The 67,921-nt window shown below is 53.2% G+C and overlaps 2 protein-coding genes across 2 annotated transcripts in view; both read left to right on the forward strand.

Moving 5' to 3' along the window:
- Positions 1-498: 498 nt before the first annotated feature.
- On the forward strand, positions 499-40,521 carry LOC141951601 (fer-1-like protein 4). Its single transcript, XM_074888085.1, has 44 exons — positions 499-530; positions 1,272-1,360; positions 3,386-3,485; positions 5,726-5,817; positions 6,416-6,457; positions 6,567-6,728; positions 6,989-7,049; positions 8,311-8,442; positions 8,604-8,666; positions 9,992-10,073; positions 10,349-10,508; positions 10,728-10,911; positions 11,688-11,874; positions 12,086-12,450; positions 13,095-13,203; positions 13,965-14,163; positions 14,932-15,052; positions 15,711-15,811; positions 16,355-16,442; positions 17,734-17,850; positions 19,875-20,027; positions 20,284-20,467; positions 21,027-21,151; positions 21,562-21,696; positions 22,906-23,079; positions 23,322-23,438; positions 23,794-23,955; positions 24,270-24,429; positions 25,489-25,592; positions 25,980-26,111; positions 26,726-26,774; positions 27,887-27,993; positions 28,350-28,481; positions 29,207-29,317; positions 29,758-29,885; positions 30,378-30,548; positions 31,341-31,495; positions 33,282-33,460; positions 34,538-34,623; positions 35,548-35,646; positions 35,939-36,180; positions 37,978-38,258; positions 38,957-39,057; positions 39,589-40,521. Exons 2-44 carry the CDS (start codon positions 1,305-1,307, stop codon positions 39,767-39,769), a joined length of 5,889 nt encoding a protein of 1,962 aa, XP_074744186.1. The 5' UTR covers positions 499-530; positions 1,272-1,304; the 3' UTR covers positions 39,770-40,521.
- Positions 40,522-47,436: 6,915 nt separating this feature from the next.
- The window catches only part of LOC141951844 (arf-GAP with SH3 domain, ANK repeat and PH domain-containing protein 1-like), a 21,841-nt gene continuing 1,356 nt past the window's right edge, over positions 47,437-67,921 (forward strand). The window contains exons 1-22 of the mRNA XM_074888584.1: positions 47,437-47,496; positions 47,937-48,011; positions 50,724-50,773; positions 50,888-51,017; positions 52,896-52,981; positions 53,452-53,527; positions 54,927-55,013; positions 55,235-55,335; positions 56,770-56,839; positions 57,296-57,383; positions 57,884-57,932; positions 58,299-58,462; positions 58,678-58,811; positions 59,465-59,556; positions 61,419-61,596; positions 62,483-62,568; positions 62,895-63,010; positions 64,662-64,729; positions 65,197-65,304; positions 65,413-65,608; positions 66,283-66,459; positions 67,366-67,511. Of these exons, the coding sequence (XP_074744685.1) occupies positions 47,994-48,011; positions 50,724-50,773; positions 50,888-51,017; positions 52,896-52,981; positions 53,452-53,527; positions 54,927-55,013; positions 55,235-55,335; positions 56,770-56,839; positions 57,296-57,383; positions 57,884-57,932; positions 58,299-58,462; positions 58,678-58,811; positions 59,465-59,556; positions 61,419-61,596; positions 62,483-62,568; positions 62,895-63,010; positions 64,662-64,729; positions 65,197-65,304; positions 65,413-65,608; positions 66,283-66,459; positions 67,366-67,511 (2,220 nt within the window). The 5' untranslated portion in view covers positions 47,437-47,496; positions 47,937-47,993. The remainder of the gene's footprint in view (positions 47,497-47,936; positions 48,012-50,723; positions 50,774-50,887; positions 51,018-52,895; positions 52,982-53,451; positions 53,528-54,926; positions 55,014-55,234; positions 55,336-56,769; positions 56,840-57,295; positions 57,384-57,883; positions 57,933-58,298; positions 58,463-58,677; positions 58,812-59,464; positions 59,557-61,418; positions 61,597-62,482; positions 62,569-62,894; positions 63,011-64,661; positions 64,730-65,196; positions 65,305-65,412; positions 65,609-66,282; positions 66,460-67,365; positions 67,512-67,921) is intronic.

Here is a 67,921-nt window from a genome sequence, read left to right on the forward strand (position 1 = left end):
CCTGCCGAGCGCCGCCGGGCCCGGGGGCTTCTCCCTGCCCGGCGGGGCCGTGGCCGCGGGGGGCCCGAGCCTGTCGCCCCGCAGGGGCCATCCCTGTGCCCGCGGCGGAAGCAGGCCCAGCGGCCGCCCCCCACCCCGCTCCGCCGTGTCCTCCGGCGGGGGCTGCCAGGCCCGCGGGGCCCCGGGGCGGGGAGCGGGCGGCCGAACCGGCCGGGCGAGTCGGGGCTGAGTCACGGCGGGCGGAGCGGGCCGAGCGGGGCCGAGCGGGGCGAGCGGGGCAGCGCTGCCCGCCACCGGCTCCATGGCGCTCAGCGTCGGCGTCCGGCGGCTCTGCCGGCTGCCGGGCCACGGCGAGCGGCAGGTGCAGCTCAGCTTCCGAGGTGGGCGCCGGGCGGGCGGCGGGAGGGGGGAAGGGAGGGAGGGAGGGACGGGTCTGCCCCCCCGGCGCTTCACGCCTCCCCTCTTCTCCCCAAGGCTTCACCCAGAAGACGAGGAAGATCCGCTGCGGCGCGGAGGCCGTGTTCGGGGAGGTGAGGGCAAACGGGGGGGCGGGAGGAGCCGGCAGCGTCCCGAGGGCAGGGGTCCCGGGGTCAAGGGTCCCGGGGTCAGGGGGTCCCGGGGGCGGCGGTCCCGGAGTCAAGGGTCCCGGGGTCAGGGGGTCCCGGGGGCAGCGCGCCTCCTGCCGCCCGCCTGCACCGTCACGGCCCAGGAGCCTGTCAGGGCCCGGCCGGGCCGGCGGTTCCCGTCGCTCATCTCCCGTCCCGCCGGGCGGCTCCGTCCCCCTGGGGAAAGGCGGAGAAAGGTTGGGGGGCAGGAGGGACCTTCCCCTCTTGCCAGCCGAAGGGGAGCCAGGTCGGGTGTCTGCTGAATCAGAGCCTTGGGGCGCAGCTTTGCGAAGTGCCGGAGCCTGGTGGCTCCTGCCCTGGGCGAGCTCTCCCCAGGTACCCCTGTCCCTGCCTGTGCCCGTGTCACCCCACAACCTGCCGGCTCAGGGACCTCAGCATCCTCCTCTTCCCAGGGGGATGATGCTCCGGCTTCCTTAGCAGCTGACCTGCGGCCCTGTGCTGCCGGTGGGGCTCTCACTGCCCCCCCATCCTTCCTCCACTCCCAGCTGCAGGGTCTGCCCTGGCCAGCAGGAAAGTAACTTCCCACCACAGCAGCTTTTTGTCACACCCGTTGGTCCAGTCACCGCAGGGGAGACCAACTGGCCACCAAACACGGGAAAGTGTGGCTGGGACGAACTGTCACCTCTCCCTGCTCTGCTGTTGTAGCTCTTCCGCTGGCCTCACTATGGGAAGCTGGTCATGGGAGAAGTGCTGTCCGTTAAGGTTTACAACTGCAGCAAGGTTTTCAGTAACAGGTAGGTCCTTTGGTTGTTGGGGTGACCGGCAGAGGTGGGGGAAGAGACGTACGGGGCTTTAAATTTTCTACTGGGAGTAGAAACTGTTTATTGGAAATTTGATGGAAGGAAAATCAGCAGGATATAAGTTACAGAAGAAGGATGGAACTGGTTTCTTCTGGTGGGGCAGCAGTGCTGTATGTATCAAGTTATAAGGGGAATGATTTAGTTGTGCCAGCAGTTACAGAGACTACCTAAAGATCCAGATCTGACTCTCAGGTGGGACAAAGGTAAAATAGGGCCCTAAAAAATAGAGCTACAGGGGCAGGACTTGCAGCAGAGTGGGGTCCTGCTCTTGCACTGTAGATCGATGTGTTGACTGGTGACCGTGCTGCACCCAAATTCAACATGCCTATCGGGGGAAAAGCCCTGAGCCCATGGTAATATGGTTGAACCTTTAAAAAGCCAGCAATTTAAATTTAAAGGGTCAGCTAGAGTTTAAAATGCTTCTAGGTGGCACAGACACGTTGCTGTGAACTCAGTGGCTATTCCAGCAGTTGTAAAACACTTCAGGGAAACCCAAGGTAGAGCTGACAGATTGAGTCGTGGTGGTGGAGCAAGCAAGGGAACAGAGGCACATCCTTCCAGGACATGTGGACGCAGGGAAAGATGCCAGCTCTGATAAGCAAAATGTGTGAACTGAAGGAAGATCAACAGGAACAACTTTCTAGAGGCAGCTAATAGTACAACCTTTTCAAAGCCATCACAAGCCTGCTGGAGAGGGTGTGGAGGAAACAGATGAGCACAGCACATGCGAGACACTTACAGATAAGGCCAGAGCAGAAAATGTGGCTGAACTTTGTGTCACTGTTTACTGGATGCTTTCCTTATGGGAGTTGGATCAGAGGAATTGTCTCTGACTGAAATGTCAATAGAAACTGCTATAGGACAAATAGATAAAACAAGCAATAACAAATCACCAGGACCTGATTGTGCTGGCAAAGAATTCCGATGGGAAATGACTGGGCTGGCACTGACAGCATTTATCCACACGCCTCCACTGCTGGGGAGCAGAGCGACGGCAGGTGACACGTTTAAAAGCAGGTGGTCAGCACACTGGGATGACCAAGAATAAGAGAGTATGGAAGGATGGAAGGGAAAAATTTGTTGTGCTGCTGTATTGATCTGTGGTCTCTGGGCTTCTGCATGTGCAGCCTTTCTGTGGCAGCAGCACAGAGCTGGAAAAGCTGGGGAGGAGGGGCATGAGCGGAGAGACTCCTTGAAGGTAGGAGACTAGACAGGCTCTGCGTCTCAGAGGAGAGGGAGGTGAGAGGGAGTGTGAGAGATTAGCAGCTCGCAGCTGAAATGGAGGTGACTGAGAAATGATTCCTTCTGTCTTGGTCCCGGGCAGGCAGTGGAATGCTTCGATGGTGGTTTCCAGCAGGCAGTAGGAAGCTCAGCTTCACGCAGGGCTTAGCTCGGCTGCAGTAGCACAAGGTGGGGTTAGGAGTGGCTGAATGAGATCCCGTGTGCAGGGAGCCAGACGACCCTTTCCTGGGGAGAAGCCCCTTTGAAGTAGGTAAATTTTGGCCCAACTTGCTGCAGACATCCCTGCGGCTGTGGCTTTATGTCCTATTTCTGTATGTCCTTGTGTGGAGCCTCTGCTTGCCAGTTTTGTTTGGGAAGAGTCACTCCAGCTCTGCCGGGTGCCCAAACGCAGTCTGGTCCCCTTGAAGCCCAGCTCTGCTGAAGGGGAGAGCTCCCTCATGCTTGGTGGGACTGGATCTGCACAAGCCTTTAACCACGGATGGCAGCTTGGTTGCAAGCAGCTGCCTGGGCATGACTGGGGTGGAGGCACGACCTGCTGCAGGGTCAGTGGGTCTCAGGTATTTTGGCTGCCAGACTCCCTGTGGAAAGCGCTGCAACAGTTCACTGCATCTTGGAGGGGCTGAGAGCAGGAGAGTGGAGATCCTGGTACTCTCTTCCCCCAGGATATAAGCACTGATGCTATGGACAGTATGGCTGTAACCTCTGGTTTTGTTCCAGGCTTCTCGGTACCCTTGTCCTCAGCCTTCAACACCTGAGGATGTCTGGGAGGCTGATCCTCCGGGAGGCCCTTGTTGACAGGAACCAGAGAGTCACTGGTGTAAGTCCTCTGCAGGCGGCCTGGCCAACAGCGATCAAGAAAGCTTTGTGGGAACATTGCATGGCACTTCCCAGGTGGATTTGGGGCTGAGGGGGAGCCCAAGGTGCTGCTTTGAGCCTGGGAGCGTTGCTGTGTTTGTGCTCTCTCTGCGCAGGGGTGCAGCCACTTTATACCCATCAAGTGATTCTAGAAGCATCCAGAAGTGTGTGGGGGTGGGCTGGGGCCCTGGAGACCTGCTGAGGTCCTGAATGAGCGGAGGGAGGCTTAGTAAAACCTCCCCAGGTCTGGGTGATGGATGTAGGAAGTGGTATGTCATCTGCTTCCTGCAGCACGCAGTGCACGGGTGTGGGTGTGGGCTGCTGCAGGGTGTGAAGCAGAGGGGAGCTGACGGGGGGAGGCTGAAGGTGTCAGGGTGTCTCGGGACCCCCGGTGAGCTTTTGGGTTAAACACCAGTGCTAACTGGATGGCTTAACTGTGGTCCAGGGCAGTGTGAATGGCTCTGACACCTGCCTGCCCCTCTGCTCTGCCCTGTGGGTCCTGCTCCCCTCCTGCCCTGGCGCCAGGGCTCACTGGGCCCTTCATGCCAGCGGGAAACGAACACAACCAAAAAATGAGCCAATTCCTGCCAGCTGGGTGTGCAGGCACGGTTCGGCGCAGGGCTTGGTGCCAGGGCTGCAGGCAGGGCCGGGAGGAGGAGAGGTGGAGGCGGGCAGCCCCGCAGTGTGCTGCGCCCCTGTTTGCCCTTCCCACGGGCAGCCTGACTCATGGTGGCACGTGGGATGCAGCTCTGTGGCCACCAGACCATGAGCCCGAGTGGCACAGGGGTAGCCTTCCCGTGTTGCTGAGCTGGCTGGAGCAGGGAGCAGGTCCAGGTGGAAACTGAGCGTTTCCAGGATGATTTTTCGCCTGATGCAGCTCGCTGCATAGACGTTCGTGGCAGCAGAGGGACAGGGCCTAGTCCGATCCCTGGGCAGCGCTCCGCGCTGGCGATGGTTTGAGGGGCACTTACACCGCTGGCAGGTCAGAGCTGCTCTGTGGCCCAGCCCTTTGCCCCTGCCTGCCTCTTCCCCTATGCTAACAGCAGCACTCGTGCTGATGAGCTGCTCCAACCAAAAACCAGCTGCATTCGGTTTTGCCAGGTTAGTTTTTGATTGTGCAGCGGGGGACACATGTAGAGCAGGCGAGACTGGACGCCCATCCAGGAGCAGCCTGAGACCTTCTCCCTCAGCTCAGCTGGGAAGAGACCCGTCCCCAAGGGAGAGAGGCTGTTTCAACCGCTGCTCCTTTAGCAAAGTGGGAACAAAGCCCTTCCTGCTATTCCAAGTCCTGTTCTTCTCTGGGACTTGAGTTATTTGCACCCTTTTTTCTGCTGGTGGTTTGAAGGGTTTTTATCAGAGCCTTGGCTATTCACCCAGCTTTATCTCAGACTTCTGCATCCATCCAGCCTTTGCTGCTGCCTTTCCCAGCCACTGTACTGCCATTTCCTTGGGCTGTATTTCTCCTCCCAGAAACACGTGTTCCAGGGACTGAGCTATGAACCCAGCTTGTACATCCCCTTCGGCCTACTGAGAAGTGGCACCCTTCGTCGCTCCAATTTTAGCCTCTGCTGGGAAATTCTTGTGTGTTTGTGTTGTTTTGAGATCAGGGTGGTCACCTGCAGACCAAGTGTTCTCAGACCTGTGCTGGCTGTGCCGATAGCCATCGTGCCCCATACTTCTCTTTCATCACTAATGCTAAGTCCATGTCTCTTGTGATGCAGACTCTGGGTGTGCTTATGGCTTCCGTGGTGTTTTAAACCAAGCTGCCATGCCTGGGGACGCTCTGTCAGCTGTCTCGTGCCTTCCACAGAGAGACTGCTCCAAACCCCTGTCCATTAGTTTGCTCTACTGCAGGGCTCTCCCCACTTTCCTTGCCAAAAGTGCCCTGAGACAGCTCTCAGGGGCCTCTCCGTGGTATATTTTAGATTTGGAAACTTGAACCAGCTTTTATTCAGTGAATCCTGGATTTTGGAAAGCTGAAGGGGAGGGATTTTGGTTAACTCTAGCTTGTTGATGGGGGCAGACAAGGAGACTCTGGAATAAATAGACTTCTTGTGGGGTTGTGACCCTTTTCCTTCCCCTTCTTTCCACCAGTATCTCACTTCTTTGTTTCCTCCATGCTCCCCTTCCCCTTTTATGTGACATTTCTGTAGTTGTTTTGTGGCTGCCAAGCTCTTAGGCAGCTTCATTTTCTGTTTGTAGATCTACATTGAGTTGGATTTGCGCTACCAGCCTCCAGATGGCTCAGCTGGGACCTGGGCTGAAGAGGACTTTGCCTATGAGATGAAAGACAGGTATTGAAATCCAGAGAGGAGCAAATTTCCAGGCAGCTTGTACAGCTGCCTTTGCCAGTGGCAGCCTTTGGGGTGCAATCCAGCCTTATTTATTCTCCACCTCTGGCCAGGCATCTCTGCTCTACAACAGCAATAAGTGAGCAGGGCTCTTGGAAAGAAAATACTTTGTCTTCACAAAGAGCCTGTGACTGCAACAACCCACTGCACCCTGGGAGTCCTTTCAAACCCAAGAGCGTTTCTGCAGCCTTTCTGGCTGACGGGAGCAAGACTTTGTGGTTGCAAAGTTGCAGAGAGCGTGGCTTTGGCCTGTAGAGCCCCCAGGCACCCTGCACATAGGTGGTGCCAAAAGCCAGGGGAGGTGTGGGTGTCTGGATGGACAGGATGACAGGCAGCAGCAAGGCTTGGGGAGTGTCACTTCTGGAGTGCCAGAGGCAAAGCAGCAGGCACACAGGGTGGACAGTGGAAGAACGCTTAGGAGGATGCTTGTGTCCCTGCCAAGAGCCAAGCAGAAGCATGGCTCTGGCACTGTTACTTAAATACATCAGTGAACAGCTGCAACACGCTTGTTTTTTCAGCAAAGCATCTCTTTTTCTTACAGTTCAGAGTTAATCATCCGCAATCCTGGATTTGAGGAGCTGGAGTAAGTAGCCCTGCTTGAGTGTATCAGCTCACCCTCCCGGGTGGAGGGGAGCACACAACCCGCTCGTCAGGGCTGACGATGCGACGGGTGATGTGGGGGGGGGTTGCAGGGCAGCCGAGGGACCGAGAGCGAGTGAACTGGACAGGAGGGCCGCTGCGCTGGGCAGGAAGCTGGCAAAAGGCCTGGAGACTGATGAGGAAGAGGAGGAAGAAGATTTCTATGATGTGTCTGAGGTAGAGGTCTCAGGCATTGTCTTCAGCCCTGTGAAGAGGTATCCATGGCTTGCTCTTCTCTCTTGCCCCTTCTTGGGCCCTGGGGTGGGAAGTGCCAGCTCATGGGGGAATCCTGCATGTCTTGGCATTCTGCTTCTGCAAAATGTCAGAAATCTTCAATATCCAATGGCCCCAAGCAGGGACTGCTGGGGATTTGCTCATTCCCGGGGCAAGGGTTTCCATTGCTTCCCTTGGTGGGGGCTTGCTCAGGTCCATGTGGATGAAGAGACCTACTTACCTGGGTTGTTTTTCTGTGCAGCCGCTCCAGACTTTGCTCCGCACGGGACCTCTTTGCCACCCCAACCCCGCAGAGCTTCCAGGTACTGCAGAGTTGGGTGCCTGTCCTTGCAGCCACCTCTGGCCCTGCAGCTCGTCCCTCGCTGCCCTGCTGCAGGCCTGGGCTTCTCCAGTTGCCACATACCCCAGCAAGGCCTCTAGCATGAAGACATCCATCTTCTTGCTTTGTGTGGCTTCCCTGAGCAAGGTGTGAGATTCCCTGAATGAACTGCATCCATAAGTGCTGGCTTCAACATCAGCCAGCCCAGAGCAGAATTTCTCTGTGGGCCATGTATTTAGCTATGGATGTACAGGAGAAGGGGATCAGCCTGGCAGCCACATGTGCCACTGCAAAACACTGCCTGAGCAGAGCTTTGGAGAGCACCTGGGCAGGGCTGGTGCCTGCCAGCTTCCCCAGGGCCCTGCCTGAGTCCCCAGGAACATCTGTGGGACATGGCTGGGGGTGGAGGGAGGGCTGCTGCAAGGGGCTTTCTTGGAGGTGCCGGGAGGCTGGTATGAAGCTGTGGCTCTGGCCAATGCTCTGACATCAGGTTTATTTGAAACCACTGTGAAATGGAGTTCAGTCCCATCATTCTCCCCTGCAGATTTCAGGGCAGGTCTCCCAGCCTGGCTATGGATTTAAACCCTTCCCTGGTTCTAAGTAAACGTGGACTCACATTTGGGTCTCCTGCTTTTCAGGGCTGGGTCCTATTGACCAAGCAGGAAGCTTTTGTGGGGGTGGAATTTCCTACCATCATTTTCTTGAAGCTGTTATTCTTTACCTTAACAACTGCCTAGTGGCTTGTACTGAGAGCAAATGTGAGAACATTTCTCCCATATCTCGGACTCGTAAACAGTCACAGCAAATGAGAAGTCACATTCCAGTCTCTCCGATGGTGTCCATCTCAGTAGGATTCAAAGAGAAATATTGGCAGAAGATACAAAGAGCATCTTCTCCAAGATGCTCTGTAGACCCCACCATGTGGGAGCAGTGGGTTTGCATCCCCTTGGGATTAGGAACCGAGTGGGGACAGTGCTGCTGGGGAGGCTGCTTTTGCCAAAGGTGCTGGGGACTTAACATTTCATTTCCTTGCTTGTCTGAAAGAAACAAATATCTCAAATACCATTTTGGTTTGTCCTGGCCGTAGCAGATTCCAGCAGCCATGCTCTTGCCTGCCCCGAGTGTCCACCCCTATGGCAAGAGGGCTCTGCACGTTTGTGTACTGGTATTGCCGAGACAAGCTCAGGATGGAGCTGGAAACGAGGAGAGTGCTGACCCAAAGGTCTTCTCCCACATTTTCTCAGGTTGGGATTAATATCATTGAAGCGCAGAAGCTGGTGGGGGTGAACATTAACCCCTTCGTGGTAGTCAAGGTTGGAGAGGAGAAGAGGCACACGGCGACGCAGAAGTCGACGAACTGCCCCTTCTACAATGAAGTATGTGATACGGACAGAGGCTCTGTCTTTGCCCTACCAGTGTCCCAAGTGGCTGGGGCCATCCTTGCAGGGGATGCTTGGGATGCTGCTCTCTCAGGCAGAGGCGCTTGTGTGGCCATGTTGGGAGCCTAGGGCTCAGCTGTCTTGCTCTTCTCTTGCAGTATTTTTTGTTTGAATTCCATGAGCCAAGGGACATTTTATTCCACAGACTCATAGAGATCTCGGTAAGTATGTCCTCCTCTATCCTTCGTCGGTAACTAGCACAGCGCGATGCTTCTGCGTGTAGATGCTGGGAGTGATGAGCAAAGCAAGGGTACCATTACCAGCCAGGATTTCCAGCCAGAGGCACAGAATCACAGAATCATCTCGGTTGGAAAAGCCCTTGAAGCTCCTCCAGTCCAACCATTAACCTCACCCTGACCATTCCCAACTCCACCAGATCCCTCAGCGCTGGGTCAACCCGACTCTTCAACCCCTCCAGGGATGGGGACTCCCCCTCTGCCCTGGGCAGCCCATTCCAACGCCCAACAACCCCTTCTGCAAAGAAATACTTCCTAATATCCAGTCTAAACCTTCCCTGGCTCAACTTGAGGCCATTACCTCTTGTCCTATCGCTTATTACTTGGTTAAAGAGGCTCATCCCCAGTTCTCTGCAACCTCCTCCATCTGCCCAGCAGAGAGACCAAAGGGTCTTCCTTTGGCCACCGTGGGGCAGAGACCCAGCCCCGCTCTGAGCTAGCGCTGGGCAGTGCTGCCTTCCCATCTCCTCCGTGTCAGGTTTTCTCTGCATCCAGTGGCTGAAGTGGGGTCTCTGGGCAGTTTCTTGCCCATTGCCTTGCGGCCCTGCTGTTTTGGGGGTGATTTTCTGCTGCCCCTTACCCTGGAGGCTCCTCCTGCAGGTTGTGGAGGCAAATGACTGTGTGAGGGGAGCTCAGCAGTGCTTGTAGAAAAGTCCAGGCAGGCAGAGAGCAGTCTTCAGAAATTCCCTGGACCAAAGTGCACAGGCTTCCCCAAGACATGGGGCTTTTCTGAAGATAGCTGAATGCAGCCAGCACCCCCTTTACCACACAGTCTCCAGCGCTTTCCCTGTGAAAGGCTGCATGCCTCTTCTGCTGGTGTGGGTTCAGCAAGCCCTGAGCAAAGCTCAAGTTCTGGGAGGGACACTAGCCTGGTGGGCACATGGCTCTGCCCTGACCCAGCAGGATATGGGCATAGGAATCTCTGTGGGAACGCAGGTCTGCCCTTGGTCTGTTCTAGGGGTTCCTGCTATCCGGGGCTAGCAGAAGAAGCTGGATTGGTTGCACATGAATATGCCTTGGCCTGGGTTTGAGTGAGGGCTGTGGGCTGGTGGGCTTTGTGGGAATGGTTGGGCAGGTTTGTCCCAAGGCTAACTCAGATGGGTCGGTGTGCATGAGGAGCTCGCAACCACTACCTGAATGGTGTGTTTTAATGGGCATCTCTAGCAGTCCTGTCCTCCTCAGCAATGTCTGGATGTGTCACCTGGCTGCCTGCATCTCTTGGTGCTCAGGGGGATTTGTGCTGTCTGCAGGTTTTTCACTCAAAGATACCATTTCTGGAAATGTGCATAGGAACGTTCAAGATGGATGTTGTGACGGTGTACAGCCAGCCAGGTATGACCAACTGCATTGCATACCTGCTCCCTGACTGTGGCTTTGTCTGAATCTGATGTTTCCTTCGTGCTCTGCTGGGTCTGGTGAGGACCCTGGCTTTAAAGCACTTAGTTCACATGAGGACCAGCACTTGTTTCTCCTCCGGGCTGTCTGAGGGCTGGTGACACTTCCTGCACCTTCAGAGGCAGGGTCAGAGCAATCTTTGTGCAGACACAGTCGGGATGTGAAATGGTAACCTGGGCTCTCCACAGGGAACTCCTTCCCTTCCCTCTCAGATCACAGGTTTTTCCAGAAGTGGGCTGTTATCAGTGACCCCACGGACACCCGGGCAGGTGTGAAAGGCTTTGTGAAGTGCAACATCTCCGTCACTGCACGTGGGGATGTTGTGGCCTCCCTTCCTACCTCCTCCAGCAGCCGGGATGAGGACATTGAAAGGTAGGTGCAGTGTGCTCTTGCATGGCCCTGGGGAAAACAGTCATGTCTCTCTTCACACTACCTTTTTTGCCCCCTTTTTCTCCTCTTCTGATGGGGAAAGACCCAGGGAAAGAGACGTGTGGTGGGTCAGGATCCAAACCTCCTGCCAGTCAGGGCATTTCCCAGCATTGTGTTTCCTGGGCTCCAGGAGAGAGCCAGAACATGATTTTTTTCTTTCAGGAACCTGCTGCTGCCTAAGAGAGTCCCTGCAGAGAGACCCTGGGCCAGGGTCTGCATTAAGCTGTATCGTGCCGAGGGCCTGCCCAGCATGAGCGCGGGCATCATGGGTGGTTTCTCCAAGATCATAGGGGAGAAAAAAGTCTTTATTGACCCATACGTGCAGGTCTCGTTCTGTGGGCAGCAGGTGAGTCTGCTGGGGGGTCTGTGTGGGGCCAGGCTGATCCTCCCGTGGCTGTGTGGCAGCGTGCACTGGGCTGATGCTGCCAGGACCCTCCCTGGGACACAGCAATCCCACCAGAGATAGGCTGGGAGAGCCCAAGTCTTGCTGTCTTGGGCAGTGGCCTGCCGTGTGGATGTGGATGCGTGGTGTCTGGATGAGGAGGCTGTCAGGGGACTTCTGTCTCTGCAGAGAGCTGTACGGGAGACGGCCCCAGCCCTGAGCACAGCTACTGGCTGAGCTAATGGCAGTGCAGGCAGAGATTTCATATCCCTAAACATAGGGAGAGGGTCAAATAAATCCTGTAGTAGAAGTCCTCTGTGCCAAGCTGGACTTAGCTCGACACCCTTGGGAAAGTTTACTGAGCCAATGGCCCTTGTCTTGCACTCAAGCCCAGGGTTTCTGGTCCTATCATATCCATTAAGATGAGACTCAGTCCCTGGGCAGCCTGGTGGGCCTGGGGGTGCTCCCAGGGGACCCTGCCACACCTCTGGGGTGTGGTGGTGCTGCCCACTTGCTTCCAGAGTTTCCCTTGGCGGTGCAGGGCACAGCCAGGGTCTTGGGACAGCCCAAGCTTGATGAAGCACAGAGAGCAGTTGCTGGGATGGGGCACCAGCAGGGACACTGCCACCTCCAGAGCCTGCCTGGAACCATCTGCAGGTGGGACAGGAGGACATGCCATTCCCAGAGAGGCTCTGGCTACTGGCTGGGACTGCGTGGCTTTCACACCTTCTCCTTCCCAGGGGGAAACATCGGTGGAGACCAACACCACTGAGCCTGAGTGGAACGAGCAGATCAGCTTCATTGAGATGTTCCCACCTCTGGCCAGGAAGATAAAAGTCCAGGTGCTGGATGATGCCAATGTTGGTGATGTGGCCATTGCTACCCACTACATTGACCTGCAGCAGATCTCAGACCCTGGCAGGAATGGTGAGGCCTGGCACGGCTGCCCCCAGAGCAGGGCATTCTGGACAGCCCCATGCCATGCACCCTCTGCTTGGCCATAGGGGTCTCCTGGAGGTGGGAAGCAGAGGTGGCTGGAGGACGCTCACATTCCTGTGTCCTGGGATGTCTTCTTGGGGGAAGGTCTCTCTGCAGCAGCACCCTGTGGTGTAATTAGACCCTGTACCTGTTGCTGCAGGCTTTAACCCCACGTTTGGCCCAGCCTGGGTGAACCTGTATGGCTCCCCCCAGAACTCGGCTCTGCGGGACATCCACAAGGACCTCAACGAGGGCATGGGCGAGGGGATCTTTTACCGCGGGCGCATCCTCATGGCCATCACAGTGGAGATCTTTAGCAGCCCCAGTGTGGCAGAGAGGAAGCTTGGGGACAAGACAAAAGGTGCCCTAAGCAAACTGAAACTGAAGAAGAAAAGTAAGAAATCCAAGGAGAAAGCCAAAGAGCTGAGCCAGCCGCAGGGAGAGGAGGAGTCTGGGGCTTCTCAGGAGGCCGAGCAGCCCGGGGAGGTTATTGTGGAGGTGGAAGAGCTTCATCCACTCCCTGAGGTGAGTCCTGCTGTGCTGGCGTGGCTGACCCATGCCATCCTGCAGCGTGCATGGGCCTCATGAGGAAGAGGCAGTGGGATCACTTGCTGGTGTAACAGTGCCAGAGCAAACCCAGCCTGCCCATTGCTGGGCCATCCAGGGCTCTCTGAGCCTCTGCAAGGGCTGAGGCCACACCCTCAGCCTCCCACAGTAAAGCTGGAGCATCCCCACATGCGCTGCCTTCCTGGTGCAGGATGGACTCTCACATGGGTGTTATTCCCAGAGCACAGCTGCCTTTGAGCATGTACTTTTTATCCCCTGGAGCCAGGGAGCTGTCATCTGGCTCTGGGTCTCTACTTGTCCTGGGAAAGGCAGGCAAGATGCAGCTGTGTTAGTACAGTAACCACCCCTTAACCTACAAACCTGCTCAGTGGCTTCACACAAGCACCAGCCAAAGCCTGGTGGCTCTGCACCAGCCCCCTAGGATTTCCAAGAAAACTTGTCCCATGTCTGGCAGCCCAGCAGTGGTGACCTCAGCAGCATCCCACTGATGTCCCTTGGGAGGGGTGGCAGGCACTGGCCATGCCCTGGTGCTCTCTGAATTTCTGCTGAGGCAGTGTTTTGGCACAGGAGGCTCTTGGGCTGATTTCTGTCTCCTTGCTCAGAATGCACTGGGGAGGAAGGAGGAATTCCTCCTCTTCGCTGCCTTCTTTGAAGCCACTATGATGGACTCCTCTCTCAGCTCCAAGCCTGTCAGCTTTGAAGTCTCTATAGGTGGGTATTCCCCAGAACCCTCTGTCCAGAAACTACGGGAACAGTGTGAATCTCCCTCTGACAGCCCGAGTCAGCACTGCAGAACTAAGGTGCCAGCCCTTGCAAAGTTTGTGCCTCCAAGAACTCAGGAAGGATGGGGGGTGAGGCCAGGGAGTGCGCACAGTGCTTTGATGATTACCTTAAAAGTCTGGATGCTCTCCTATGGGATTGGAGATTTGCAGTATCTGTATGAACTGCCTGTTTGGGAAGAGTGGTTTGAAACTCTCCTGGGAAGGCGGGGTGTGAAGAGGTAGAAGGGTTTGGAAGCAAGAAAGGGAAGCAGAGGAGGGGAAGCTGGGATTCTGGGCTTGGCCATGTGGTGCTGAGGGGCTGCAACAGTGGGTGGTGGGGAAACTGGTAGGAGACCAGGTCCAAGCCCCCTAAGCTGGATGGGTGGAGATGCTTGATGTTGAGAAGTCTTCCTGAGTGACTGCTGCTGACCCCAGTGTAGGAGTGTAGATGGCAATTAGCAGGCATTTGGGGGAGCTGGTGGAACTTGGAGGCAGGCACAAGGACTTCTTTGCGTTGTCCAGCTCCCTCTCAGACCTCCTGGTTGTCCATGTGATGCTCGATGGTTGGATGCTACTGAACTGCTAGTTCCAAAAGCAGTGTGTGCCCATGTGCTTCTTTTGGCAGGATGATTGCACTCTGATTTTGCAAGCTAGCAAACTTGTTTAACAGTGATCCCACTTGTCTGTTTACTGTTTAATGCTTAACTTAAGGAAACTATGGCAAAGCTGAAGAGGTTGTGACCAAAGTAGGGAGAAAAGTGGAAAAGGGAGAAGTGAAAGAAGAAAAGCAGCCTTTGCTGGACCCTGGTTCAGATGGTGAGCTGGATGTTGATGTCCTGGCCCCAGCTTCAGCAGCACTGAACAAGTCGGTGACGAAGAGCCAGAGACCAGAGCCCATGGAGTATGACAGGTGAGTCTTTGTCCTTTTTTCCCACTTGCCCTGGTCCTGCCCAGCTTCCCAGGTTGGTTATTCCAGATGTTGTTAGAGGTCTGCTCAGCAAAGCAAGTGCTGTGCAGGTGTTTCTCCTCTTTGCAACCCTGCAGCTTGCCATGGCCTCGCTGACTGCTGTTGCCCATTAGCCCTACAGGCCCTACAGCGTCTGCTTGATGTGTGCAGGTGGCCAAGGACAGGGCCTAAGGGAAACTGTGACCCATCAGTAACAGCAGTTCTTTTTCTGGTTAACAAGCAGCATCCTAAGGGCTTGAATCCAGTGAGGAGGAAGGAAAGGAGTACTCCAGCACATGCTGTCCTATGTTGGGCAGGCAAGACACATACACAAGCTCTTCTGGTGATATGTTTGCTCTGGGAATGCTGCCTGGTTTGTCCCACAGGCCTGGCAATGTCTTGGTGTTTGCATTGTGAGCTCTGTGCCTGCTACTAATCAGTCGCATAGCAGCAAGAAATCTCGGCAGCATCCCACACTCCCATCAGCCTCATTCATCTGGGCACGTGCTGCTCTCTCTGCTAGAAACCCTGAGCACTAGTTTGAGATGGCAAAGGGCAGATCCAGCAGCTTGCATCCATCTCCGTGCTACAGGGCCCAAGACAAGCTGTTCTCTGTGAGGAGGACAGAGCCCAGACACTGCCCCTGTGCTGGGTGTGCAAGCACTGCATTGTGACATGACATGTGCTTTCTGAAAACAGCAGCTGTAACCTTCTGTGCCTGCTGCCCTTTAGGTCATACAGCTGCCTGCCCATGATGCATGAGAAACCCTGCGTGTACGTGTGGAGCTACTGGGAGGATCACACCTGGAGACTCTGCATTTCCAACTGGATTGTCAAGCTGGCAGAGCGCCTGGTAGCGTGTTCAGGGTGTCTGCGGCATGGTCCTCCTGGTGTGCTTTCCTTGTAGCACATGCAGTTGCTCTGTGAGACGTTTGCCTTAAACATCCTCACCCCCCGTGCGAGTCCATGTCTCTGGCAGGGCTCCGTCCCACCTGCCCTTCAGGCGTGGGACAGGGCAGTGAGTGCGGAGCTGCTGCTTGTGCTGTGCCACAGCCTGGTGGAGGCTCCTGGAGGTGTGAGTGGTGCCACATCTGTGATAAAAAACTCCTCTGCTGCTAGTCCTGAGCTGCATGTGCACAGGGGAGATGCTGCTGCCAGCAGACTCCGCCTCAGGCTGTTATCTGCGGGGGGCGGGGTGTGTGTGTGTGTGTACAGTCTCTTCCAAGGGGCTTGTCTTTCTGTTTTGGGCTTAGAAATCCGAAAGCTGAGCTTTGCTGGTGTGTTTCAGTGGGTGCTCAAGGACTGAGACAGAAGGTGTTTTAACAACCAGTGTTAAGGTTATTCCCAGGCTCCAGAGAGTCCCTGGTAGCACAGCACTGACCTGCAGCACTCTCGCGATCCCCAGCTCCGCAGAAGGGCACAAGCCATTTGTGGCAAACACATCCTTGCAATGTTTCACTCTGACCCCACAGCCAGGCACAAGCTCCTTGAATGTTGTGCTTTCCCCACAGGAGCAGGGGCTGGACAGCGTGGAGAAGCTTGTGAGAAGGCCAAAGGCTAAAGCAGAAGAGAGGCTCAGAGAAGTGCTGGAGGAATTTGTAGCTGGATGCAGGTTAGCATGTCCCTGATTTCCTAAGGTTTCTTGTTCTCAGGTTAGGGGGTCGTAGCACGTTCTGCCTGGGCTGTGTGTAGCCTGCTCTCTTGTCCTCTTGAGATGGATGAGTGGAAGGAAACCAGGATGACTCAGGGAAAGGACCCTGCAGCTCTTCAACCTTGGAGAGGAGACCCCAGTCCTGGGAAGCACAGGGACCTCGATGTTCCTGGACTCCTTGGTGTTTCCTAAATGTTAGGACATTTCCTTCACTCTCTTCAATCATGAAGTTTCAATCACTGCCGCTGCCTGGTGGGGTCTTCAGTCCCCAGCCCTGTGATGGCAACAGTAGAGAGGGAGCTTCAGGTGCTGAGCAATCCCCGGTGTACCTTCCGAATCACAAAGCTTGCAGAAGAGAGGGCATTGCAGAGAGGGGGGTTTCTGATGCATCCGGATTAGTACCAGGGAACTGGAGCTTGTGCCCCTGCTGTGTGAGCTGTGCTCTGCCTGCTGGGTGCAGAGGATGTAGAGGATGTGGAGCCTGTGCTGCTTTTCTCATTGCAGGCAATATTCACTCAGCGCAGAGAGAAAAACTATGGCACATCCAAACAACCTCGACAGATGTCGGACGAAATACCTGATGCGCAGCATTGTAAGCTGTGGGACTTGGTGGTGGTGGTGGTGGTAGCCCATGCAATCCCTGCTTTGGGGGGTACTTCTGGAGGACCAGCTAGCGTTGATGCTAAGAAGGAAACCTGGAGCTCAGACTCATGGTATCAGTCGTAGGCTTTTACTGCAGCATCTCCCACTTCTGCTCAGAGCAATAAAGTTTCCAGCACAGGGAACAGAGGCAGGGACTGGCCATAGCTGCCTCCAGCTTTATGCAGATGCTGTGCCCTGATGCCATCCTTCCTCTCCTATGGGGCATGTGTGGCTGAGCACATGCATGTTGCTGCCCTGTAGGTTGCTGGAGGCCTTTTGGTGCAGACTATTCCTGCAGGCAGTTTTAGGGAGCTCACTGACACCCACTGCCCCTGGAAACTCAGCCCGTAGGCTAGGTACCCATCCAGCAGATCTAAAACCAGCCATCCATCTGCCTGTCCCTGGAGAGGGCAACATCTAGGCACTCATAATCCTGCAGACAAAGCCACCTCGCTGAATGAGAGCACAGTTACATACCCTCCAGCACAGCACAGCAGACCATGGCTGTAGTCATAGTCCCCATCAAGCTACAAAGCTTTGAAAGACTGACCAAAATGCAACGACAGCAGCAGGAAGTAAAATTTAGGCACATCTGGGTCCCAGCTCCCTTCCCTCTGCCTCCCCACACATCATCACCTGAGCTATGGTGAAGGTACTCTGCTAGAGGATGAAGGTGAAGGTACACTCTGAGAGGACCAGCCCAAGAGATGAGGCTTCTGGCCTTGTCAGTTTGCACCCTGAATTCCTTCTGGATTTATTATTAGTTTTGGTTCATCACAAAGTCTCTCCTCAGATGTGGACACGAAAGCTCAGCCCTGTCTTCCAGTTTTCTACATCATATTCCCATACTTCTGTGTCCCTAAGTTGCTCCTTGTGCATAGCCTCCCCCAGGCACTATCTGGAGCCTTAGACTACCAGTGTCTGAAATGTTTATTCCTTACGTATCTTTCGGCCCCAAATGATGTAAAAGCTCATGGACTTCTGTTACTGGCTGGTATTGGCAGAACTGATGGGTTACTGGAGTCTCTGGTTCTTGGCACCCTTCACTAAATGTCTCATGGCAGGTTCATGGAGGTTTGCTCCCAGCAGCTGGGGGTGAGCCGTGGTGGAGGTCAGGGTGCGGTGGGGCAGGATGGGTGCAATCAGCACACGGGTATTTCCCCGCAGAGCCCCTGTGAGGGGTGCCAGTGTGGCGTGCCTGGGTCACAGCCGGGCGTGTGACGGCTGTGCTCTCTGTTCAGATCCTGTATGCCAAGCAGGGGCTCCGTGTGAGGCGGCGGCTGACTCGAGCCAATGTCAAGGAGAAGGTTAAGGAGACAAGAAAGGTCCTGGCAAAGCTGCGTTTTTTGGCTAAAGAGGTACAGCTGCTCTCAGGGCACCCTGTTTCTCAGCAGGAGTGGGTATGGGCAAGGAGAGGGCACTGAGCTGGCTGCTTGGGCTCTTGCAAACCCGAGTTGAGGCTTTCCCTCTGCTGTCTTTCCTTGCTGTGTGAAATCCCAGGTTTCAGCTGTTGGAAATTACCATATTTCATGTAATGGTTCTTATGAGGGATGAGGCTTGGCAGCTTTGCAGGTCCCTTGGTGACGGAGCAGGGGTCCAAGCAGCTCAGTGGTGGGTTGGAAGCAGAGCTGGGCCAGCTCCAGGCCCCCTGGACCTCCCTGCCCACTCTGCCAGCCAGCCTGAGGCCGTGCCTACAGTGGCGCTGCAGGCAGCCTGCCTGGGAAAACAGTCTTGTCTGTGCTGCTGCACTCCCACCAGGGACTGGCCGTGGACACTTTCTGCAAATTCAAACTTACATTGAAATAAAGTCTGTCATCCATACCAGACACTCCATTTTCAGAGTTTCACTGGCTCTTTTTTAAGTAACTCTGGAAAATCAGTGCGTTTGTGTAGTGTAAATCAGAATGCAATGTTTGCTGGAGTTAGGTTTGCAGTTTGGAGAAGTCTTTAACTTAAGTAAAGGCAAATGATTTTCACACCTTTAGCAGTGTGAGGGTAGACTTTAACATGAACAAGATGCCACCCCTCACATCACCAGGAGGAGAAGCTGTCCTCAGGCTCTAGCCTCGAAGGCTGGCTGCAGCGGGTTCCCCAGACAGGGAGGAACCTCCTCCCATTTTGCCCCCTGCGTTCGGGTGGGAATGTTGCTGTCTCTGTGGAATCATGCCTGCACACACACTTGCCACTTTCAGTTGCTGCTTGAAGGCTGGTGTTCCTGGTTTGGCTCAGTAATAAATTGCTTGAGCTACGTGTGTACTGAAGATTGCAAGTACAAGTACCAAGCACAAGTGCTTGGCAGGGAAACTGAGATGGGGAAGAGAACTTAGGTTAGAGTTTAGAAGAAGTCATTGCTTCCATCTGTGCATTTGCTTTATTGAAGTCCTGCTCTCAACCTGGGCACTCATGTTGCTGGGATGCCAGCTAACGTAGTTCTTTCCCGTGGATCAGCACTCGGGTTCCTGTCAGAGGGGTGGGGGAAAATGCCACTTCTCCAGTCTTGTGGCTGCTCCCTCTCCCCAGCACAGCATGGGGTTGAGTGCATCCCACTGGTGTTGACTGAAGAACAAGGCGGGTCACAGATCCCTCCAAGAAACCTCCTGTGCTGGTTTTGGCTGGAATAGAGTTAATTTTCTTCGTAGTAGCTAGTATGGGGCTATGTTTTGGATTTGTGCTGAAAACAGTGTTGATAGTACAGAGATGTTTTTGTTATTGCTGATCAGATATTGCAGGGCTTGAGCAGATTCAAGGCCTTTTCTGTTTGTCGCCCCCACCCCACCAGTGAGTAGGCTGAGGATGCACAAGGAGTTGGACAGCTGGGCCCAGCTGACCAAAGGGCTATCCCATGGATTATGGCATAATGCTCAGTGTATAAAGATGGGGGAAGAAGGAAGGGGAGATGTTTGATGGGATGGCATTTGTCTTCTCAAGTAACCATTATGTGTGACAGAGCCCTGCTTGCCTGGAGATGGCTGAGCACCTGCCTGCCCATGGGAAGCGGTGAACGAATTCCTTGTTTTGCTTTGCTTGCATGCGTGACTTTTGCTTTACCTATTAAACTGTCTTTATCTCAACCCACAAGTTTTCTCACTTTTACTCTTCTGATTGTCTCCCCCATCCCACTGAGGGGGGAGTGAGCGAGTGGCCATGGGGGGCTGAGCTGTCAGCTGGGGTTAAACCATGATACCTGCAGAGCTATACTGCAGGGTGGAGGCTTCCAGAAGTATGTGCCCAGCATTAGGCCCTTCATTTGCTTCTGGATCTCCAAATTGCCACGCAGCCAGCGGTCCCTCCTGCGAGGAGATGAAGCTTTCACCGTGTCAGTGGAGGGAGGACAAGATGTGCTGTTTCTCTGCTGTGACATTGCTCTCTTTCCTCCCTCCAGCCCCAGTGCACCCTCCCTGATGTGCTCATCTGGATGCTCAGCAACAACAGGCGTGTGGCGTATGCAAGAGTTCCCGCACAGAACATCCTCTACTCGGTAGTTGAAGAGGAGAAAGGCAAGGACTGTGCGAAGATCCAGACTGTCTTTATGAAGGTAGGTAGTTTTATACCAAAACAGTGTGCTCTTGCTTGCTTCGTGCTGCTTCTCTCTCTTTGCTTTCAGCCCTCCTTCCTGAAATCCTGCAGGTCACAAGTAAACACAGCTCTTACTCCACCACTGCCTTTTGCCTCTGCCAATGTGCTCCTCCATCTCCTGTGCTCTTTGGTTGGTCACTGGCTGATAGTGATCATCTTGGTCTGAAGGGAGCATGGCTGAGATCAGAAACCTGCTGAACCTCCTGTGCTTTCAGGTCCCTGGCTTACACACTGGTGAGATCTTTGCCAAACTGGAAATCTACATGTGGCTTGGGGTAACCAAATATGCAAAGAACTGTTTGACAGAGCTGCCTGAGGAGTTCAAGTACCTCTCTGAAAGCGGACAGGAGATAGCCCAGCTCTCGGCGTACAGCCCTCCCAGCCGGCTCAGCAGAGATGGTGAGTGCAGATGCCACTTTTCCATGGCTTAACCATGAGCAGGAGAGCAGAGAGATGAGAGGTCCTGCCCCAGGGTCAGTGTCCAAGGAGTAGGACCTGATTTATCACCTCCATGTCATCTCCAACGCGTGAGTGGGACAGGCAGGTCCAGTTTGCTCTCATGAGGACGTGTTTGCACCTCACAGCTGGAGCAGCAGCAGGACAGCTGCTTTGTAGGCACCGAATGTGCTGCCAAGCTGGCAATGGGCATGAGGTCTGCCCCTCTGCTGAGGCCTGGTGGTGCTCCCCCACAGCAGATGCTCACAGCAGATCATGGCATATTTGACATGTCATGTCCTTCCCAGAGCTGTCTGGGGAGCCCACTGATCTTGTCTTGCTTCGTCAAACCTTTTGAGATGTGCTGGCCTTCTGAGAACCACAGTGAGTGCCCCTAGAAGTGGTACCCGCTCCTTGCAGGATGTGCCCACTCCTACCTGGCTGGCCCTCTTCTCATGCATTTTTTTGGCTTCACACAGGGCTGGATTGGGGAACTGGGACCTCTTTTCTTTTTTTTTACCAGATTTCAGCTATTTCCAGCTCCGAGCCCATCTGTATCAGGCTCGAGGGATCCTTCCTGTAGATGACAATGGCCTTTCAGATCCATTTGCAAGAGTGGTGTTTTCGACTCATTGCCAGACCACCAGGGTGAGACCGCCTAAACTCTTGCTTCTGCATTCTTGGGGACTTGGGAGAGAAAAATCATCGTGTCCTCACTGACATGTTGAGGGCCAGTGCTGTGGCAGTCCTCCTGGAAACTTTGTAACTCCAGGCAGGAGGTATTTGTGTGCTCTGGGTGGTGTGACTATGTTCAGGGAACATTTGACAAAAGATATATATATCATTGAGCATGGTCTCAAATGTTGATTGGCATGTGCTGGTTGGCCCCAAGTGCTGATTTCATACTTCTACCATCTCCCGTCCTGCCAGGCACCACCAGCTGCGTGCAGCTGTGTGGGAGAGGGGATCAGCCCACGCTGCCTCACTCTCTTTACAGAGTGCATGTGATTTGTTCCCACTGTCTGTGGTACGCTTAGGCCTCCTGTCTCTGTCTGCAGGTGCTGGAGGAGACGCTGAGCCCCATGTGGAATGAGCTACTTCTGTTTGACCAGCTCATTATTGATGGGAAAAAAGAAGAGTTGAAAACAGAGACCCCCATCATTATAATCAACATTTTCAGCCATAATAAATTTGTAAGTATAGCCATGCTGTGCTCCTGCTGTTGTTGCCAGGACAGGGAAGGCAGAGGAGCTCTGTGTGGGTGCTGTGAACGGGCACTTAGGAGCCCCACCTCTATTTGGCTTCCATGACTCAGCTTGATCCTGGTCCATTGGTGGCAGTGAGTCCTGGGGACTCTGGCTGAGGTTGAGACTTTCTGCAGACTTCTGCTATGAGCTGGGGGGAAGCTGCTGGTTGCAGCATGCAGATGACTCAGAGATGCCGCGAGCCAGGGCCTGACGAGTGCTCGGTGGATCCAGGATCTCCTCTTTGGAGAAGAACTGCGCCTCTCACAGCTGCCTGCCCCACTTCCTTGGCAGGCTTATGTTGCAGAGGACTCGTAGCCAGGGGAAGATGATGCAACTCTTAGGGCTGTTCCTCTGTCCCCCAGGTGCCATCTTCCTTCCTCAGTCCTCCCTTTTCTCTCTCATTAGTACTTTGAAGTCACACTCCTCTTCTGGGGCCTCTTTGTTATCATAAGGGGAAGGATGTAACTCACACTGGGTTATCCTGTGTAGCTCAGCAGCTTTCCTGGGTCCATTTCCTGGGCCCCAGTACAAGATAGACACTGACGTACTGGAGTGTGTCCAGAGGAGGCCACAAAGGTGGTTGAGGTTGGAGCACAGGACAGAGTGAAGAGAAGTGGAGACCAGGGTATATTCAGCCTGGAGAAGATGAGGCAAAGGCAGTGTCTTATTGCTGCCTGATGGAAGAGGGTAGAAAAGGTGGAGTTAGACTTCTCTTGGAGGTATCCAGGGGCAGGATGACAGACAATGGACACAAGTTGGAACAAGAAAAAAATCCAACTTGATGTAAGGAAGCAATTTTCTCACAGAGGGAGTTCAAATGCTGGGCCTGGAGCTCAGAGAGCTTGTGTTATCTCTTTTCTTGGAAACATTCAAACCCTGACTGGAGGAGACTCTGAGCAACCTGATCTAGCTTTGATGTCCTATGGTGCTGTTTGCCCAGTTCTGCATGGAGATGGACTGGCAGTTGAGGAGCTGCTACAGGCACATCTCGTCTGCTCCTAGCTCTGGATAGAGCAGAGGAAGTCAAAGCAGAGGATGGCAAGGTGGAACAGTGGTCTTGTGCTGTCCCAATTTGGCTGGAATTAGTGGTGGTCTTTTCTCTGAGGTAGTGATATAATACAGGGATGCTTTGACCCATTCCCCCCTTTCTCGTAGGGCTCCCCTGAGTTCCTCGGCCAGGCCTTTGCCGTCCCACAGGTGAAGCTGGTCGATGAGCCGTACACCAAACCTGCCCTGCAGTTCTTCGATTTCTACAAAGGCGCCAAAGCAGTGGGAGAGCTCATTGCCACTTTTGAGCTGATTGAGCTGGATTACAGTGGCTATTTGGAGGTAATGGGCTAGTAGAAAGCTGCACATGGTTGCCAGCTCTCTGGGAAGATCCGTGTGGGTGAGGGACTGGTTGTATTGGGCCCACCAGAGGATTCCCTTTTGAAAACCACAGCTGGCTTTCAACTGAAGGGAGGCTGCAGGAACAGAGCCTGTGAGCACAGATCAAGAGAGGAGGGAGAGGGGGCATGGCATGGAGTAGAAATGGCTTCATCACTTGCTGTGCCCTGGCTTCACCCGTTCAGCCATCAGTGCCTGAGGACGTGGAGCCCAAGGAGCCTGATTACCTGGGAGACCCCAGTGCTGGACGATTCATCATCCCTGAGGGCATCCGCCCAGTGCTGAAGGAGTTTCGCATAGAGGTGCGCTGTCTTCTACTGAGTTGGCTCCCCACTGGGCTGCCCCAAGCGGACAGCACAGCTCGCCTGTGTAGAGGGCAGGGCTTGGGGAGGGAGTCACATCTGGAGCTCAAGTGTGCCTTTGAGGCCTGATCAGATGCCAGAAATGAAGGTGCTTGACATGAAGGAGAAACAGTCTCAGCAGTTTAACAGCCAGAGCTGTTGGGTGTCTGGGTTGGGAGAGTGGCCTCATGCCTCCCTTGGGGTCTGTGTCCTGCGGGGTGAGGGGGGTGGCAGCACTGCTCAGGGTTGCAGGCTGTGTGGCCATGCCATACCTGGCATGTCTTGAGCAGCCCAGCGACTTCGTGTTGTGCTTCAGATCCTGTTCTGGGGCCTGCGGGACCTGAAGCGAGTGAACTTGTTCGAGGTGGATCAGCCCCAGGTTATCATTGAATGTGCTGGCAAGAAGGTGGAGTCAGAGGTGATCACGACCTACAAAGCGAACCCCAACTTCACCGAGCTGGTCAAGTACATGGACGTGGTGAGTGGGAAGGGGGTCCTGCCACGCCAGGGTGCACCGTGGCTGTCCTGCACCCGTGTGCTGCCTGTCTGTGTGGGGCAAGGTAACAGGAGGGGAGCTGCCCCCAGGATTTTGCTCTCCTGTGGCCACATGATTCAGCTGCAGATCAAAACCTTTGTGAAATTGCCCAAGAGCAGTTTCAGCCATCACCTGTCACTGCAAGGTTTTGGGTTTTGGGCAGAGCTGCAAGGTGCTGTCTGACCTCCCCACATGTGGTGGGGCTGCCACTGGTATCACCCTTGCTCCTGTGAACCCTGTGCATCGTTCTTTTGCAGGAGCTCCCGGAGCAGGTCTATCTGCACCCTCCCCTTAGCATCTTTGTGGTGGAAAAGCGGGCATTTGGGCGCATGGTGATGGTGGGTACCCATGTTGTGTCTGATGTGATGAAATTCTCTCCCAGAGAGCTGGAGGAGGAACCAGAAGATGTGCCTAAAGGTGAGCTGCTTGGCGAGGTTCCCATGGAGGCAGCAAACACGTTCTGCCAGTGGCAGAGATCCCTAGCCCTTTCATTGCCTCCTAGCCAGGCAGCAAAGTCCTCTCCCGAGAGCCATAAAATACCCAGCAAAAGCACAGCATGGGGCAGGTTAGGGTTGGAGACAGGTTGTGACCCTGGTCTGTAGCACTTGGCTCCAGACTGGTGTTCAGGAGGCAGCAGCAGCCAAGTGATGGAGTGCTGTGTAATGGCTGGCATCCCTCTTTGGGGACTGTTTTCTCCAAGGTTAGCTTAACATTTGCTTTCCCAACCCACAGGCGGGACTGTTCATCTGTGGATGTGGCATCTCCTTGGGGTCTCTTTCCCAGGCACTGTTTGCCTTATATTTGTAGAAAGTGGTGGAGGGAGAATGGCTCATGAAGACATCTTAGTCCAGCAGGACATTTAGCTGGGGCTAGATACTAGACAGTAACTTATCCCTGTGGAAAGTTTTTGTCTAGAATCAAAGACGTTTAGCCTGGGGAGGACTGCTGTATTCACCTGTTTCAACCCTGTGTATAGCTGGGCTGGAGAGCTGTTCCTAGTGAGACCTCCATCAAGCTTTAGGGAGCTGATCCACCAAGACCAAGGGTTGAAAGGTTTATGCTTCTCTCACATCATTGGGCCAAGGTCTGTTCATTGGGTAATGGATTCACTAAATAGCTCTGTGATAGCAACAGCCAGACCTCCTGAACTGGAATTGTGTAAATAAATACAGCACAAAGGGGAAGGAGCAAAGGACTGATTGATCTGTGGTTGTTTCCGAGTAGGAAGGTGTATCTCATAAATCTGAATTCCTGGGAGTCAGCAACAAGCATGTTGATGATGGTGGCCAGTCTCAGCACTGTACTTGGATTTCCAGGAATATTTTTGCTGGGTCTGCTATCAAAAGCTTTAAAAGCAATCACATTACAGTGGGGTAACAGGGAGGGCTTTCCTGTGGAATAACAACTGGCCAAAAAGTAGGAAGCAGTGGGCAGAAATAAATGCATGAAACATGAAGCTCCTTCTCTTCCTCTCAGCTCGGAAGGTCTCATCCCAGCGTCTTCCCTCTCAGACCGTTGTAAACATTGGCCTGACAGCGGGTGACCCAGGTTCCAGCACTCACCCCCTGAGTCTTGTGAAGGTGAGTGATGTGTTGGGCCCAGCAAATGTTGAAGCTTGGAAAGCCAAACTGAAGGCTACAAACAAAAAAGAAAGTTCAGAAGTTCAGAGTTAGGTTTCAACCGCCAGTTTTTGCTCTGGACTCAAACACTCCTCTCTCCTGCCTGTTCATCGGCACAGCTGCACGTCTGGGCTCTGGGGCAGGGAGGAGAGCTGCGTTGCCTTGTGCTTTGAAAACTGCTACTTTTGTAGCAAAGCACAAACCTGGGGCTACAGGTGGCTTTGCACCTCCTGTGCTCTGCCTGAAAGCTGAGCCTCTGCCAGAGGCTCCCAGGGCACTAGAGTAGGGTGCACGGGTGTTCTGGGTGGTCATTTCCTCCCTCCGAACCCTTTTCTCTGTTCTTTTAAGGGTCCTTTGCAGAAAATTCCTATCAATAAGCTTGTAAAGAAGGAGGATGAATATGAAGAGGAAAAACCAGAGCTGGAAGAACTAGATTGGTGGTCCAAGTACTATGAGTCCCTGAAGGAGCTGTATAACCAGGTAATCTTTTGTGACAGCTGCCAGCAGAGGGGAAAAGTGACTGCACTGGCTTGAGGAAGATGTTTTCAACAACACTGAGTGTCATAGGAGCCCTCCTGGCATGAATCTGCAGGAAGATGTGGGCTTTTGTGTGTCAAGCACACTTAAGGTAGCCAGGTATCAAACATCCACCAGGCAGACTGATGTCAGCAGGCAATGGATGTTGAACCATCTCTGAAGCTAGGTGCCCAAGTGGTTTTGAGAATGCGACTGGGCTTTTGTTGAGACACTCCTGAAAATGTGACATTGCTGATTTTACCTGCAATACAGAGACTTTCATGCTGCTTACTCTGTCCTGGCTGTCTTCCCAGGATGTGCTATGGGAGCAGGTCTGCCCCAGATTTCCTTCCTTGCCCTGTGTCCCTTAAATCCAAATCAAAAAAGCCAGCAGGAGGATCTGGGTAGAAGAAAAGGTCATTGGCACTCATTGGATACCCTCCTTTAGCATGTTAATGCTAAATGATCTCAGTGCTAGGTATTACTGATTCTGCTGGCAGGAAAGCTTTGTCAGTGTCCTATGCTTGGATGGAGAAGCCTTTGCTGTCAGGGATGTGGGGTGACTGTTTGTGTTTCAGACACGCAGTGATGAGGAAGATGCTGAGAATGATGACCTGAATGATGCAGGTGAGTCCTCTAGCAATACCCAGCTCTTCTGTAGGGAGATTCCAGAGGGTGCTGGGCTTGTAGGAATGGGGTCTGAGCAGGCAATGGCTTTGCAACAGTCAGCAAAAACAACACAAAAGGGTGCAGATGGAAACATTGGCAAGGGCTAACAAAGGCTATTTCAAGTTGAAAACACCAAACTTCCCTCAGAAAAGTTTGGAAGATTGTGTTGAAGCAAGAGCCTTCCTGAGTGAGCAAAAACCTGCAGAAAAATCAGCTGCAAGGATCATGGGATTGTCAGGGTGAGAGCAGGAAGCAAACGTGGGCTGGAGAGAGAGGATGGTGGAGAGGCAAAACTGTCCAGGAGCTGGGCATCACTTTGTGCATGTGGGATACTCATCTGGCACACAGGATTCACTACAAGGTAATGGAAAGACAGTGATAATAAACAGATGATCTGAGAGGAGTGTTACAGCTGTAGGCCAGGTTTGTGGAGGTATAAGCAGTGACTTGCCTAGCAATGACCTGGGGAGGTGAGACAGTAAGTATAGAAATGATGTAAATCCTATTTAAGGAGAGGGCTGGAGGGTACCTGCATGCTATTAGTGCTCAAGGGATCTGGGGTCTTTGGGAAATGGGGCAAGGATGCACCCTCTCTTGGGTTGCAGTTGCCCCAGAGAAGGGTCTGGCTATGCTCTCTCCAGGCACAGCTGCCTGTGGCCACAGTGGTAGTGGTGCTTCTGTTAGACATCCACCCAAAACAGCAGTCTGTCAAATAAGCATCTGTCCAAAGAAGAGGGTTAGCTCTCATTTGTGCCTTCCCTGATGCACCTGTGGGCTGGTCCAGCCACCTTCCTCCATTTGGTCTCTGCCCACTTCCTCCCTAAACAGTAGCCATGCAGGCAGGTAAGTCTGTGCAGATTTTTGTCCCCCCACCCATCCAGCCATGCCCTGCTGGGCAGCCTGAGGTGCTGTAAGGACACCTGTTACAGACAGCAGTAGCTCCAGTTACCCTGACACAGGCCAAAGCCCTGGATGAAAGTGGAAGCTGTTGCTGGGGTCACTTCACAGACAGACACTTGAGATGATGGGAGAGCTCAGAGCATTTCCTAATCTCCTATTGCCATTTCTAGATGGAGGGAATTTAAATGCATCCTCCATTGACATGGAAGCAGAAGATGAGGCAGTAGTTGAAGCTGAACCTGCTCGACCCAAGAGGAAGCTCATCGCCACTCTTCAGGTGATTATTGGGGTGACAGATCTGGCTTCTTTCAATCCTGGCCCTTTGTCCATGTCATCCTCACCTCCCTGCAGTGGAGGTTAGACTGGGAGGAGAACCTGCAGTGTGCACTGGGCCCCCATCATTGCTAGGCTTTGAAACAGCCCGTGAGACCTTGGAGCCAAGCTGGGGTGTGTGTGCACATCTGAGGATGGACGTGGGGGGATAAGGGAAAACCATAACACCTTGCACAGGGTAATACAGGTGTAAGGTAGGACCAGGGGAAATGGTTGAAGCAGGGAAAGGATGGTGTTTCTGAATCTCCTCTCCTGTAAAATGCCAGGAAAAGGCCCCAAATTACTTTCTACTTATTTCAGATCTACAACTCTGAGCTGGAAAATGAGTTTGATAATTTTGAAGACTGGCTGTGTATTTTCCCCCTTCATCGTGGCAAAGCAAATGAGGATGAAGATGGAAACGAGGATGAACATTTTGTGGGGAAGTACAAGGTACTGTATCATTTGAATGACATTTATGCTGCATGTGGAAGAGAATCCTTAGGACAACCTATGTTTCAGTGCATGCCAACACCAGCAAAGCCTTGGAGAGTGCACATGTGTGCAAGGTGATGTGAGGCCACGGTGTGGCACAGCCAGGGTACTGTTGGTGCCTGTTGAAGCAGTTGTGTACTGTGGTCCTTTGTTAGTTGATAAATGCACCGATTTAGATTTTTTAGCTCTTGTAAGGAGAAAGCATGAAGCATAAAGGACTCATTCTGGCTGGGGCCTCTGGGTATGTTCAGTATGCAAATAAGAATTAGTGAGCTTCACTGGCTTTAAAATTAGTAAAACTTGTTTAAAAGAGGCATCATCCTCTCACCCAGGAGCTCGTGAAGACTCTGAAATATCAACTACAGAAGCTGATTTAAGAAGGTCCCTAGAAAACCTTTGGTGCCCCCTGCCTTTGGCAGCCCAAAGTGCCTGGAGATGTTCAGATCTGGCATTGGCAGTGGTCTGACAGCCTGCAGATTAACTTGCAAACAGGGACCTGGGCCACGTGAACATGACAGTGCCTTTGGAAAGGACTGTCCCCATGGGCAGAGGGTGTCTGTGGTCTGCACGGGACAATGGCTCTGATTTTCCAGTTGGCAGGTGAAGCTGGTCTTGGTGTCTCCAATCCCACCCGAGATATTCTCTTTTGTATCTAGCTGTTACTTGCAATGTCTTTTCTGCAGGGTTCCTTCTATGTCTACCCCACTGAGGAAGCCGGCACGGAGCCCAAGGTCTCCCAGGGCGTTCCAAGGAACAGACCCATCAAGGTTCTTGTAAGAGTTTACATTGTTAAGGTAAGTCTCTGGTGGTGGTGGCAGTAATGCTTGGAGGTCTGTCCCTCCCTGTGGACCTCCTGCCATTCTCTGCTTGGTAAATACGAGCAGTGGCACTTGTGAAAAGCTCAATGCTGACTTGAAGGCTCTGCCAGATCGGTGGAAGTCAGTTACATCTTGTCCACGGGGAGCCTTCCGTGCTTTGTAGCTTCAGGAGGTGCTAAAAATCCAGATGGGCATTTCTTGGCTCCTCTCAGTGAACAAGTAGGTGGGCTAATGGCTGGAGACACCGGTGTCTTGTTGAGTGGGGATCTGCATGAGCACAAATGCCTGTTTCACTGCTGGGGCAGCTGCTGAAGGGACCTGCCCAGCGAGCCTGGGTGGTCTCAGGCCTGTGCAGTGTTCCTTGTGCAGGTTGCTCTCTGCAGCTGATTTATGGCTGTACCTCTTGTATGTTCCAGGCTACGAACCTGTCTCCAGCAGACCCCAATGGCAAGGCAGACCCCTACGTAGTGGTGACTGTGGGGCAGGAGCAGAAGGACACAAAGGAGCGATACATCCCAAAGCAGCTCAATCCTGTGTTTGGAGAGTATGCAGAAAGTTTTCATCTAGCAGGTTTAATAGGAATAGTGCAAATCCGGGGCTCAGGCTGTGACTCAGCATGTGTCATCTTCTGTTCCTTTCTGCTGGAGAATCTTGTGCTGTAACACAAAAGTCCCAGGCACATCTCTTGCCTCTGGCTGACACAGGAGCCATAAGTGGTTTGGGTTAGGAGGGGAGCACTCCCAGGGGCTTGATTTAACAGACAAAGTAGCAAGCCAAGCAGCAACAGAGCATTGGAGAGCTTTTTCCCTGGCTCAAGGACCTCTATCCAAGGACATACATTCCTGGAAAAGTAACTCCGTTGTTTGAACATGAGCACTGAAAACTGCACACAATGAACTTATAGAGAACCAAACTCTATCAGAGGTCTTTGAGTTGTCAAATGCAGCTCTTAAGTGTGTAGGATGATCGAAGCAGAGCATGTGTTTCATTTCCATCCTCTTTGCTAATTGCACTCTCCCTGTCTGCTTCTGTCCAGAGTTGTGGAGCTGACAGTCTCCTTTCCCATGGAATCAGAACTCACTGTGGCAATATTCGACCATGATTTGGTTGGTTCTGATGATCTGATTGGGGAGACCAAGATTGACTTGGAGAATCGATTCTACAGCAAGCACAGGGCCAACTGTGGAGTGGCTTCTCAGTATGACATGTAGGTACCAGTGTGACACGTTAGCACCATGAGATGCATTCTTCTTGCCTACCGTCCAGGTGGGTAAGAGAGCACCTCCAGTTCTGCAGGACGGAGCTTGCACCCACAGTATCCTTTGAGCAGGTGCCCCACAGATTCTCTACAAGTTACACAGATAACTCCATCTCCTTTAGACTCCTACCAGCTTCCCGTGATAGCTCTAATTCCTACTGTGGATGAATACATTTTGCATATAGTAGCAAAAAATTCTTTAATGCTTTCATATTGGTATTCTGTGAGAAAAGTGCTCGCTTGACATTGATGTGATTTTGACCCCTTTCAGAAAGTAGGGCGGTTTCTCTGGCAGTAGCTAATTCTGTGAGCAGCAAGACTCATGACATTTGTTTTCCTTTGGCCTCATTCAGTATGGATTCTCTTGTGTTTTTGGCCAGTTTTCTGTAAACTTCTCTTCTCCTACCCCACTATTGGAGAATTAGCTATGGACATGAATTTGAGTCCACAGTACTGCTCAAATCTCTCTTGCACTTACAAGCTGCAGCTGGAATTTTTCCTCTTGCTGCTCTGAAGCTAATGGTTCTGTGGGGTGCAAGCCTGGCTTCTTCTAGGGGAGGAGAGCTTGTTAAGTTTTTCATTCATTAAGCTTTTGTGTGCCTGTGGTTTTCCCAGTGAAAGTCTAAGCAGGGACTTGGTGGCATAGCCTGTGCTGTAGGGAAGGCAGGGTATTTCACAGCCTAGGAAAAAACCTGTTGTGTCTAATCTGAAGATGTTCTCAATGTTCTCTCTTCCATGCAGAAATGGCTACAACATGTGGCGAGACGCTTTCAAGCCCACACAGGTCTTGGATAGTTTATGCAAGAAAAACTCGCTCCCTGCAGCAGAGTACAGACGGGAGGAGGTCAAAGTGGACAATAAAATATTCAAGGTCCCTCCAGAGGCTTTTCCTGAAGGTACAGAGCTTGGAGAACAATGACTGCTCCCTTAAACAGCTTCCTGTGCTCAGCAATGGATGTGCTGGTGCGAGGTCTGGGAGTGCACCGGCCTCTCTTCCCCGCAGTGTCCAGACTGGCTGTCTTCACTCTCTGCCCTGCATGGCCCAGCTTTCTGGGTCACCACGGGGAGCATCCTTGGTGCTCAGTGGCCTGGTTTCAGTGGATGATGGTGTTGCACTGGGGGAAGGTGTGATCCAGGCTATTAGGTCCCAAAGTGGCTTCTCAGACAGTGGGTGGAGCGAAGTGAACCTGCGTGCACGGCAGCGATGTGCACGGGCATTTGATGGCTTGTGCAGCCAGAGAAGATGTAGCTTATTCTGGTGGCTGACACTGGCACAAAGCTGTACCTCCATCTGCTTGTGATCACCATCAGAAGGATACTGGTGTCCTTCTATTTTTTGGTTTTTTGAGGGGCTTTTTCAGTGTCCTTTCCTGTTTTTAGCTGGCTTTGTCCTTCAGGGATGCTCTCTGCTTCTGGTGGCTTTGCCTTGGGTGACTCCCCACTGCTCCTCACTACTATTGATTTCCTCCTTGTGGGCAGCTTCTGCTTCTCCTCTGCTGTTTTAATTTCTTCCTCACTACTGTTACAAACCCTGAGCCAGGGCCACGGGTGTCAAAGAACACAGCAACCTTTCATGCCCTCCACCAGCAGCGATGGAGAACTTCCCTGAGCGCAGGCCTGTCCCTGATGCGCACATTCCCTCCAACACTTGCGCAATTGAATCCAGCCTGGAGGAAAAGATGGAGTGGATGTGGCCCACTTGTGGATGGCTGGGTCCTACAAGGCAATGCTGCGTAGCCTGCAGGAAGGATGATCCCTGTGCCCGACCTGCTGGGAGAGGGGGGACCCACGTGTATGGCCAGCTTTACCTTCTGCTTGTTTCAGCGCTACTGTTCCTTAGCTTTCTGCTGGCCTCTATGGCTTATGTCATGAAGGGGAAAAATATCCTGCTCAAGGGAGGACAAGGAGCCTCCAAAAGCCCTTTTCCCCTTTTCTCAGGTCACTGGGTAGCTGGGAAGGGAGAAACGTGCTCTCCTGGTGTTCCCCTGAGAGCCAGCCCTGGTTCAAACATGGCTACAGTTGGTGCCCCGTGAACCTCTGCTGTGCTCAGGGACTGCGTGGGACAGTTTCAGTCTCAGACTGATCTCCAAAGGGCAGATGCTCTCCATAAACCCAGGGGTGGGTTGGTCATTGTGTCCTCACCTGTTGGTTCCTGCTTTTCTCCCCACCAGCAGGATTTGATCTTGAACTGCCATTTGGCTTCACTGTACCAAATGAGTCAATTAATCACTCAGACTGTTAATTAATGGAGAGCACAGCTGCATGTCACTGCCAAGTGACAAGTGGTGCTTTCCTGGAGCACTTCTAGGGTAAAACCTCTCATCCATGGATCTGTTGGCACTACCACAGTGACATGGGGACTTAAACTGCCCCAGAGAGTCACATCCTCCTCAGTGTCCCTTGGATCCTTTTCCCAGGGACACAGTAAATTCTTTTTTGCCCCTTTCCTCTTATTTCTCTTAGCTTGTTTGTCTTCCTGCCTACAGTTTTCCTCATCACTGCAACATATTGAACTTACTCCTTTCATCCTTGCCCTCCTGCTTTTCCCCATTTTGTTTTTCTGGTGAGGTGCTTGCTTGCCCAGTCCATCATCTTCCCTTATTTGTGCCTGTGACTAACATTCTGACGTGGCTCTTGCTGGCCAGACGCCTTCATCTTCTACCTGGCTGTGTCCTGCTGCAGAGGCCTATGTGAGGAACAGGAGAGGAGTGGCAGATGAGAACTGGTCAGTGGATGATGAACATAAGGCTTTGTACGTCCTGCAGCACTGGGAAGAGATGCCAGGATATGGGTACAAGTTGGTACCAGAGCATGTGGAGATCCGGTCCCTGTACAACCGGGAGAGCCCTGGGCTTGTGCAGGTGAGATGTGTTTCCTTGCCCAGCCTAGGCACTGCTCTGGGGAAGGACCTTTGGGGCAGCTGGTTCCCAGCCCCCTGTCTGGTCCCCTGTTGTCCTTCTGTCTCCTCATCATGGGATGTATCCCATGTGTTGCCCCTTCCTGGGTGGGCCATTGGAGCTGTGTCTGTGGATGACTGGCCCTGCTATGAAGTGAGGACTGTCGTCCTTTTGTGTCCTTTGCTCAGATCCACCCTCCAACCTCTCACAGTGCTTCTGAACACCCTTTCCTCAAGGGGCCTCTGTCCATTGATGTTGTGGTCACAATGCCGGTGGCCCAGAGTCCTCTCTGTCTCCTCAGGCCATGTAGCACTGCTTTGATGAGGATGCTGTGTGGGTGGCAAGAGACCTGCTCTGCCTTCTGAGCCCTGCCACCATGCACCATGGTGGGTGGTAGTGTCCTTGCCTATCCCTGCCTCTTCCTCTGCTTTGTTCCCTATCACTGCTGCTTTGTTCCCCTGCAAGAGCCCCATTGTGCCCCCTTGGCTTCTCCCTGAGGGCACGACATAACTGCTGGCTGGAGGAGAAACATTAGTCCTCAGTTTTATGTAGTGCAGTGATCTGAGCTCAACCATTTCAATGTCCTGCACTGAACATGTCCTGTTCCCTCGGGTACCGGAGGTCTGTAACAAAGCAGAGCTCTACAGTCACTCTGGCTTTGGTCGGCATTGGAAATGCATGTGGGGAGGGGAGGGTCAGACCCATCACTTTTTAGTTTTCTTGGTTATGCTGAAATGTTGCATCGTTGTATGCTTCTTACTAAGACACAGGGACACATTTGCCTCTGTTTGAAACAGACTCAGTTCAGCTGAAATGTTTCTTCTTGGGAGCAGGGTGGGGAGGGAAATAAGCAATTTTTGGTAATTTTAATTTTTTCCTTATCTAAAACCCAGTCACACATCACTCTCAAGTGCTGGGGGTGGAGAGAGCCAAGCAGTGGCTTTCTGGTGAGAGCTTTCCTTGCAGGACCAGGCCCTTGCTCCTTGAAGAGCTGAAGGATGATCTGTCTTTTGAGGTCTCTCTGCTGTCTTCTCTCGTCAGGGCTCCCTGCACATGTGGATTGACATGTTTCCAAATGACGTCCCTGCACCGCCGCCTGTCAATATCAAGCCACGACTGCCTGTCAGGTAGCACCCATGCAAGTGGGGCTGGGGCTCACGAGCCAGCATGGAGGGTCAGTGTCCCTCGCCATGCCTGCTGGGATGTGCCACGGTGTCCTGCCCAGGCTGACGGTCTGTGCTAGCCTGGCATGCAGCCCTCCTCTCTGCTTCAGCTATGGCTGTGGAATGGTCCCTTGGGTGTATCAGCATGGGGCATAATCTCTCCAAGGCTAGACATAAAGGTGATAGAAATCCAGGTCAGAGCTACTCATCTAGCTCTATTTTGGCTAGTGGACAGATGCCCTCTGGATGCCTGGAGAAGTGAAGTTGGAGATCTGCCGTTTTCAATGATCTAATGGGGCTGTTGAGATGGTGGGTCCAGATTCTTCTCAGAGGTGCGCACGAAAGGACAAGAGATAATTGACACAGATTGCAGCAAGGGAAGCTCCCTGGATATAGGGAAAACATTTTCCCAATGAGAGTGAAGCTACCCTGGGATAGGGACGGAGTGACCCAGAGAGGTGCTAGGATATCCATCCCTGGAGCTACTCAAAGCTTGTGCAGACAAGGCCCTGAGCAATCTGATCTACTGTGAAGTTAGAGCAAGAGGTTGGAGGAGAGACTGCAGAGGTCCCTTCCTGCCTAAGCCTTCCTGTGCTCCTATGGCTAGGTGGTGCTGGGTGGGTTTCCCACACATCAGGGATTTGCATTGCAAAAGCTGCTTGTTTTGACTGTGGGTGTTTGTCTTGTGGCGTTGTAGCCCCCCAGGAAGGGCTTTGTGCATGGCAGCAAGACTGCTGGACTGTGTTTGACCAGAGGAGCCCTGGCAGGGGAGACCACAGTGCTAGGAGGGTTCGAGTCCTCCTGCTCTGCCAGTGTGGGTTTGACCCGCCCTCCCAGACACCAGGGACGAGAGCATGTGTCCCATTCACCTCTGTGTCCTTCCCACAGCTACGAGCTGCGTGTGATTATCTGGAACACGGATGATGTGATCCTTGATGATGTCAACCCAATAACAGGAGAGCCTTCCAGTGACATCTACGTGAAAAGGTCTGATGGAAGCCAGAGGGAGGCCAGAGCCTGGCTGTCCTGCTACTTGCCCTGCCCCACACCCTCAGTGCCTTCTCTGAACCTCTGCTCCTCCCTGCCTCAGCACAAGGTGCCCCACTCCAGTCCCCTGTGTGGACTGCTGTAATCCCCAAGATGTTGGTTGGGTGTTGGCCCAGTTTGGCTCTTTGACTTTTCCTTTCCTGCCACCCCATGGGGTTCAGTCTCTCCATGCTTCCGCTCTGCCTTTGGGGCTGGGTGACAGGGGTAGGAGATAACTGAGTTTTTTCTGCAGCTGGATAAAGGGTCTTGACCACGAGAAGCAGGAGACGGATGTTCACTTTAATTCCTTGACCGGGGAGGGCAATTTCAACTGGAGGTTTGTCTTCCGCTTCAACTATCTCCCGACCGAGAAGGAGATAACCTACAAGAAGAAGGACTCTGTCTTCTCCGTGGAGGAATCAGAGTTTCGGGAACCAGCTGTTCTGGTCCTCCAGGTCTGGGATTATGACAGGATTTCAGCTAATGACTTTCTAGGTATGGTGTGACCTGCTGGAAGTGGGGTGATCTGTCCCTCATCTTTCTGGAGTATTACAGCATTTCCCCCAGGGCCCAGCTCTCTGAGAAGGGACACCAGGAGCATCAGATGAAGCTCTCAGCTCAGCGGTCACCTGGGCTGTTTTTTCACATGTGAGCTGGGCTGTTTTTTCATAGGCAGAGCCTGGAGATATGCACCTCTCCTACACAGACATGTTGAGCTTGCATGTTTGTCCTAGGGCCTGTCATGCCACAGGACTTCCAGGTTCTGCTTCCTCACAACCTTTCTGATAAACTTACTTGTTTTCCCTGCTCTCACTTAGATCTGAAGATCCAAAGACTTGGCCAAAGAGCAGATTTCCTAGGAGCTTATGTTGTGGGCACAGGGATTGGCAACCTTTGCAAGACCATTTGCACTTGAGTTGCAGCATCCCATCACTGGGGCCTCGGAGCTCCCCAGCTGCCTGGTACTTCCCAGTAACCAGACCTGCTGAGCTGGTGGTGATTCCACCCACACTATGTTAGCACAAATGCTGCTGCTTCTCTCCTGCTTCTGCTGCCATCCTTAAGTTTGTAGCACTCCGTTCAGTTGTCCCTTCCTTCTTCAACTTTGGCCTCCCCATTAAAATGCAGCCCCTCCATGAGGCACTTCCAATCATGATTGGTTCATCCATGCTGATCAGGCACTGAAGAAAGCATTAGTCAGCAATCCAAATGATTCCTGGCCTATACAATCTCAGGAACATCTAGGCAGGAAGGGGCTTCTGCAGTCTTTATTGCAACCTCTTGCTCCAGGCAGGGCTAGATGCAATGTAGGTCAGGTTGCTCAGGGCCTTGTCTGGGTGAGTTTTGAGTATCTCCAAGGATGGAGATCCCAGCACCCTTCTGGACCCCTTTTCCTGGATGCACCATTCTTAGAATTCTCAAATGTATTTACTTGCAACAACTTGTGTTGTCTTACATGCTTTCATCATCCACTTCTGAGGAGAGTCTAGCTCCATCTGCTCTATAGCTTCTTTTAGGCTGCGGGAGATGCAATAAGATCTCTCCCTTGACCTCTCTTCTCTGGGTTGAACATGTATGGGTCTCTCAACCCATCCTGCTATACACATAACTCCAGCCTTGACCATCTCAGCCACTGGACTCTCTAGTTAGTTGACACTTTTCTTGTGTTGGGGGCCCAAAACTGGACACTGCATCCAAATGCAGTCTCACCAGAGCTGAGTGGAGGAGAACACCCACATCCCTTGGTTGCTGGCTATGCTTTTGCCAATACAGACCAGGATGTGATAAGACTGATTTGTTGTGAGGGCTCAGTGCCAAAGTGGGAGAGGAGCTTCTTCCAAGGAAGACGGGGGCGCAAGGCCAAGCAGGGAAATGAACTGAGGCTGTTTCAGATGTAAACCAGACTTGAAACATTTAGAGAGTTTCCCAGATTTTATAATTTTTTACTGACATTTGCAGGAACTAGAGGGGAAGAGGAGCTTGGACATGTGAGGAGAGTAGGGTGGGACGTGCTAAAGGAGTGAAAATAACCCACTGTACCACACGCAAACCAAACTGGCCACATCAGAGACAAGACCTGTGGCTCTGCTTCTTAGTCTCTAACTCTTGGGCTGGTCCTTTCTTATGCTGAGCTTCAAATTCTCCACCTGTAAATGTGCGGGCCTCTACTAGATCATTGCAGCAGCTGGGACCGACTCGTGGTGGTGGGAGTGTAGCTGAGACAAAGCCAAATGGTGTGTGGGTCTGACCTCAGGATTTCACCGTGAGCTCTCCTCTTCACTGTGCCTGCAGGCTCCATTGAGCTGAAGCTGCATGACATGGTGAGGGCAGCCAAGAGCTCAGAGCATTGCACCATCAAGATGGCCAAGGAGAATGCAACACCTCGCTTCTCTATCTTCCGAAACAAACGCATGAGAGGCTGGTGGCCCTTCATCAAACTCAAAGATCAAGAAGATGAGGAGAGAGAGGAGAGGGAGGAGAAGCAGAAAAAGAAGAAAAAGAAGCGGAGCAGCTCAGTCAAACCAGAGGACGTGGAGTTCACAGACCCCAGTGGGAACAAGTACCTCCTGACGGTAAGGCAGGGTGCTGGCACAGGTGAGCAGAGAGCCACTGTTTTGCCTCTGCCTTGACATGGCAACCTGTCCTGCATGCACATAACCTACAGAGGCAGCAATGACCCAGCTGCCCAGGACTTTGTGCAAGGTGCTGGAGACTTGTCCCATCTGCTGCAAACCCAGCACTTCATCTGCCCAGCTGTGGTGACATGCAGGGGGCATCCAACTTCATGTCCTCCTCTGAGCTTCCCATAGAGCAGTGCTCAGTGAGGGGAGGAAAGCAAGAGGCACATGGCTCCCTATCAACCAGACAGGACAGCAGCAAAAGCTTGTCCTAGGGTCTTTGCCTTCCCCAGACAGACTTTCCCAGGGCAGACTCACTGCTGATGGCCCTGCTATTGGACTGTTGTTTGTCCCCAAGGGTGAGTTTTGCTCAGTGCCAGTGTGGGAAGCTGCAGACAAATCCAGGCAACTGGGGGGTGCATTACAATACAGTGTCTTGTCTGAAAAACAGTTAGTTTCTGGCCAGGCCACAGTTTCCACTGGCTGCAAAGTGAGAGACTGTATAGCTAATGCCTAGAGCAAAAACTTAATTGCTCTGGGCATCTGTAAATGGAACTGGGAGAAGAATACTCAGTCCTGGCAGGGCATGTGGTCAGCAGGCTGCTCTGCAAAGCAACATGTGTGGCTGTGGCTCAGACACGTTCCCCCTCCAGGGTAAGGTGGAAGCGGAGTTCCAGCTGCTGACTGTGGAGGAGGCTGAGAAAAGTCCTGTTGGTTTGGGCCGAAAAGAGCCTGAACCCCTGGAAAAGCCCAAGTGAGTATCTGTGTTACCACCTTTAACATGGATGGGCAGTGCTGTGTTTTCAGCAGCTCTTTGTGTGGGGATGGGGAGCACCTGCTTGTCAGGAAGCTGAGAGCAATCACTGAGGCCCTGGGCAGTGGGGCCTGCAGGACTGGGGCTGCCAGGGCTTCCCAGAGCTTGAGGGGGTCCAGCAGGACTTGTAGCTACAGCATCTGGGCCAGGGCTGATCTCAGTGAGGTACTCAAGGCGGCTATGCCTTAACATTGCTTGTACAGAAGGGCAGCTCTGGTTTAACCACATGAACACACCTGTTAGCTACATGGGTGCAGAACAGCTCTGCAGGGGCTGTCCTGAGGCTCAGGTCCTGTTGTCTCCAGCAATTTCACAGGCACTGTAGTTCTTGCAGCACCTAGGGTGATCCTGCCTGGAAGCAGCAGGAGAAGCTCGCAACCCATGAGGGTGTCAGGGCACCGAAGAAGAGGGGCCAAGGTACTGCTCTGTGGGTTGAACCTGTGCTTATCTCTTTTTCCTTTCCTGTTCCAGCCGGCCAAAAACTTCTTTCAACTGGTTTGTGAATCCCATGAAAACCTTTGTGTTCTTTATCTGGAAGCGTTACAAGAAATACATCATTGTGCTGTTCATTGTTGCTCTTCTGACCATCTTCCTCATTCTTTTGATCTACACCATGCCTGGATACATTAGTGAGAAGATCATCAATGGTTAAATGCTCTTCAGCACAGGACTGCTCAAAGACAGGGGTGATTATTGCAGGAACTGAGACTGGACCAGAAAGTTTAAGGAAATCCTGCAGGTGCAGAGGCAACCTTCAGAGTGAGAGACCTGCAGAAGTGGCCTCCTTTGGGGGAGTCATTTTTCATGCTAAGTATCCATGAGATGCTAAGAAACCAAGTAACCAACCTACTAAATAAGGCAAACTCCTTGAAGGACAGTTACAGCTTTGGGAAGAAAATTGTTCTTTGTGGGACTGGTGTGGGAGGGTGGGAAAACAGGGTCTGCTGGGGCTGTCCCCACTGACATGGCAGCTGAAACCAGCTGTTGCCATTGAGAGTGATTCTGGCAGAGATGGGGACATACAGAGCCATCCATGCCCTGGCTTGACAACACTTGGCACTCCCCAGGTTACCTGAAGAGTTCAAAACACACTGTACGGGGGGAAGGCAAGTCTGGTGTAGGGTCCAGGTGGAGGTAAGCCCTGGAAGACCTTTGAATGGGCCTCCCCAGAGAGAACGACAGAGCCAAGTTAGCCATGAGCTTCCTGCCGTGCCAAGAGCCCAGGAACAGCTCTTGGAGTCGGCTCTGGACATGGTAGCACTCCCTGGGACACGGACTTTCTGGTTGTCACTCCTTACAAGCTGCTTAACAGCTTTTCCTGTGTGTGCTGGGTTGGATTCGGGCTTGCTTCAAACTTCATTTTGGCTCTTCATTTCCACAGAAATAAAAGCTCCTTGGCCCCTCTCTCTGATGCTGCTTGTGTTTTATAGCTGCTTTCTGGAGCTGGAGGCCAGCCTGCTGCAGGCAGTCCTCGCTGGTGCTCCTTCCTCCCAGATAGCACAGTGCTGGGACATTGCCATGGGGTTGTCAGCATGAATCTGTATTGTGGTGTTGGGCTGATGTAAATTAAATGAGACTTGTTCTCAGCACGGTCTCTGGGTGCCCCAGGGTTCCTGTCTTCTGCACAGACAAGCCCTGACGTGATCTGATCTCAAGTGGAGGTGCTTCAGCCCTGAGCTTTGACAGGACAGATTCCTTCTGAGGGGTCTCATCCCAGTGCAGGACATGATGCTCAGAGGGACCATTGCGTTTCCAAAGAAATCAACTGACGACAGGGTTTTATAGTGAAAATAGCTGACTGTCTTTTGAAAGGGGCAGGAATAGAGTAAGTTTTGGGGAGAAAACTACTTGGGCAGAGCCAAGTAGGCACATAAGCAGCAGGTGAGGACTCTGGCTGGAGCTGAAGACAGGTGTAAGTGTGGGGCAGACGTGGTGCTCCCCTAGGGGGGCCGGGGTTCAGCTGCAGGGTGAGATCCCCAGAATGGCAAAGGGTAAGCCCCCTCTGCCCCCAGGGTCCCTCAGGCTGTAGGGGAGAGAAGCAGGCTGGAAGGGCTCAGGTCCTGTAGCACCTGTGTGGGGCTGGAGCAGGGCCTTGGGGTGCGGCAGCGCTGCTCCCACTGCTGCGTCACCCCCAGCTTTTCTGCAGGGCTGTTGAGTGGGACGTTGCCTTCGCAAATGGTGCCTGGTGCACCCCAGCAATGACCAGTGCACCCCAGCACACCTAGTGCACCTCAGCGGTGACCCGTCCATGCCAGCAAGCTCAGTGCACCCCAGCATGCCCAGTGCACAGCCTCAGGCAGCTCCTCGGCTCTTGCAGCCATGCTCAGCCACATTTTCCACTGCACCTCCAGGCTGGGTCTCCCTGTGACTCAAAGTGTGTCTGCCTCAGGCTTCCTCAAAATATTTCACCTTATAATTGCAGGATTTGTGTTCGTGCTGCTGTGTGCCTGGGTATGCGGGTGTGTGTCTGTGTGCACACTGTGGGGGGTATCTGTCTGTTTGGGGTGTGGGTGTGCAAGGTGAGGGGCTCCCTCCTGCCCTCGCTGCTGGCAGCAGCGTGACCCCAGCCCCCAGCCCAGCCCCGGCGCGACCGCGGTTACAGCCAGCAGTTCCCCTTCCTGGCGCCACCTCGCCGCAGCACCATGGCGGCCCTCATCTCAGTGTGCGACTTCGTGCGCCAGGCGCAGGAAGACCTCAGCTCGCCCACCACCTCTGCATTTGCCAGCCACATGGGCCGCTGCAAGGCCACTGCCAACAGCCTAGAGGAGGTGAGCAGGGGTGGGGGGCCGCAGGGGTGCACCCTGAGGGGTTGGGAGGCCCATGCCCATTGTGGTCCCGCAGGATCTGCACCCTAGTTCAGGCATCACCGTATCATTTGTCACCATGAGCGGAGAGTGGTGCGAGCTTATTTGGGTGTCTGCAAAACACTCAAAACAAAGATTTGGCAAAGGCTTGTGGCAGGTCGTGGTGGTCGGGTGACAGGTGTCAGTGGGTGAGGACAAGAGCAAAGGGGGAGAGGTTTGTGCAGGAAGGCTGTATCTTGTACCAGGCTCACATCGCATGGTAAGGAGAGGATAGAACCCTTTGACCAAGCATCAAACTAAAAGCAAAACAAAAAATTAAAGGACATTTTTGGAAGTGGCAGGATAGTTTCCTCGCTTGCCCAGAGTTAAGCTGTGCGATGCCTTGCTGTGGGATATTCAGAGGCCAAATGCGTGAGTAGTTCCAAAAATTCAGAGACAGGGTGAGAGCTGGCTGCTGAGCGCAGCATCTGGTGTAAAATGTATCTGGACCAAATGCCTTTGCTTTCTAACCGATGGCAAAAGCCAGAGGACCATGATAGGCATTGTCAGGTGCGGTGCTGGGGGTAAAGGGGCTGCTGCATGCTGCTGGCACATGAGGGAGTGAGCAGCAGAGCTCGATGCCCTGGGGAGACCATGAGTGAGGGCAAGGCCAGCTCAGTGGAGGGTCCAGGCTTCCCATTGAGAGCATCCCACTGCCCACCTAGACCTGCCTTGGGACTTAGCTCAGAACTGTGGCCAGTATCATGTAACCATCATGCTGGCCTCTTCCTGGGCAAATCAAGGTCCTGACCCCCCCATGGAAAATATCCATGAGATGTTGCCACTGCAGCGGGGCTCTCTGCATGGTGGTCCAGAGGTGTCTGAGCCTCTTGGTGCCTCCTCTTGGTAGGTCTGGTAAATGTGCTGGGAGCAACGAAACTGCACCATCACCATGTCACCTCTCATTATTTTGTAGTCTCAGCAGAAGAGTCTGTGGGCTGTGACTGCTGCACTGCCCTGAAGTCCCCCGGTGCCTGCAGGCTTGGAGCAGATGGGGAGCTGTGCTCCTGTAGACTGTTTTGTCAGTGGTGGTCACTGAGGGTTTTTTCTTCTCAGGCCTCTGGAGGCCAGGACTTGCTCAGGAGCCTCTGGGCATGGGGCAATTTCCTTGTGTTGCTTAATTTTCAACTGTTACTCTGTCACTTGCACCCCAAGAAAAGCTAAAACATCAGTCCTTTAAAACGGAGCTGCTACATCAGGAAGCTGTGGTTAGAGAGAAACGCTGCTGAACTTGTTCGTGTCTGCATATCCCCTGGCCTGGGACTTGTGTGTCAGAGCAGACATAAAACTCAGGACACGCTCTCACGGCTGTGCGGCAGCAACACCCAGCATAGTCTGCAGGGGATCTGCTGCAGTGAAAGCAGGGAGCGATGGTGGCCAGGCAGCAGCATTTGTGTAAGCCAGGAGACACGGGGAGGTGATTTCATCTCTGGGTGCAGATCAGGGCTGGACTGAGCAGATGGTGAGGGGAAATTCCAACATCGGGGGTTATCCCCAGTTGCTGTTGCTTGGGTGTTGGTGTCGGCAGGAGCTGCCTGTCCTGTCCCCTCTGCGTGCATCAGCACTGACCTGTGTCTTGCTTCCTCCCTGAGACCGACACGTTCTCACCATGCAGTCAGGTGAGGCTGACCTGGCTCTCACCTGGGACTTAATTCCTCCTGACCTGTGCAGTAGCTCAGCTGCCACCTCTGTGCGCTTTCACTGGGAGGAAGACTCTGCTGCTGGAGAAGGGCAGCTGGGAGCTGAAACTGAAATGTAAAAATAAATTAGTTGCAATATTTTAGCTGTGACTTAATGAACTACTGGTGTGCATGGCCAAAAGGTGAAGTGAATGCTTGGTCTCCACCCTCTTTAAATGCAGCTTGGATGTCTTTCTGGAGACCGCTGAGTCCCACACAGGGTATAGGCTCATGCAAGGTTGTCTTGTGTTAATGCCACGTCTGTGCAGATGATGTGAACTGACGGTCCCTCCCAGTCTGACTCTTTCTGCACTCTTGAAAACTAGTGAGAAGGGAGAAGCGTGCTGTGACCCCAGCACCCTGGAAATCACAGTCAGGGATGAAAACATCTAGAAGAGCTGGAACCACAGGATCTCACCTCTGAAAAGCAGGTGCTGGTGACTTCTTCAGTGGTTCAGCCAGCAACTTTTATTGATGGTGTAGGGAACATTGTACAGCAAAGAGTCTTAGTGCATCAGCAGATTCATGCTTGTAACAGAGAGCAGCACCAGCAGTAAACACAGGAAGAGCCCATCCTTGAGCAAGGAAAGCCGTGGCACAGTGTGCGCTGAGCCTGGCAGCGGTGTGGGCAGCAGAGGGAAGGAGCGCTGAGCTGCAGGAGAAGGACATCAGCCAGTTTTCCACCATTGGAGGCAGGTCCCCAAAGCTTCACACAGGTCACACAGCTCGGCTGAGTGCAGAACCAGATCCGTGCCTGCAAGGCAAACAAACGCAGGTAGAAGTACAGGCAGGGAAGGGAGCTTGGGGTTTCCTGTGCCAAGTGCCAGATATGTAATTTCCTGCCTTGTGGCCAGCAACTGTACTTGTACACACTTCACGACCCTTGAGGGGGGTGCTGCCTCTTGCAGCCGGGCTCACTGGATGGAGAGAGCCTGAGGAGGTGGACGTGCCTGTTGGTGATGACCTCTGGGATGCCATGGCGCAGTCTCACCCTGGTGTTGCTCCTCTGAAGCAGGGAAGCCTCCTGGCCTGAGAGCATTGGCCCAGCAGGCAGGGAACAGTCCCAAAGGTGTGGATGGGTCATTTGTGGACCAAGGTTACACCTTCAGGGAGGGAATTTTCAGGAGAAAGGAAGAGGAAGGCCACAGATGTGGGAGGTTTGAGCATCTGTGTGTGGAGAGCAGAATCACAAGGGGCCTGGGCAGGCTCCAGGGACATTTTGGGAAGGAGGCATCTGTCCTGATCAAGGTGGGTCCCAGCAGAGGAGGTGAGTGAGTGGGAGAGAGGGTCTGGAGACCACTAGGAGGTTGGAGATCAGGGTCTCAGTGGCAGCAGGCTCCAAATTGCTCCCCACCAGTGCCACGTACAAGGGCAGGCAGGGAAGGGAAGAGGTTGAGTCTGATTATGTGGCTAAAAAACTGCTGTAGTGTTGAGGAGATGAGACATCTGGACTGGGAAAGCTGACCTGGTGGAGTCTCTGCAAGGGAGAGGGGCTTCACCTAAGCCAAAAGGGCTTCACCTGAAGAAGGATGAAGGGATGCCTAAGGTTGGCGAGGTGAATCCCACATGCAATGGCTTAGATAACTGCAGGGAGCTATGGCCCAGGAGGTGACTGCACCTGCCTCACAGTGGCGCTCACAGTAACATGGTTGTGAGAGGGATACATTAGTCCTTGAAGTAATGGATTAACCTAAAGTCATTTTCTGAACACAGAGGCATGAGTGTCTCCAACAGCTTTGCCAAAGTACAATGGTCAGGTGCTTCAGGTGCCCTATCCCACCACTGCCTTTCTGACCTTGGCTCATAGGGATCTCTGAACCAGAATACTGGATTCCCTGGATTTGCAATGCTTGGTGTGAGCATAGTCCTGCTGGTCCTAGAGGTCTTATGTTAATTGCCCCTGGAATCTTTATTTGAGGGATTGGCTGGAAAACCCCAGTCCCAAACTGGGCTGGACAAGAAGGTGCAGGTGCTGGGTCATGGGTGGCAGCTCTTCCCTGGGAAGCAGAAAGTCTGGCAACTCCTATTTTGGGGTATAAGTCCATATTTTAAGTTCTCAACATCCCTGCTGCACTGAACTCTGGAAATGTGCAGGCGATAAGTTTTCAGCACTGTTGCTCTTTGGTTACCTAAATGTTTGTGGTGACGTCCCTGCATACCACAGTCTCAACTGTGCTGAACCATGCAGAGCCTGACTCACGTCTTCCTCTACTACATGGATTCAGCTGCATGGCTTGACTCATGTGCTGCACAACAAAGGACAAAGCCAGTGGTGGTACCACTGCCCTGGTTACCCACTCATCCACTCAGCTGTTAAATAGCCTTAGCTGTAGCATGCAAGTCTACCCTGAGCTGTTCTTCGCATTCCCAAATTACTGTAAAGCTGCTTGCTCCCACAAATCAGTGTTTTTGAATCTTAAAAGCCTGTGTCCTATCTTTGAGCTCTGACACTGTCAGGACAACACTGAGTGTGAAGCCTTGTCACTCCCTGCAGGTCCTGCCCAGTGTGGGAGCTGTCGGAGCTCACATCAGTTCAGTGAACGGGTCACACCTGAAACACTGTCCCCAGACGGGAGTCATGTGGAGAAACCAGAGGGGGTCAGTAAGAGAGAAGCAGAGCTGGACTGATCTAGCTGGGTGATGAGGGGGCCTCTGACAGCAGCCCACAACTCATCTAAGGGCAGTTATAGGCAATGGTGCTGTTTTGGGCAGCATCAGATGATATAACATGCAGCAATACCCACTTTGTGGCTCAGGAAGCTCAGACTGAGCACTAGGAAAAGTTTCTTCTGCAGATGGAGGTGCAGCCCTGCAAGAGGTCACTAGAGAGGTGACCCCCATCCTTGGAGGGTTTCAGAGCCCAGCTAAGCAAAGCACAGCCAACCCGATCTGGTATTGGCAATAATCCTGGTCCCAACAAGAGACTGCATCCCAACTTCCAAACAGTACTTGTATGAAATAACATCTGTAATCCAGTCTCTCATAGGCAGAGAATTTAGATGCCTCTAAACGTTCCCCCTCAGCCACCTACACCTCTTCCTCTCCGCTCAGGAAAGACACTGACAGGGATGGAAATGTAAGTTGTAACTAACAGTCTCTTGCCACTGAAACCCACATTTTCTGTCAGTGCTGCATGTTCCTTTTTCTATTATATTTTCCAATTCTCCCTTAACGCTTGACCACTTCTTCCAGAAGAACACCAGCAAGGCTTGCAGATATTTAAGATATATATGGACTACTACCACTCGATCATCATCTATCTGCTGGCTGGACGGCCCAGCCTGGGGATGCTGAGGCTTGTGCTAAGCCCTGTGGGTTATGAAAATGCATGTATGGATGTAGTCAGTGACCATCTCCTCCACATTTCTAGGCCTTGGATGCTGACCGAGCCATGCTGCAGAAGATGAGGAAAGCAGCCAAGGCAGAGCACAGCTGTGGACAAGGTCAGGGCAAAATGGAGCCTCAGGTGGGGGGAGATGGTGATGGATGGATGAGGGAATCCTCACTGCAGGTCGGATTGACCACAGCGGGGAATAGGGGTCTCAGGGGTCCCTATAGCTGGAGGTGCACGGGGGGACACCAGATGGCAACAGGAGCCAGCTCAGGTAAGTGAGCAGAACCAGGCATGGTGACTCCCAGGAGGGAGGTGGGGTTGGGCATTCATCCTGACCTTCTCCCTCCACTCACCAGAGACCATCCATGTTCACCCAGACCTCATCAGCCACCTGGAAGCCCACATCACTGCCCAGGAGAAGTTCTCAACCAACTACCAGCTGGAGGGCGAGGAGCAGCTGGCCAGTGCCTTTAGCACCTTTGCTGCCTTCTCCCGGGAGCTGCTGACCGCTGTCAGGAGCCTGGTAGGCAGCTCTGTCCCCTGCATGTACATCAGAGTGGGGCCCCTGGTTTGCAAGGGGTTGCTGGCAGGGGTCTCCAAGAAAAGCAGTAGGCTCTGGGCCACAGCCTGGAGGTCCAAGCTCATCCTCTTCCCCAGATGGAGGCAGGAGGCCATGGTGTGCGGTTGCAGAGTCAGTAGTGCAGCCTGCACGGCTGGGGCTGCCTGTGCAGACATCCGAGGCTGCTCAGAAGAGGCCTCTGGAGGTCTGTCCACCATCCTGCTTGAAGCTGGCCTCTCACCAACACTGGGCCAGGCTGGCTGTGGTTTTTTCTAGCCTGGTATTTTCCCGACTCTTTTCCAAAGTGGTTCCTCTGCAGGCTCACAAACAGCTCTGCTTTCTCCACATGAGGAGCAGTGCAGGGGTGCAGTGCTACTGATGTGATCTCTCTCTTTCCTTTCCAGTGGCAGAGTCTGTACCACAACATTAACTTTTCCCTGGAGTCATTAATAAAGGGTGACATGAAAGAGCTCAAAGGGGTAAGCAGGGGCTGAAAGGGCTGTGCTGAGGTGGGGCTGGTAAGCGAGTGGCTGGAGACAGAGCGGGTACCAGCTGCGGGGTCTCATCCCTGGCTCACTCCTTGCCCTCCGGCAGAGATATATGTTGGAAGGGCAGGTCTGTCTGCACCTCCTGCGTGCTGGACCCTGCTCCTTCCTGAGGCTGGCATCTCACACCACAGGTCAAGCTAGTGGTGCCCCTTAGCTGGGACCTCTGCCTGTTTGCAAGCACCTGGCTGAATCTGGAGGAGTCTGGTGGCATTTGCTATGTGGGGAAAAATCAGGGTGTTGTGCACCAAATATTGATATTTTCCCTGGCCATCAATGCACAAACTCCCCCAAAACCTCCCAGTGAGTCTTCCCTACCCTGCAGACCCACCTGTGGCTCTTGCATTTATGTGTGTAAGCACACGTGTTGGTGTGAATCTGAGCGTGCATATGTGTATCTACCAGCTGCAGGTACCTCTCAGGGACTGCAGAGTAGCAAGTACTGAAGTGACCATGCAATTTGATCTTCAGCGCTGTAGAGATATCAAAAAGCTTCACAGTGGTCATCAGTGTAGATTTTAGGAAAAACATCAAACTCCTGTTTAATTTTTGCCTTTTTTAACCAATGGGAAGGTCATCATGGTTCTTGGTAAGTCTGCACACATGTTCTTGCTGCTAAGTCCCCATGGCTGTACTCGGGCCATCAGCTCTGTGCACTTGCCCCCGGGTGCCTCTGCCTGCATAGGGGTGTCTGTGCCTGTTCAGGGTGAGGAGGCTGGACCGGTCCCGATCCCGATGCTGGAGCAAGGTCACTGTAGAGGGGTTGCTGATCATAGCCTGCATCTAATGTGGTGGAGCAGCTGCCAGCTGTGACCTGGCACCACTCCTCTCTCTGTGATTTTGGGCACAGAGACTCTGCAAGCAGGGTATGTATGAATTGAAACAGTAAAGCAGTTATTTATCAGCTGATGCATATGCAAGATGGTTAGGATTTAATGAACTTGACGTTAATATGCTCAGCACCATGATGAGACACCCGAGGACTCGTGCTGGCCAAGCAAACCAGCTCAGGAGGAGAAGGGACAGTGCTGTTGCTCCCTGAAACAGATTCTTGCTATTGGTCATTGTTGTCTTTCACCAGAGCTGCTCATACTCTGGCAAATCCTTGTGTTTTCTTCTTTTAGGATTTTATATTTTCCCATTGTACTATTTTTCCTCTTGAGTCCTTGAGCTAGTAACAAACTTGTTTTAACAACCCGAACTCTGTAATTTTACCTGTTTAATCTTGTATGGTTCCACTCTATAGATTTTCTCACAGCTCTGCAGTTTCCTCAGATGCTTGATGAAAGTTTTGCAGGTGGATTGTATCACAGCTGGGTTGGGGATCCTTGAGCAAACAGCTGCACTTCTGGGAAACTGGAGGGAAAGTTTTGGACAAGATTGCAGAAAGACAGATGGGAATGGTGACAGCATTTGGGAACTTCCAAAGGACTAAATGCCAAACATGAAAACAGATTATGAGCACTTAGGCATCCTTTTGGAGCATGAAAGAGGAAGGAGAGAGCAAATTCTGGAACCTCTGGTGTGAAGTAAATTGATAAAAGAATATATAAAGAATAAATAAATATGAAGGAAAAAAATCCACCGTCTGTGTTGTTAAGGACGACATCAAGAAGATTGGGAACCAAGAAAACAGGCAGAGAGAGAGGAAAAATACCAGCTGCCCACAAGGAGTCATGATTAAGCTGAAGGCATTTCTAATGGGATCCAACAGGAATCAGAGGCAGACCTGAATCAATTTGACATTTTCATTAGAATGGAGATAAATGCAAGATCTGTTCTGACAAGGTTCTGTCTTGACATAAATAAAGAAATTTCACCTCGGGAGACAGAGAGGCATTGAGACAGGGACCCAGAGAGGCTGTGGAATCTCCATCCTTGGGTTTTTTTCAACATCTGCCTGCACAAAGAGCGGTCTGGATTCCGTGCTGTCCATGACTTGAGTGGGACGTTAGACTAGAGACCTCCTGAAGCCCCCTCCAACCTGATTTACTTTGTCTTTCTTTGACACAGATGTTTGCAGAGCAGTAAGTGGTGAGAACAGGGCAGAATATGGTTGATCTGAGTAAATGGACATATAATGGACATAATAATGGACAAACATACCAAAATGGTGACCACTGGAGAGAAGCTAAAGTCACACAAAGTCCAATGAGAAACAAATGATGTTTTTTTAGCAGCAAGACTAATTCAACACTAAATGAATACCTGGGAAAGAATGAGATTGTGCTTATGTTGCCAGGTTTGGGTAGGTTTCTGATGTCTTTGAGTGCTGTTTTGGTTAAACATGACATTCTGGCTTCAGCAGGTGAGAACCTGGTCAGTACTTTCTGCCTTGTCTGAGCAATTCCTTCTGCCCTTAAAATTGTGAGTCAGTGGAAGGTGTTATAGCTGGGTACTGCTATGTACATACCTGTGTGACGTACATATGTGTGATGTACGTGTATTTGCGTGTGTGTGCAAGCATGTGCCTGTGAGTGAACCTGCACTTGTCCACTGTGTACTGAGGAAAGGCAAGGATCTTCCTGGTGAGTGACACTCCTGTGGACAGCCATGTCCTGGGTCTGCAAGGAACACAGTACACTGAGGATGAGGAAGGCTCTGACATGGTCGTAGTCATTAAATGGTGCCTTTGGCTCTTCCTAGGAGTTCAAGAAGCCCTTTGAGAAGGCCTGCAAAGACTATGAGAGCAAACTGTAAGTCTTCAGGCTCCCTCACCCTGAGGCCTGGACTTGGAGGCTGGTTTTTGTCTGCCTTCACTTGCCAGTAGTCAGACGGAGCCTTTCACGTATCTCTCCTCTTTCCTTGAGAGCCAAGATCGAGAAGGAGAAGCGTGAGCTGGCGAAGCAGCATGGCATGGTGCGGAGCGAGGTGAGCGGGGGGGAGATTGCTGAGGAGATGGAGAAGGAACGCAGGACCTTCCAGTTGAACATGTGTGAGGTAAGGACAGGGATCAGCTAGTGCCATGCAGAGTGGTGTTAGAGTCGCTAAATTGGCATCCAAGAGATGAATTTTCCTTCTATTGGAGCACAGAAACTGTGCCACAGCCCCAGCAGAGCCCAGGCTGGAGCAGGCAGACATCAGCAGTGACCCTCACACTGGTGTTTGTCACTTGCCCTCTGAACTGGGATTGTTTCAAAGCAGCTTTTTTTTGTCTGAATCCACATTGATTTTTCATTCAGGGCCATGCTCTGTCCCTAGTCAGTGAGTCATGCTTGTGTCCAGGGTATTGCAGGTCCCTTTCTGCCTTCCTGGGCTCTGCCCCAGTCACCAGCAGCATCCAGCAACTCCCTCTGCTTGGTCTCTGGGGAGCAGCACTGGGGTGGGCTGCAGATCCCCAGGGGCCATTGCTCACAGGTCACGTCTCTTGTGCCAGCAAGACCCTGGACATGTTCCTTCAGTTGGAGAGCTGCCTGGGTTGTGGTAGGCTCAAGCCAAGCTGGGTAGGGGCTGATCAAGGAGTTTAGCCAAAGCTTGAGCCTATATTAACCTGGCAGTAGAGGCAACAACTTGAGAAAAACCCCGCAAAGTCTTTGGATCCAATCACCTTCCTGATTGCTCACGGTGGTCACTGCTGGCACCAAGGTCCCTGCTCCCTCTCAGATGGTCCCACCATAGCCCTCTCTCTGCTTGTTGGAATAAACTCAGCCCGTCATCCCTCAAACGGGATTTCCTGCTCCCACTGCCACAGGTCACAAGCAACAGCATGAATAAAAGATTAGAAGATACTAATTTCATTAAAAATATCCAGCTCTTTGTAACCATGTTTTGGAAACAGTGACTGTTTCCGTACTGAAACTGTTCTACTTAAAATATCAGAAGCCCTTGTGCTATGGAGTTGCATCATCCTTAAACAGAGACAGTAGGTCAGGTGGAGGATTCGTCTGTGCTGATGTGAGTCCACACATGGCATTCAGGTTCCTGAGAGGGTGTCTTCTAGGAAACACTTCTTCTAATGGATTGAGGGCGTTTTGAATGGTCCTCTCAGAATAAATACAGGGAAGTCTGAGGCTGGCCACGTTGAACATATATTTTGGTAGGTGATTTACTATGTTGGCCTGGGGGCCTTCTGGAAATGGTTGTTGGTAGGTTTCTATTTTTACAGTAGTTGCAATGTCAAGAGAGCTGATGCTGGTGTAGGAGTAGTCCAGAGATGTATGGAGAAATACTCAACGTGTTTCACAGCACAGCACAGCACACTGTTTCATGTTGTCAGTCCACCAACTGAAAGGGCTAGTGTTGGTTTTCACAGATGAGGTTATTATGGTGGAGGATGGGCTGGGTGAGGTGGCAGATAAGTTTGGGCTGGAAATCTGAACCTTCAACTCACTGCTGAAGGTCCTCAAGGCAGGCTGTGTGTAGGATATAGGCAGGCAGGTTTGCAGCACTGATGTTGTCGGTAGGGTCAAGTGGAAATGGTGCAGTTCATGGATCAAGTCTAGTGGGACTTGGAGGAACTTGGGTCTTGAGCAATGAGGTTTGATTGTCTGTAGGAAAGCTGGCTGTTCTTCAGCGAAGACACCATGAATGGTGAATCCTTGAGGGTGTATTAACTGAGTGTTTACCCTGCATAAGTAAAACCCAGCAAAGCCAGGGTCCATGCCACCACAGTGGGTCCACCACTCTATTGGCCAGATCAAATCACTGGGCTCTGCTTACCACCATCTTCTCCCCCCATAAAGGCCACATGAGCTGCTCCCATCAGGGCGTGGCTGCCAGGATGGGCCACAACACACTGGGAGGGGGACCATCAAAAAGTGCATAAAAGGCATTTCTCTCTAAGCTACACATTCAGTCCCTGTGTCCTTTTCCCTTCAGTATCTAATCAAAGTGAATGAGATCAAAACCAAGAAAGGGATTGGTCTGCTGCAAAACCACATCAAGCACTGCAGCTCACAGTTCAAGTAAGAGCGGCCGGTAACTTGCCTGCACACCCTTTCTCTCCAGAAGTGCTGGTTGTAGAGGGGGCCTGGGGATGGCTTAGCTTGAAGAACCTGGGTTCCTGCAGTCAGTTTGGCCTGTCCTGTAACTTGACAAAAGTCCTCTTTTCCTGGAGGCAGTGGAGGCAAGGATCTCAATGGGGTGTGTTTCCTCTCTTTAGTCTGACATTTTCATAAGCCCTTGTAAAGTAGAAATCAGGGCTGCAAAGAAGACAGAGTGCTGAGCACTCTCCCTGAATTTAAATGCCTCCAAATATTTCTAAAATATATTTCCCAAGAAAGATTTTTTTGCACTATGAAATGAAAGTGCTGCCTGCTGAAGGCATGATGGGCTCTGAGGCAGGAGCTCGGGGGAGCCTGGGGTCTGTAAGCTTCACAGCCAGTGCTAAGAGCAGAATTTCAAGACATGCCCTTACATTAACATCTCCTCTCAGTTTTTTCCAGGAATGTTTAAACACAACAGCAAAACTTAAGAAGTTTACAGAGAAGCTCATCCCAGAACTGCAGATTGTGAGTATTCATCTAAAGTCGGGTGTGGCAGGCAGTAGCAGGCTGGAGACCAAGGATGTCTTCCCCAGGGCCTCCTTTTTCTCTGCAGAAGCAGAACTGAAGACTTTTGCAGCTCTTCACATCTTTTAATCATTATTTCCTGAATCTCTGATGTGCAAGTGGCCTATGGAGGGGGGAAATGCAGTCATAACTGGGAGTGGGAAAATTACAGTGCCATACCCCAGGACACAGAGTAGGAAGAACAAGCGTAAACATGGATACTGAGGAGGCTCTAACATATTCATCTGCCAGAGCCCTAGCTGCTCTGCAGACTTCCAGGCTTTGCATTTGTGCTCCTAGCTTTCTATGCCTGTTGCTGCCAACTCAAGTTCTTAATGCATTTCCTCGGGGCCTTATTTTGCTGTAGAGGCAGGTCATGTAAGTTTTGTGAACTTTAGCTTTTGACTTTGAGCTCTGTCAGTCATACATGGCCCAGAGACAGAAAGGAGTTTTTCCAAGCAGCAAGGCTTTCAGAGACAGCCTGCGCACTCACGTCCCAGGTGGTATGACATCCTCCAAGCACAGCAGAGGGTTTATGTTGGTTTACCAGAGTTTCTAGACAGCTGTTCTAGTTTACATGGGCTTGCTTATCCTTCTCCATACCTCCTTGCAAGTCAAAATTTGCAGAGGCTTGGGATATGGTCCTCACCCAAATACTGTGTCAGCATCACTTGTACTCGTCTCCCCTGGTCCTGTAGTGCAGGTCTCCTCTAGGCATCTGCACTTTGTTTGAATTAATCTGTTCCATAATTTTTAATCATTCATATTAAAATCCATTATGTAAATAACAAAACGAAGGGGGGCATCACTCCAAAGCAGGGTAGCTGAACACAGCAAGCAGCATCCTATGGATCCCTCACTCCAGGCTCCATTTCAGGGCCACATTCCTGTGCCAAGGTCCATCAACTTTTTGATGGCTTGGAGACCTTTTAATTATTTTAATTACTGATGCTACCAAGGGGAAAAAAAACAACAACCACAGTGACCTTCAAGCTGTTGGTTGTGTTTACACTGCAGAGAGCTGCAAACAGCTCTTTTCTCAGTAAAATGCAGACTGCTCTCCTCTGGTCTCACATTGCAGGAGTCTCAACGCTGGGGACATGCCCGCTCCCTCCTCTCAGCAAAGTTTCCACTGAAGTTCTTCTTGCACACAGCACATACCATGGCACTGCAGGGGATGAGTAGCAACCTCCCACTGTAGGAATGGGGCTCGGTGCGTCCCACAGAGATGGGGAGGCAGAGAGGGCAGAGGGTGGCGTGGGGGTACCTCTGCTGTGACCAAGAGGAGTGAGATGCCACAGCTGAGACAGGAGCCTCCTGCTGCCATGTGAGCAGCTCTCTGTGCTCCTGTGCCTTTCAGATGAAGATCAGGCAGGACGAGGAGAAGAAGCAGCTCTGCTCCCTTCGGGATCAGCTGAAAAAAGCATTGCAGTTGGAGCAGAAAGAGGTAAAGCCTGATCCTTTTTGCAAGGGAATGGGGGGTGGTGCCCAAAGAGGGCACGACATGGCAGCTGCTTATATAGTGCCTGCCTGCTAGTGCAAAAAGCTGTGGGGTTTCTGGTGAGCTCTGGGGAGCACAGGGTCCCTGGCAGTCCTGTGAGGACATGCTCTTGGTTGCCAGTGGTACTGATGGGGTAGGGCCTTGCTTCTATTTCTCTCCTCTGCCAGGACCCTGGGAACAAGCAGGCAGGGTACAACATGCACCAGCTGCAAGGGAACAAGCAGTATGGCACAGAGAAGTCGGGGACCCTCTTCAAGAAAAGTGATGGGTAAGTTGGGATCCAGCAGGCCCCTTTCAATTGTGCTTGGGTGACCGGGGGCCAGAACAGGGCTCACCCAGACCACCCTCCTCTCCCTGGGGTGGCCACAAGGCAGAGGAACAGGACAAGCAAGCATGAAGGTGTGCTCAGCACCATGCTAGCCTCCAACTGCTGACAACACAGAACTCCAGGCAGCTTGTGTCCATCTTTTAGCTCTGGGGGCAGTCCTCTCCCATGAAGCTGCCCAATGTCCTGTCAAGCCCTGTGAGCGCTGGGGCAAGGACGCCTGCACCCACCAAGGGAAGCCAGAACCAGCTCCCCGTCTTTCCTTCCAGCGGGGATCCCACTGCCTTCATCCAACACCCAAAGGTCTTGTGCTGGCCGGGACGCAGAAGGGTTGGTGTTTCTCCCTCTCTCCCAGGCACTCCTTGCTTTCCAGAACCCCCTCCATCCCCTCTGCTCTGGGATGAGGAGCCCTGACCCCTCCACCCTTCCTGGGTGGGAGACACTCAGGGGTGCACTGGGGATTTCTGTACAGTCCTGGTCATGTTTTCTGCTCTCTTCTCCCTTCCCTTCCCTTCCCTTCCTTCCCAGGCCTGACTCATCCTTTGCCTTTTGGACCCTTCTTCCCTCACAGTTCAGTACTGGGCTCAGCTCTCTGATGATGAGAATTAAGGGTATGAGCAGAAATGTGGGATGAATTAGACACAGCATGCATCAGTGCTGCCTTGGAGATGGCATAGCAGGCCAGAGGAGGGAGAGAGCCAGCAGCCATTCTGTGCCCCTCTCCCAGGAGCCAGACCCTGAGCTCCTGGAAAGCACTCCACTGTCTTTGGAAAGAGGATCATCTCCCACCATGGAGTGGGAGTATGCTTGCTGGGAATCACATGGGTCCTGCACTGGGAGTTGCACACCTGGAAAGGACTGTGAAGTATCCTAGCAAAACCTGAAACTGGACAGAAAATAATGAATTGGGGCTCAGGAGTCTCCTTCACTGCAGACTGAAGTTCGTCTCTCTCCGCTTTCGAGTGTATCTCTTGCACCTTTCCCCTGTGTTACGGTCTAGCCCGAATGGCAGGCACAGGAAAGCCAGCTTGGGAGCAGTTTGGAGGGGATGGTCTTGGATGTTTGCTGAGGGCTTCTTCTAAGGGCTTCATGCTCTGCTAGCAGGTCCTGCTGCCCCTCTGCATCTGTGTCACCTCCACAGCAGCTGTGCTGCCTGTCTGTACAAGCCTGGCTTATGCCATATGATGGGTCCTTCTCAGCCCAGAACAGACCAAGAGCAATAGACCTTGACTGTGGCAGCCCAGCCGGCATGTCTGATACGAGCTGCAGGCCCATGCTGTGCCTTGCATGGCTCTTGCATTTGCCAGTGTTGCACTGCATTGCATGTCTGCTCCTCTGCACGTGTGTCCTCTCGGCTCACCCTCCACTCATTTCCAGGTTGAGAAAAGTCTGGCAGAAGAGGAAATGCACCATCAGCAATGGCTACCTGACCATCTCTCACAGCATGGTAGGAACTGCTTCTTCCATTCTGCTCTGTTCCTGCCTGGGAGCTGCTGCCTCTTGTTGCAGGATCCACAGAGCCAGCTGCTGCCGGGCACACCAGTGGCTTCCTGGGGCTTGTCAGAGCCCTCATGCCTGCTGCTACCCTGCTGGCCTGCCCTGGTGTAGGAGGCTTTCTGTTGAGACTTAAGTCCCTGTAACCCAAGAGACATTCAGATAAACACAGGAGGTCCTCACGTGTCTGTTTGCATGGAGGGGCATGAGCCTGGGGACCTGGCTCCAAGCTTGGGGTGGCTGTTGGGAAAGAAAAGGTCCGTGCTGCTATTTCTTGCATTGCTCATGAGAGTGGAGCCAAAGACACAGTGCCAGGCATAAGGCAGATCCATGGCTCTGTCTCCAGAGCCAGACAGTGCTCCGCACTCCTGGACCACAGCCCTTTGATGCTTCCTCATTCTGCTTGTAGCTTAACCGCCCACCAGTCAAGCTGAATTTACTGACCTGCCAGGTGAAGCCGAACATGGATGACAAGAAGTGCTTCGATCTGGTTTCCCGTGAGTGGTGGCACCTGCCCTGCTGTTCCTCTGGGAAGGGCCCAGAGAGGCGGCAGCGCTTTGAACTCAGAGAGCCAGCGTGGGCAGGGATGAGGGGAAGCTCTGCAGCTTTGGGCCAGCTCAGAGCGGGGTGTTATTCTTGGGCAATTATGCCAGGAGGCAGCTCTGCTCAGGATCACTGATGCACATGCAGGGTGGGAGATAGGTAGCACTGTCGTGGAGCAGTGCAGTGTGTCTGGGAACCAAACAAGTGTAGTTCCCAGGCTGCAGCTTAGCTAACAGCAGCATCCCTCATTCCTGGCACAGGAGCAGGTCTCTTTGTCTGGGGTGCACTGGGTAGGGACTGAGTCAGACAGAGGTGACAGTCACCCCGGGTGCCTGGGCTGGAGATTGCTCCCAGCTCTGCTGAGCCCAGCTCAGGTGTGTTGTCCCTGCCATGAGGCTGGCAGGGGAGATGGACGAGAGGGGTGCCTAGAGAAGACTGGCTCTGTGTGTTTCAGACAACCGCACATACCGGTTCCTGGCAGAGGACGAGCAGGACTGTGTTGCGTAAGTACCGCCAGTGCCTTGGTGTGGACCAAAAAATGCTCCTCTGGCTGCTGCTGAGGAGCCAGCTCTTTGTCTAATTGAGCAGCATGCCACAACCCCTTGTTTGATGCCCTTCCCATCCTGACTGTGTCCCTGCCACCCCGGGGGTCTGGCCTACTGCAAACAGGACATGGAGCTTGATGGAGGCTCCTGGCACCCAGTTTGCTGCTGGAGTCCCGGGCAGGACCTTCGAGTGTGGTGGTTGCTGTGCAGACTGAGGCAGAGTGGGATCTCCCCTGCAGCAATGGGATCAGTCCCACTGCCCTCCTCACCCCGAAGCCCAAGCTACACGGGATCCTGCTTCTAAGCTGCTTTCTGCCCATGCAGCTGGGTGTCCATCCTCAGCAACAGCAAGGAGGAGGCACTGAACGTGGCCTTCAGCAAGGGGCAGGGCGGAAGGGAGAGCAGCTGGGAGGAGCTGACCCAGGCCATCATCGAGGAGGTCAGAGGCTTGCCTGGGAACAGGGAGTGCTGCGACTGCTCGGCCCCAGGTGAGAGCCAACCCATGGCCATGGGTCTGCCATGCTTCTTCCACCCTGGGCAGACAGAGCTCTGCCCTGCCCTCCACAGCATCCAGTTCCTGGACACTCGCAGGCATGTGGGGTCTTGCCCTTCCCCTCTTTCCTGCTGGGGAGTTTGTGCCCTGAGGTGGTGTGAGGCTGGTGGGCAGGAGATGTGCACGAGCCTGGTGATCTTGTCTCTACAGATCCCACTTGGCTCTCCATCAACTTGGGCATCCTGATCTGCATTGAGTGCTCTGGGATTCACAGAGAGATGGGTGTGCATCTCTCCCGCATCCAGTCGCTGTCTCTGGACAAGCTGTCAACCTCTGAATTGCTGGTAGGACACTGCCAGTGCGTTCTGTCCTTAAGCCTCCCCCTGCTTCTGCTGTGGCATTCCTGAAACTAAGTTAATTCAGTGGGTTTTCCACCTGTTAAACTGACCCATACCCTTCTGTAATTCCCAGGGTTTAGTGGTTATTGTGGCAGGAACTGTCATCTTCAGGGAGGAGAGGAGGGAGTCATTTCACTGCTGCTGGGTGACCCATCTCCCTCAGTCCCCTTGCCCCATCTGTGTCCCCTGCTGCAGGGGAGCTGTGGGGCAGGGCCAAGCTTGTCCTGAGGTAGAGAAGAGTGTGGGGCAGGCAGGGCGTTGGAGACCTTGCATGGGGCTATTTTTGGGCCACAATGCTCCAGGTGCTCAGGGGTTTGGTAGGGCTGTGATGGGAGCCGCAGGCAGCTGGTGGGCATCAGGGAGGGGATGGGAGTGTTTAACAGGGATCACTGCTTGCCAGGTCTGAGCCAGAGAGTCAGCTCGGGGGTTGGTTGCACTGCTGGCATTGGGAGAGCTCAGCAGTACGAGTCAGGGCAGTCTCCAGCATCCGCTTGACATCCCCTCAATTCCAGGATCTCAGCCTGGAGCTCCCTCTCCTGCTGCCACACATGTAGAGCTGCTGCATGTCCCATGTGACCTCTAGCTTGGCTGTTTTGCAGCTGGCGAGGAATATTGGCAACTCTGGCTTCAACAAGATCATGGAAGTGAATCTCCCCAGCTTTTCCATGAAGCCCACAGTGCACAGTGACATGTGAGTTGCTCTGCAAAAGCTGTTTTTTATGGAAGGTTAGATACGGGGCCCTCACCCATGGGCACACACTCTGCAGTCCTGTGTGCTCCCCACAGTGACCAGGCACATGGCACTGCCCGATCTCCTCCCCAGACTGTAACTTCTCTTTAGAAGCAATTTCATCAAGCCCAGCAGGAAAAGTTTGTTAAAGGAGAGAAGAGTGAGGAAGAGCCAACAGGACAGCTCAAGGATTGGCCTTGAGGTCAGGAGGATTGAGGAATTGATGCTGGAAAGGGAGAGGAAAGCAGAGAAACATTAAAAACAAGTGGAGCTGCCAAGCAGGACAGCCCCGGCTGTACATCAGCAGGGCAGGGAAGGGTGGGAGGCTGGAGTGGGACAGGGGACAAGGACTTGCACAATGCAGAGCAGTTCACTGTGTCCAGTGGCTGGGGCCCAGGATCAGCGTAGGCATTGAGCAAAGATCTGCTGAGGATGCAGGAACCCCCCCGTTCTTCATCCCACAGTGCCCCAGCCTTGAGGCTCTGCAGAGGACGGGGAGAGCTGGGGTGGTGTGACTGGTCCCAGCAGCAGCTGGGGTCTTCTCCAGGGCTTAGTGCTGTAAACCTGGGGTGCAGCAGAGCTTTTGGGGGAAACATATAGCTGGGGAGCTTATTGTCAGGGGCTGAGGGAACTTTCAGGAGTCTGGAGAGCAAGCAGAACAGGCATGATGAGGTTCCATTACAGGCATGTATGCTCTAACTAGGGCATCATTTAGACAGTGTGGACCTACCCTGCAGTGAATAGGTGGATAAGGAACTGCACTTGGCAGGGAGAGAGCGGGAGAGAGCTGAGAGAGCAGGAAAATACAACTGGAAGAAGTTGTATTTTCAAGATCCAAGTTGCCAGATCCACCCTTCCGCTTGGATGCTGGGGAAACTGAAACTGCGTGAAATTAATAATTCATCTCTTCCTCAGTGGCCTTTTCTGTTTGGAGCACCCCTTTGCCCCTGGGGCATCTGTGGCCACCTCAGATCCTCTGGCTGGCCACTGCTTCTGCTGTTTAGGGCCTCTCCAGGGGGAGAGTCCTAGCTTACTCGGCCAGTCCTTGTCTGGAGGCTGTTCCTGACCTGTGGATACTCTTGGCCAGTTCATGCCATGTGGTGTTTCCCAGTCCTTAAGATTTCTGTTCATTCCCCTAATTCTCACCATCAGGGAGCTGAGCCCAGTACTGAACTGTGAGGGAAGAGGGGTCTGAAAGGCAAAGGATGAGTCAGGTCTGGGGAAGAAGGGAAAGGAAGGGAGAAGAGAGCAGAAAACATGACCAGGACTGTACAGAAATCCCCAGTGCACCCCTGAGTGTCTCCCACCCAGGAAGGGTGGAGGGGTCAGGGCTCCTCATCCCAGAGCAGAGGGGATGGAGGGGGTTCTGGAAAGCAAGGAGTGCCTGGGAGAGAGGGAGAAACACCAACCCTTCTGCGTCCCGGCCAGCACAAGACCTTTGGGTGTTGGATGAAGGCAGTGGGATCCCCGCTGAAAGGAAAGACGGGGAGCTGGTTCTGGCTTCCCTTGGTGGGTGCAGGCGTCCTTGCCCCAGCCATGGCAGGGCTCGCACGCTAAATGCATGGTAGTCAAGTTCTTGTTCAGTTATATAACTGCAGGAGAGGAAGCTTTAAGGAAACCACATTGTATTGTAAAAGGAGTTATGAATGCTGCCACAGAGGAGTTTGGGGAATGCGACAGAGAGAGAAAAGGTGCTAAATTGCCTGGTATGTCTGAAGGAGAGAGGAAGGCGGCTGGGGCAGCGGGAGAGGAGGCGGGTGGCCCTAGGATGCTCACTCGGTTGCTCTGTGGCCCCTAACTCTCATTTGGCTGGTCTCTGCCAGGGCTTTTCGGAAAAATTTCATCATTTCCAAGTATGTTGAGAAGAAATATGCCAAGAGGAGCCCTGCTGCTCAGTGCTCTGGCCTCCCAGAAGCCGTGAAAGACAAGGACATATTTTCTTTGCTCCAAGCATATGCAGAGAACGTGGATTTGAGCGAGCCTGTGCTGGCACCTCTGCAGGTATGGCTACCCATCCTGTGGGCCTGTATGGCAAATAGTTTTGCTGTTGCCTCTCCAGCCTGTCCATAAGGGTCCCTGTGTCCAGGAGGGGACAGAGTTTTCTGATAAAAACAGTGCTGGGAACAACAGGCAGACTCGGGCAGGGTGAGGAACATCACAGCAGAGGGAGGCTTTCTGGTTGTGACCCCACAGCCCTCCTCGTGCTGTGTATGCAGGGGCCAGAAGCCATAACCACAGGCCCAAGGCTTTCCAGAGGCCAATTTGTAACCAAGATTCACCTGTAAACTTCTGAGCAGATTTCTGCAGGACATCCAAGTCTCACTGTAGGCTGAAAAATCAGGGCAGCATTTTTTCCTGCAAAACCGCAGCATAGGTCCTTGCTGTAAGTGCAAGAGGAGAGCGCAGCCACAAACACACTGCCATGCCACCCCCTTTACCATCAAGGATGCTGGGGGTTGTCCTCAGAGTAAAATCAAAGGAGCAAAATGCTGCAAGAAGCACCATCAGTATGGGATGTCTTGGAACAAAATGGCAAGTGAGAAGCAGCTCCATGGGAAGCAGTTGTTGCACACCCAGGGCTCTGGTGAGATCATGGACTCAGCAAAGTTCAGCCACTGGCCTGGGGAGAAAAGTCACCTTTGGTTGCTTCTGTTTCTAAATGTGAAAAGGGAATGACTGATTCTTCTTCATGAAGCCATAAGCCATGACTCTACGCATGTTAACTAGGTTCTTACTAGCTTTGGTGGGTTCTGAAGAGACAGTCAAACCTCTTCATCTCTCAGGGATTTAAAATGTCTAAGGACAGTCCCTAGAGGACAGCGCTCCTACTGTGGCGATAGTGCAGGCAGACACAGTCTCATCCTTGCTGTATTTTTCTTGGCTACAGGAACCTGGGGAGACCATTCTCCACCTGGCAGTGCTCTTGTCTGATCGAACCTCTTTGCATATAGTTGATTTTCTTGTCCAGAACAGGTAAGCTCAGGACACCCAGTCAGTTTGTCATGGCTAAGCCGTGCTAGTGAAAGGTGCAAGGCTGATGAATCCAAAATGCTCCACAAAAAAAGAAAAATCACCAGGCCAGGCCTCCCAGCAAACGTACCTTGGTCTGTGCTTGGGATAACTACCCCCTAGATCAGAGGGGCCTTGTGTCCTCTGGGTTGAGGTGTGATGGTGGTGGTGACCACCCCTTCTCCAGGCAAGGTGGGAAGGACACGTGTGCCAGCACCAGGCAGTGTTTGCTGTGGCTGGGGCCAGCGGCTCTTCCCAGGGGTGCTGACATTATCCACCCTCTGCTGCAGCGGGAGCCTGGCAAAGCGGACAGCAGAGGGGAACACGCCGCTTCACTACTGCTGCTCTCACAACAAACCCGAGTGTGTCAAACTGCTGCTGAAGGCCAAAGCCAACATCACCATCAGTGAGTGGTTGCAGGATTCCCCACCCCATCACACACAGCGTGCTTCTCAGCTCTTCTCTGGAAACACCTCCTTAGCCTTGCTTAAGTGCTCAGCAGTGTTTGTCTGCGTCTGGGGAGAGGCTGGGGAGAGGTGGATTGGTGACAGAGTTGGGTGGGGACCCTGCCCACAGGGTGACAGCCTCAACCCCAGGCTCTTCTCTGCATGTCCAGTGAGGTGCCCTGCTCTGACACTGCTCTTGGCTCTCCAGCCGGTTTGGGGTGCACGTGGCCCTCTGTGAGCGGGGTGGCCACTTTTCACAGGTTCCTGCTCTCAACAGCCTGGGACCGAAGCAGTAGCTTTGCTCTCCAGCTCGGAGCAGGGGATGCTCCTCTCTGGGGTACTCCTGACTCCAGGCAGATTGTGCCTCTGTCCCAGTTCACTTCTCCTCCTCCCAGGTGGGCAGCCACAGGCAGCTCGGTGTGGGATTGCCCTGAGGTGGGCTCATTGAGCTGGCAGAGCCCAGCAAGGCAAACACTGCCTGAGCTGCTCTTTCACATGCAGCACTTGCACAGCAGGAGCCAAAACAGGCACTTAACTCATTTTCAAAGCCAGCGCTGCAATGCTGGAGAGCAGGTGGGAGGGCTGCCAGAGCACTGATTCAGAGACAGTGTGTGCTGGTGCTCTGGAGCCCAGATCACAGGTGCAGCCATTTATACTGCCCAACACAGAAGCGAGCTTTAAAACTAGGATTCTGGAGGAAATGCAAGGGCACAAATGTTTCCACCATCAGCTATCAGCCGAGCTGGTAGGTGCGTTGAGCCATGCCCCCAGGGATGGCCTGAGATGCTTCCTGCTCCAGGCAGCGTGGTGGCAGCCCCTTGGAGGGCAAAGAGCCTGTGGCAAGCAGCAGGAGCTGGGTGCACATCCCCCCATTGCACAGTGATTTGGCAGCCAAATTTCTCACTGCCTCAGCCTTGCTGGGCGCAGCTGTGCCTGACCTGTCTTTACTGACTACCTTGAGGATCTTAAGTTCACAGTGCAGAACCTACTACTGGTCCGGGGATAATCTGTGGTTCCTCAGGGCACAGACCTTTTGCTGTTCCCTTCTCCCACCCTTCCCCTTCACCAGAGTCCCCCCAGCCCACCCCTCCACAGCCAAACCTCCATCAAGGAGGGGGGGTTGCAGAGTTACATCAACACCATCACAGGCCCCACCCTCAGACATTCCAGGAAACTGAAGTAAAATGGTTGTCACTTGTTCAGACCTGCACTCGCACCCCTGCTTGCAAGCACTGGGACCTGGGTGTCTGAGTGGTCTGTGTTCACCAGGTATCAGGACACACATACTGGGTCTGTCCAAAGCTCCCTGTGGTGACACAGAGGGTGTTGGCTGTGGACCCCTCCTCTGGTTTTGTAGCCTTTAGACTCTGGCAGTGACTAAGTTCTTCTGTCCCTCTATCCTATCCCATCTCTATGAGTCAATCATGCTCCTTTCTCTCCTTATCTGGGTGCCTCAGCCACCATCCCTTAATGGCCTGAGCCTTTGTTTTGGTCTGGCTTTAGGCTGTCCCTTCTTAGAGGCTTATTTGCCCCCAGATGCGGTGAATGCAGCACTGCTCTTCAATTTGTTGAGCCCAGTGGTGTTCAAGGCTGCCATTTCCCCCCCAACAGCTAACGAAGCAGGAGAGACTGCCCTGGATGTTGCCAGGAGGATGAGACATCCCCTGTGTGAGGAGCTGGTAAGACAGTGTGTGTCATCACCCCTCCGGTTTCAGGACACATCCCAGTGGCAGAGAGCGGCAGGGGTCCCGCACGCGTGTGGACACGTCCTGCAGGGCCACCTGCGCCCCTCAGCATCACCAGTGCTGGTATGGGATGCAGAGGAGGGTGTGGAGGAGTCCAGCGGGCGCTGGCCCTACTGGTGTGGGGTCACTCAGAGCAGAGCAGTTTGGGACAGGCCAGGCAGGGGTCGTGCTGTGCCTGGGCAGGGAGACCTGGAGCTGTACCGACGCTGCCTGGGGTGAGTCCAAGGCTGCTTCTGCCACATCCTGATTTGTGTGTTTGGAGACCTTCACAAAACCTCCTCGCTGACGGGAAACACCACTTGCAGCTCACAGACATTGCCCTGATTGTTAGGTGGTTGGGGATAGGGCCAGCAGCTGCCGATGGGGCTGGTGGGTCCTCAGGGAGCTCCTCTGTGCCCCAGCTGCTGCAGTCCAAAAGCAATCAGTTCAACCCCCACGTCCATGTGGAGTATGAGTGGTGGCTGGGCCAAGATGACATGTATGAGAGTGACGAAGACCTGGATGAGAAGGTGAGGTCCTGACAGGCTCTGGCTTAGGGCCACACGTGCAGGGGCAGGCACTCCTGTACCTGCCCAGCCCTACCCGCTCCATCTAATCTGCAAATATCCCTTTCTCAGCTGGGTTCTGTGAAGAGAGGGTCTGCCCATCCCCAGAGCTGCTACCACCCCCCTGCCACTCCCCCCAGGCTGGAGGAAGCAGGGGCAGTGTCCTGGGGGAGGTGGCCAGACACCTGCACCCCACCAGCTGCCCACCTGGATGTGATGCCAGCCCCCTCCTGTGCACCTCCATTTCCACGCCAGTGGGCAAAGCCAGGTGAGAGCCTGCAGTGCGGTGATACAGGGGCTGGCAGGCTGAGCTGCTGCTGTTGCAACCTAGTTCCATTGGCAGAGGGTGGTCTGGGAGGGAGCTGGGCCCTTGATGGGGTGTGAGGGGTTGTCTGGTGGCCTAGGGCACCCTTTAGTCCTCTTCTCCTTGAAGGACCAAGGCTGGCTTGTGCTGGCTGGTGTCCTAGCACTGATCCCTGTTTTGAAGGGCAGCACAATGTTTTCTCACCCTTGGAGCTCCTACACTGGTGCCGTTAGGATGTGCTGTCCCCTGCCAGGTGCTGCTGCTGTCGGGAGAGGCAGAGGAGCATGTCTTTAGAGACAGGGCTAGGAAGACAAAGCTGCTGGCAGAAACAGCAGCAGCATCACAGTTCTGCTCCTCAGCAAGACCAGCTCCCGCCATCCTTGCCCAGCCTTCCCATGGCATGACCCACTTCCAAGAGTTCACCTTGCTTTCTGGGAGACTCAACAAATCCTGCCTGACTTCCCCTCTGCCAGTCCCAGTTCTGCTTCCAACCTGATACAACAAGTCAGACCTGCAAGCAGAGAAAAGAAAATGTCTGCCCACGTGTTTGTGCCCATTCTCCCCTGGAGCTTCGCCCGGGAGCCCTGCTGAGTGCCAGCTTCCTTCTGACTCCTGATCTGTTCTTGCTCTCTGTTTAGCTCCCCAGGGGGCATATCCACCCTCCCTTACGAGTTCATCTGTCTTTGCTGAGGACACAAGAAGCAGCAGGAGCCCACCCTTACCTCTCAGCATCAAGTACAAGCGCACATCCTCAGAGCCAGCGCCTTGGGTACCGCTCAGCTCTGAGCAGCCCAGTCCGACCAGCCTGGCTTCAGGTAATGAAAGGACAAGGAGCCAGGCCATGCTGGCAGGAAGGACCTGCTGGAGGTCTGCAGGCCAGCACCCACACTAGGTCAGCTTGTCTGTGGCTTTCTCTGGCCAAGCCTTGTTCCTGGATCAGGCCTGCAAGGCCTCTTGCTTGAATGCAGGGCTGGGAGAGCTGTGGGAGCTGCAGCACCGCATGGCATGCCCACAGCTGAGCATGATGGGGCTCCCCCACCCTGGCTATTAGACACGGGTGCCTCCAGGGCAGGGTTATTCTGGGGTTTGCTGAGCTGCTGAAGATGTTGAATTCAGAGAAGAGAATGGCTCTGTTTCCATCTTTCAGGCAGTGGATTTGTTTCCACGGGTGCCCTGTGGCAGAATGATGTCCCCCTCTCCACATCCAGGCAGGGTGACAGGCTGGGGACTGAGGCAGTGGCTTGCACCCTTTGACAACGGGGTGAGGGCTGCCAGGAGCAGCCCTGGGTGCTCCATGATGGAGGTCAGCTGGAGCCTCCAGGCGCCTCTAGGAACCAGCCTCATCCCAGCAGAGCTCAGCAGCGTGGGGAGTATGGGGGGACGGAAGGTGCCAAGTGCATGGCCCATGGCAGCTGTATCCTTCCCCCAGTGCTGGCAGCTCTTGGGACACCTTGGAGTTGCACAACCCATCTTCCACCTCACGTTTCTCACCCCAGACTACATTCTATGTCCTTCTGCTTTCTGTCCACATCTCCTTCCCCCGATGCCTCTCTCCACCCCGTCCCCAGTCCCTCCCCTTTCCAGCTCCCAGATGATGGGATGCTTGTTGTCTATGCTGTACCATGGAGAAGGATCATGCTGCAGCATATTGCTTGACAGTGGTGGTTGCTGTTCTCCACCCATGATGAAAGGTGGGAGGAGATGACCAGCCTGTGTCCTAGGTGCCCTGAAAGCCACGGACTCCCTCTGCACTCCTGGCCCCAGCAAAGCGGGACAGCCTGGCCCACACCGATCCCTCGAGGAGCCAGATCCATGTTCTGGCCATGCCTGGAATGTTCCACCTCTTCTTCCTCGGAGGAGCAGTTTGGTAGGTGGCCAGCAGCCAGGGTCAGCTCAGCTCCCACATCTGCCCATATTTATCACCTTTGGTTTTGAACTGAGGTGGAATCGATCCCAGCACTTCAGCTGTGACTCCTTGGCATTGACATCTCCCTGGTAGGTGCTGGGAATGCTACCAAAATCCCCATGAGGCTCCACTGCCTTTTGAGGGAAGCCTTGTTTATGATTTTGGGTTGTTGGCAGGTCAGGGAGCAGTTTTAGAGATGGGCAAGTGTGCAGTGTCCACACTGGCCCTGCCTCTCTGTGCTCCAGGGGGGTCTCTTCTCCCACAGAACGCTATGCAGACGCAGAGCCCTGTCATTAAGGGGACCTTGCTTGGGCTGCTTGGGCTTGGGGTTGTGCCAAGCAGCGCCACTGAGTCCTTGCACAGACCTGCCC

Source organism: Strix uralensis, chromosome 18, assembly GCF_047716275.1.
Source record: "Strix uralensis isolate ZFMK-TIS-50842 chromosome 18, bStrUra1, whole genome shotgun sequence".
In the NCBI taxonomy this organism is placed as follows: Eukaryota; Metazoa; Chordata; class Aves; order Strigiformes; family Strigidae; genus Strix; species Strix uralensis.

Bases quoted from the DNA above. Each gene is read 5' to 3' on its own strand.
- LOC141951601 (XM_074888085.1), top strand. From the start codon at position 1,305: ATGGGAGAAGTGCTGTCCGTTAAGGTTTACAACTGCAGCAAGGTTTTC. The intron at 24,430-25,488 runs GTGAGCTGCTTG...TCTTCCTCTCAG, and splicing joins ACCAGAAGATGTGCCTAAAG to CTCGGAAGGTCTCATCCCAG. The intron at 27,994-28,349 runs GTGATTATTGGG...TACTTATTTCAG, and splicing joins AGCTCATCGCCACTCTTCAG to ATCTACAACTCTGAGCTGGA.